Source organism: Tamandua tetradactyla, chromosome X (genome assembly GCF_023851605.1).
Source record: "Tamandua tetradactyla isolate mTamTet1 chromosome X, mTamTet1.pri, whole genome shotgun sequence".
Lineage (NCBI taxonomy): Eukaryota > Metazoa > Chordata > Mammalia > Pilosa > Myrmecophagidae > Tamandua > Tamandua tetradactyla.
In genome coordinates this window covers 9,730,472-9,802,560 of record NC_135353.1, presented here as the reverse complement: position 1 = coordinate 9,802,560, position 72,089 = coordinate 9,730,472, and positions in this window count along the sequence as shown.

The window sequence follows — 72,089 nt, the reverse complement described above, 5'->3', positions numbered from 1 at the left end:
ATATTAAATAGGTAACTATTAGAGTTATGAGTGGTATGGAGGAGAAATACAGGGCATTCAGGATTAATAGCAGGATATTCTAATCTAGCCTAGGAAATGTAAAGTTTTAACAGAGTAATTTTAAAATGTTTTAATTATGAAATAATTTTGAACGTTCAGAAGTGTTACAAAAATACTACTAGCCTCATACAGGGAATTCCAACATACTTTTATCCCTCCAGATACCCAGAACCACAGTTTTAACATTTTGCCACATTTGCAATATCATTGTATCCATCCACCAATCAATTATCCATCTATCTCTTATCTTTCTATCTCTCTCTCTGTCTATCCCTGAGGCTGTATATCTATTTATGAATCCATTTCCTGAACACTCAAGTGTAGGTTGTATATACATCATCCTCCTTGAACACTTAGTCCTTCCAATGATGTTCACTTTGGTTCTGCCCCAAGTGCAGTTAATCAAGTTCAAGAAATTTAACATTGATATAAAACTTACAGTCTCTGTTCCAATTTTTCATATGTCCCAATAGTGTTCTCTCAAGCCATCTCTCCTCCCTTATTAGATTCCATCCAGGATCATTTGCTGCCTTTGTTATTGTCTCTTTAATTGCTCTTTTATTATTGTGGGAGCCTTTATATAAAACAAATTTTCCAAACTCAAACTCCCAAGTATACTGTTCAATTGGATTAATTGCATGTACCATGCTACAATACCTTTACCAACTTTCATTATCAAAATTTTCCTAATTTCCCAAACAGAACCCTTCATCTATTTTGTACTAGCTTCTCATTCCACCTATCCCCTGCCCCTAGCAACATGTGCTCTAATTTCTGTCTCTACAAGCTTGCTTAGCCTCTGATATTTTCTTTTTAGTTACCTTGTGGCTTAAATTTAATATCCTAATTCTATAAATCTCATTTGCTTTGATACCGACTCAACTTCAATAGTATACTTCAGCTATGTTTCTGTACTCACCATCCGCCTACCATTTTAGCTCTTTCACAAATTGCATGTTGATGTGCTTTTTTTTCTTTACTTTTTTATGTTGATATATTTTCAGTCAAATAAACATTGAGTCACCATTATATTTTCTGCATTTGGCTTTTAGATTCTAAAGGGATGAAAAAGTGGAGTTTCAAACCAAAAATTCGGTGGTACTGGCATTTATATTTACCTATCATTACCCTTATGAGAAATACTTATTTCTTCATGCAATTTCAATCTAGTGTTTGCAGTCCTTTCAACTTGCAGCACTCCCTTTAGTATTTTTTGTAGGACCAGTTGAATGGTGTCAAATTTTCTCAGTTTTTGTTCATCTGGGAATGTCTTAAACCCCCCCTCATTTTGAAAGATAATTTTGCTGGTTATAGGATTCTTGGTTGGCAGTATTTTGCTTTCAGCACTGTAACTATGCTATTCCACTATTTCCTTGCCTCCGTGGTTTCTAATATGAAATTGAAACAATCTATTTGAGGCTCCCATGTACGTTGCCTGCTGTTATTCTCTTGAAATTTCAGATTTTAGTCTTTGTTTTTGGCATTTGACAGTCTGATTATATGTTGGTCTATTTAGGTTTATCTTATTCGGATTTTGTTGAGCCTTATGGATGTGTGCATTCACGTCTTTCCTTAAATCTGGGAAGCTTTCAGCTATTATTTCTTTAAATATTCTTTCTGCCCCTTTCTTTCTTTTCCTTCTGGACCCCCACAATGCATATTTTGGTATGCCTGATGGTGTCCCACAGGTTCCTCTGGCTCTGTTCACATTTCATCATTCTTTCTTCCTTCTGCTTCTCAGACTGGATCATTTCAATTGTCTTATTTTCAGATTAACTGGTTGTATCTTCTGCCAGTTTCAATCTGGAGATGAGCACTTCAAGGGAATTAAACATTTCTGTTACTGTGATCTTCAGCTCTGTTTGGTTCCTTCTTATAATTTCCCTATCTATATTAATAATCTCTTTATGTTAACCTATGGTTCTCCTGATTTCCTTTAGTTCTTTGTCCATGTTTCCCTTTAGCTCTTTAAACATATTGAGGGCCATTTTTGAAAGCATATGTTTGGTATATCCCAGATCTTGTCCTCCTCATGGGTGCCATCTATTGCTTTAATCTTCTTTGCCTGGGCCATAGCTTCCTATCTATATGTTTTATAATCTTTCTTGAAACCTGTACATTTTGATATTTTAATGTGTTATTGTAGGAATTTAATATATAAGATACCTGTTCCTTAAGTTAGTATCCATCTAATATCATGAAAGAGCTTTCCTTGAATGCCAGGAGTTAACCAAATAAAGAAGGGGGAAAAAGAAAGACCTTTCCCAGTCTTTTCAGATTGACCTGTGTGAGTGCTTTTCCATAAAATTTATCCATAAAATGAGTTTAGAGAATGGTTTGCCCCAGGCAGCTACTTGACCACTCTTTCACGTTCTGTAGGAGAACTCAATGAGCCTCCATTTACTTGCAGGGCAAGTTCTGGGACAGAGAGTCCCTCAGGCCACCACTGGACAGATTTGGCCAGTCATACAAGCTCCCAATATGTGCACAGGTATGACTCTGTTCTCCCAGAAGTAAGATAAGTGATCTGTACTGGGATGGTGGCCTAGCTCTATGCCAAACCTGTGAAGGATGAGAGGGTAGTTGGCTAGGGAGCCATGAGATCTAACCATTTTTAAGGAGGTTTTTTTTTGTTTTCTTCATTCAACACTTGCCCAGTTACTACAGTCTTGAAACTGTTTTCTGAAGCTTTGGGAAAGATATATATGACAGTCCTTGTTGGTTGTTCATAGCTTCTACAAGGGAAGTGTGCCACTCCACCATCTTCATTGGGTAGGGCCCAGAATAATTAATTTTTAAGCTGAAGCTTTATAGTAAGTAACCACTAACTAGGTGAGGAATGGAGGGAAAGAGGCTCAAAGAAGATGCAACAGCATGTGTCAGGACCCTGAGGCGGCAAGAATATGACATATTCAAAGACAAAAAAGAAGACTAGAAGACATGTCAGGAAGTGACACTAGAAAAGCAATTTGGATCCAGACTAAGTTAAAAAGTGTCAATTTAATCTTAACATATCTCAATTTTATTTTGTATAAAATCTGGATTTATTGAAAATAATTTAGCCAAACATCAATATGAACATCTGTTATACTAATGGTAAAGTAGAAGGGAGAGAGCATGGAGGCAGAAAGAGTGCTTAGAATGCTATTTATTTAAAAAAAATTTAGGTGAGAAATGATGACAGCATGAACTAAGAAAGTGGCAGAAGGGATGGAGAGAGGGTTTAACCTGTTAGATTTCCAAATGGAAATTGGAGGACTTCGTGACTTACGAAATATAGAGGCTGAAGAAGAGGAAGGAATTGAAAAATGTCTTACATTGTCTTGCAAAATACCTTAGGAGAAGAAATCAGCAGTTTTTCTCTGCCAGGACAGAGAAATGAATCAAGAACTAAGACACCAGAAGGAAGAAATTCTGTCTGTATGGCTATACTCAGTCAGCTGTTTATTGATTATAAATATGATTTGGTCTTTTCAGAGAAGTAAAAATCTACATTAAAGCAATAGTATCTGGTGTTTTGCTGGATATGAGATACTTCTTTCAACTTTATCTCAACAAACAAGATAAACTAGTTCATCTCAATAAACTAGTGTGTGAAAATAAAAGCCACATAACACGCTTGGGTTATTTATTCACTCAGTTAATACATACATATTGATCTCTATGTACCATGTGCTAGGCACTGAACCAGGCAGTAAGGACACAGTGTCAAAGAACACAGATTCAGTCCCTGTCATCACAGAGTTTAATTCTACCAAATGAATAATCTGATAAATATATATTCCAATGGCTTCTTTTCTGTGTTTTTTAATTTTAATTTTGAGAAATTTCTATCATGATGCGGACTGTAAATATTTGTAACATTGTTAAATTGTATGTCTAGGGAGACATATGTACATTACCAGCATTTACTCTCAATATTCACTATCTATTCCCCAAATTTCAGTAACAAAAAGTCCATTTAAAGGATATTCATAAACTGATTCCAACCACCCAACCAATCTGCTACAATTAAACAGAGAATAGGCCCCAACAGCATGGGGTTACTTTCTCCATTAAAATCAGTGATGAGCATTTTAATATACACTTCTTTTAGGAGAGAGCTTCCAAATCCAGTAACTACTGCTAAAAATGTAGTGACTCTGGCAGTTGGTTAGCCAGAGAATTCTGAGAATATAGAAGACATAAAATGCGCATTGCAGGTGGAAAAAAAAAAAAAGAGCACAGCGTGTCTGTTCACAGTTACATAACCTTTAACTTCTGGGAATTTGTTATTGTGGCCTCAAGCAAGGAGTACAGGTGTGTCTGGCCAGGCTCGTCTCTGATGGTGTATTTGCAGCCTGAGACCTCTGCAGGCCCATTTTTAAGTGGTGAATTCCCCATACAACCTCTTACTGTCCAGCCTGAAAAGGAGGTTGACAGGAAAAGAAAGCACCAAACTCCTCTCTTGGTCAGAACTGAAGATCAGATAAGAAATTGTTTGCTTAATCTCTGCCCCACACACCATTATCTATGAATGCCCTCGTCAGGATGTTGGTTTCATTTACGAAATTGAAATTTCTGTAAAATGATGGATAGCTCTTTAATAAAGCAGAAAACTAATTAAATGTTCCCACAGAGTAATGAAAGTCCGTATGATGGTATATGTCTTGGCTTCACAATGAGACCAGCACAGTACACTTTATTCAAGGCTATATTGTTTCAAAAACAAAAATGCAAAGCTACCAGGATGCAACTCCTAAGAAGCAAAGTATCTAATGTCTAGCTTTTCTACATGACCCAGAGCAGCCATATAAAATCACAAAGTTTGTGAAATAAAAAAATTCAAAATGATGGGTGATGGTCTACTACATGTCAGATACCCTTCTTGGTAGTTTATGCGTATTACCTCATTTAATAACAACCACAGTCTTCTGAGCCAGTTATTACTATCCCTACTTTATTACAAGAGGGAACTGATGCTAGGAGTGGTTAAGTCTCTTGTCCAAAATTTTCCAGCTAGTTAGTGCCAAATTAGGGTTCAAACCTGGCCCCTACTCCAAAGTCCATGCTCTAAGCCATAGAGTTAGTTTCATTTGAAAATGTTTACTATGTTCCTCCCAGTAGGAGGATTGATTTTACTAACGCTTTTAGGTTCTCCACCTTGGATTACAAACTGTGCAATCATCTTACATTTTCTAAAAACTAAGAAGTCGTTCACCACTTGGATCACTGCCATATCTATTTGCTAGGGAAAACAGAGCACAAAGAAAGAAGCCACCCGAATTCTCAAGCAGCTGCACCAGTTCTGGAATGCCTACCCTCAGATGCTTTGTTATGTGAGGAAATAAAGCCCTTAAATGCCATACCCTTTGTTTGTGGGATTTTTCTTGCCTCCAGCCAAATATAATCACTGAAGCAATACAAATCCATGCAATAAACATCAGGACCAGGGTTTTTGTTTTTGTTTTTTTCCCTAAATACACACTCACAAATTTTAATTGAAGATAAATACAAACATGCCCATAATTTAATACGCATACTTACTTAATAGGCAATATATGAACATGGCACAAAATTCAAAACAATACCAAAAAAGGGTGCACTGGGAAAATTCAATCTTCTTCCCTTCCCAGACTACAAATCCGCTAGTTCCACTCCGCAGAAACAACTGAAAACACTTTCTCATTCACTTCCAAACACTTTCTCATTCACTTTCAACAATAGTCTCTGCAAATTAAGCCTAAATTGAAGCATTATACAGTCATTTTCCATCTTGATTGTTTTCTCACTTAAATATGTATGCTAGCAATCATTCCATATCATCAAGCGCGGCACCGTTTTTAATGACTGCATAATATTCCATTATATCATGGGCCATTACTTACCTAACAAGCCCCCATCAATGTACATGTAGGTTGTTTTAGTTTTTCATTATTATAAACACTGCTACAGTGCTGTGGCATACCAAGCATGGGGTAGGGGAAAGTGGGAAGAGTTCACCTTAACCAGGAGTATTTTAAATCTGACATGGTTTAGAAATATCTGCAAAGAGCAATAATAAAAGCAGACCAACATTTAGTCAGTTTTATTGCTGTTCTTAAATTCCCCCACTGACAATGCCCTTATTGTCGCCACTTTCTTGGTAAGCAACTGCTTTAGTGAATAGACTAGTACATACTGCTTTCTGCAGAAATGCAAGTTTATCTGCAGTACAATTTTGATAGATACTGACAAGTGGCCCTCCGAAGTAGTTGCATCATATGGTACCAAAAAAGAATGAGAGTTCCTGCTTCTCCACACTCTCACCAACATTGTGCAATGTGCTTCTTTTTATTTTTCTATTCTTGTAGGTAGAGATAAACTTGTGTTTTCCTGTACATGTATTTAATTATGCAGAGCTGAGTATTATTTCACATTTTCATAAATTTCTTTCACTGTGAATTGCCTATTCATGTGCTTTGATCATTTTTAAAAATTAAGATATAATACGTATACCATAGATTTCACCCTTTTAAAGTATATAATTCAGGGGCATTTTGGTATATTCATATAGTTGTATCACAATCACCACTAATTCCTAACTATTTTCAATACCCCGAAAAGGAACCCAATACCCAATAATAGTCTCTCCACATTCTCTACCTGCCACCAGTCCCTGACAAATAATAATTGCCTTTCTGAATCTAAGGAATTTCCTAGTATGGATATTTTATATAAATGGGAGCATACAACATGAAGCATCTTTTATTTAACATAATGTTTTCAAGGTTTATCCATGTTGTAGCATGTATCATAACTTCATTCTTTTTCATAACTGATAACATACCATGGTACGCATATACCATATTTTGTTTATCTATTCATCAGTTGATGGATTTTATGTTGTTTTCACCTTGTCACTATTGTAGGTAGTGCTGCTAGAAACATTTGTGTATAAGTTTTTGTTTGAATATGGGTTTTAAAATCTTTTGGGTATTTGCCAAGTAGTGGATATTGCTGGGTCATATAGTAACTCTATGTTTAACATTTTGAGGAATCACCAGTTGTTTTCCAAAATGGCTTTACCATTTTACATTCTCACTGGAAGCCTATGAAAGTTCTGATTTCTCCACACCCTTATATCACTTATTTTATGTCTTCTAATTACAGCCATCCTAGTGAATATAAAGTGATCTCTCACTATCTTTTTCCAAACTTTTTAATTGTATAATATAACATATATACAAAGCAAATAAAGAAAAAAGCAATAGTTTTCAAAGCACTCGTCAACAAATAGTTACAGGACAGATTCCAGAGTTTATCTTGAGCTACCATATGATCCTCTCAGATTTTTCCTTCTAACTGCTCCAGAATATAAGAGGCTAGAGGGCTTAAATGCTTTTTTATCATCACAATCGACTTTTATTTTCTTTTTTGTGAAAAATAACATATATACAAAAAAGCAATAAATTTCAAAGCACAGCACAACAATTAGTAGTAGAACAGATTTCAGAGTTTGACATGGGTTACAGTTCCACAATTTTAGGTTTTTAATTGTTCCTGCTCTAAGATACTGGAGACTAAAAGAGAAATCAATGTGATGATTTAGCAGTCATATTCATTTGTTAATCCCTATCTTCTCTGCATAACTTCACCATTACCTTTGATCTTTCTATCCCACTCTTTAGGGGTATTTGTGCTATGGCCATTCTAACTTTTTCTTGTTGGAAGGGGCTGTCAATAATATGAAGTAGGGAGATGGAACTAGCTTATCTTCTAGAGAAGCTGGCCCCTCCAGGTTTCAGGACTTACGTGGTCTAGGGACCCATATGGAGGTTGCAAGTTTCTGAAAAGTTACTCTAGTGCATGGAAACAATTTGTAGAATCTTAAATATTGCCCTAAGTGTTCTTTAGGATTGGCTGGAATGGTCCTGGTTGTGGTTTGGTAAATTACAATAGGTAGCAAGGTCTAACTGAAGCTTGCATTAGAGAGACCTCCAGAGTAGCCTCTCACCTCTATTTGAACTCCATCAGCTACTGATACTTTGTTAGTTACACATCTTTTCCCTCTTTTGGTCAGGATGGTATCATTGAAATCACAGTGCCAGGGCCAGACTCATCCCTGGGAGTCATCTCCCTCGTCGCCAGGGAGACTTTCACCCCTGAATGTCATGTTCCATGTAAGAGCGAGGGCAATGATTTTACTTGCAGAGTTGGGCTTAGAAAGAATGAGGCCACATCTTAGCAGCAAAAGAGGTCCTCCAGAAGTAACTCTTAGGCATATCTGTAGGTAGGCTAAGCGTCTCAGCTACATACATAAGCTTCATAAGAGTAAGCCTCAAGATCAAGGGCTTGGCCTATTGATTTAGGTGTCCCTAATGTTTGACACAGCATTAGCAGATTCCCTGATGGTAAAGTTTAATAGTTTCATATTTTTTTCTCTCATTCCTCAAGGGACTTTGCCAATACTTCTTGATTATCTGCTTAATATATTCTAGGGTGTATCCAGGCATTACATTAAGCTATACAGGATTAAAGGCCCTCATGTTTATTCTGGGCTCCCTGTATTTCAGTTGTTCATGACTTTTCTATTTTATCTTGCATCTTGAAATCTTGCTGACCTCATGTATTGGATCTCATATTTTTTGCGGATTCTTTAGGATTTTGTACATTCAAGATGATTTACTTCTTCCCTTACAATATGTATGCCTTTTATTATTTTTTCTTGTCTAATTTCCCTAGCTAATATGTCCAGTGCAAGGTTGAATAAAAGTGGCAAAAGCAGACATCCTTTTGCTGATATTGGAAGTTTTCAGCTTTTTGTCTTTCACTATTAAAATGATATTAACTATGAAATACGATGAAAACTGTGCGTTTTCATAGATGGTACTTATCAGAAGTTCCCTTTATTCTTCATTTGTGGAGTGTTTTTATTATGGAAATGAATTGAATATTTTCAAATGCTTTTTGTAACTATTGACATGAGCATGTATTTATTGTACTTTATTCATTTAGAATGATATATTATATTGGTTTATTGTCATATATTGAACCAACCTTAAATTCCTGGGATAAATCTCACTTGGCCATGTTGTATTATCCTTTTCCATGTATATGGATTTGGTTTGCTAGAATTTGTTGAAGGTTTTTGCAACTTTATTCATGGAGGATATTGGTCTGTAGTTTTCTTGTAATATCTTTTTCTAGTTTTGGTATCAAAATAGTACTGGCTTGGTACACAGTTGAGAAGTATTCCCTCCTCTTCTAATTTTTGGAAGAATTTGTAAAAATTTGTGGTGACCCTTCTTTAAAAGTATGATAGAATTCACCAGTGATGCCACCCAGTCTTGGGCTTTTCTTTTGAGAAAGTGTTTGTTTTAATTACAAATTCAATCTTTTCACTTGTGTTAGGTTTATTCAGATTTTATATTTTTTCTTGAGTTAGTTTTGAGAGCTTGCACATTTCCCAGAATATGTCCATTTCTCTGGGTTATCAAATTTGTTGGCATAAAATTGTTCATAGTATTCCCTTATACTCCTCTTTAAAAATTTTTCTGTAAGGTCAATAGTGATGTGCCCTCTTTAAATCAAGTCTTCTCTCTCTTTTTTAGGTCAGCTCACAATCCATTGATACTCTCCACTTTCTCTTTGTGTCAGAAGTGCACTTTTTAATCAACAAGACTCTAATCATAACTCATCTCTTTCAAAATGATCTTAGATATTTCCATATGTTTGTTATTTCAGATTAATATTTGAAACACACTTTTAAAAATCTAAGACCTTGTATTAATTAGAAAATCCATATAGGGGAACTGTCATGGAATACATTTATGTAACAAAATTTAATTTGTAAGAATATTTATTCAGGCTGGTATTTCATAATTATTCATATAAAATTTAAAATCAATTAGTGCAGTTTAAGAAAGAAATATTGGTTTATAGCATTGAGATTATATTTCAATCATATATCAATTTGCAAAAACCATAGCCTTTAAAACATTGAGCTTTCCTAATCAAGAGGATTGTCTTTGCACTTAATCATAAATATTTTATGTCCCACAGAAAAGTTTAAAAATTCAGTATTTTCTCCTTACACTTCCTACACATTTCTAGTTAAATTTATTCCTATTTATGGCACCTTTTAATATTGCATTCATGAGTTAATGTATTCTTTGTGTTTTCTAATCTGTTGTTGTGTATAAAATAGAGTCTAGGGCATGTGTCGGTGGCTCAGTGGCAGAGTTCTCGCCTGCCATGCCAGAGACCTGGGTCTGATTCCCGGTGCCTGCCCATGTAGGAAAAAAAAAAACAACAAATCTATTTTTTGTCACTTATAAAAATTTCTTTACCAATCTCATTGCTGAAATCTTTTATCTCTAATAATTTCTCAGGAGATTTTTTATCGCTTCCAAATATACAGCCATGTCTTCAAATCATGATAACTTGGACTTTTGCTTTCCAGTCCTTGTACATCTTTCCTAACAGATTTGGCTGGTACTTCCAAAAAATGTTCAATTATTGGTAGTGATTGTGGACATCCTTACTATGTTTATGACTTTAAAGAAAATATTTCTAGTATTTTCTATTAGTCGTAATGCTTTTGGGGGCAATGGGAAATTGTGCATGTATATATGTGTTCATGTTATTGAAGTAATGATCTATCCCAATTTTACTAAGGCTTATATAATGAATGGATTTTGAATTTTCTGAAGTAACTTCTCAGAATTTATGAAAATGTATTTATGAAAATGATCATAAGGATTTTCTCCTTTAACCTATTAATATGCTGAATTATATTAATAGATTCCCTAATATGGAATCATTCTTAGTTCCTAGTTGGTTGCCTTCTATTACTTTTTAGCATACTGATGGATTCTATTTGCTAATAATTTGTTTAGAGTGTTTGCATTGAAATTCATAAGTGAGATGAGTCTATAGTTTTCTTTCCATACTATAGCTGTTGAGTTTTTTATTGAAAATATAATGATTTCATAAAAAATTGAGCAGGTTTTCATTTATCTCTATGGTCAGGAAAATTTTTAATGAAAATAGAAGTATTTGTCCCTTAAATGTTTTGTAAAAGTCACTGGTGAAATTGCCTGGGTCTGGTGATTTTTAAGGAGCAACTCTAAGATAACTTTTGTGGTTTTCTTCCATGCTTTTTCATTTTCCTTGTTTTCGGTTGGTTTCAGGAAGCTGGGTATGGCAGAGACACTTTTACTACTTTATTGTAAATGAGAAATCATCTCTACAAAATGTTCCCACATCACAGTCATCTTTGGAGCTTTCCCAAAATATAGAACAGTAGGTCCCACTCTCACAGATTCATAATAAAAGGTCTGGAGAGGAGCCAGTGTTTCGTAGTTTTAACAAGGTTATCAGGCAATATTGTGCACTTGACAACAGAAACTCTAATTTTTCTTCTAAGTCTGATATTTTGACTCCATAAATTATGAGGTAGTGTTTTTTTTTAAGAATTATAGTGAACTTAGTGCCAAAGAGTATATCCACTGAGCCTATGAGAAATATTCATAACTTTTTTCCCATTGGCACTTCTATAATTTTCAAATCATGAAATATATAGCAAAAATATAAAAGAATTGTACTAGCTTGGGATTACATCATCTATCGTTGCCCTACTCCAGCCTCTGCCACATGAACACATGCACACAGACACACACAGCACACAAATACACATGAATATTTTCACAAACACACACATGTACACAAACACATGCACACATGCAACCATGCACACACATTCCCCACCAACAAGCATACACACAAATGCCTACATGCATTCATACACACACGAACACTTGCACACATGTGAACACACACGAACATATGTGCATGCACACTCATATGCCTAACACACACAAATACACACACGCACACCTCTTTTGTTCTGTTCCAGTCTTTATGACCAGGCTTCTGTCCCATTGTCTCTGACAAGAAATTTACTGTGTTGCTGGATCTGTGAATTTTCCCACCCTGCTATGCCCACCCCCTCAACTAACACTCTTCCTTGTACTTTTTCAGGCCCCCTTACCAATAACACAGGGCCATAGCATTCCAAGTACAACATGTACATGTGTATGTATATTCACACATGTACCCACATATAAGCATATGTGCATGCTCACACACGTGCATAAACACACACATACACACCCTCACACATACTTTCTTGTAACAAGGAATAGTGAAAATGACAATAGTTTCAGTCAGATTTCAGCCCAATTTCTGGCTCTGCCAATTATTAGTCATGTGATCTTTCTGAGCCTCAGTTTCCTCATATTACTATGAGCTCTGCCTCCCTAGAGCATCGCAAGAGTCAAGATATAAAGTCACCTTAAGAACTCTGTAGCCTGAAAAGCTCTACTCAGTTACTGAATCATGCATTCTTATATTGTAATGCTATTTTTTTAAGAAGCTTCTGTTTTTCTTTGCAAAACCATTCAGTATGATCAGGACATCTGGTAGTAATACCCTTTTATACATTAAATATCTGAGTCACCAAGAGTTTGAAGTTAACCCAACCTGTGAAGCAAGCATGGTAGAATTTGTGTTCTAACCCAGATTCCTACTTTTAAGAGCTTTACTCTGAGCATCATCAGAGTTATACTGCACCTTCTAGAGCTCTAGTGCTGGAACCATAAAGGACATTGCACACTGATGACAATTTAAATCTAACCAGCTTTGACTTTTAAAAAATTGGCTTAAGACAGTGAGTGGAATTACTTACCATAGATGAGACTCGGAGGAGTGCAAAACCCTTTTACTATACTTCTGTTTCTTCTGAAAGCCTCCAAAAATTAAATTAAATGAAAAGATTAGTATGAAAAATGCTTTGTTGGAGAAGATAAAATTATACTGCCCATATGTTTGAATTTGAAGGTACGCTACCTTGAAGAGCTTCGGTGTTGCAAAGCATGAGAAATTTATTGCTTGGTTCCCTTGCCCAGAATAGCATTCTCTCCATTTTAAATGTCACTGAAGTGCATTTATGTCGAAAGAAAGATACCTAATCAAACTGACGATGACTCAGTGATCAGCACTGGGCAGAAATTCTTCTATGAAGTATCTGTCATGCAAATTGATGGGAAAGCTTAACAAAAATGATATCTCATGTCTCATCAGATGCCACAGAAATTTCTCAAAGGCAAAAACGAATTGTATTTTAAAAAACAACAACTGCAGCTTCTTTTGAGGTTATATGAGCCATCCCAGTACAGATTTAGTTCGCAATTTATAGAATGTTTCTAAATATTCCATATTTTTGGATGAATGCAAAGCTCTCTTCAAGATGATGTTCAAGAAGAACAGCATGAAAGCAAAGTTAAGTGAAAAAGCAGGACAGTTGTAAGGAATTCTGGAAATAAATTTTACGTTCTTTGGAAACCAATTCATTTATAAGAATGAATAAAATGGGTACAGAATGAAAATCTGGATCTGGTAAGGTTAGGAACACAATATCTTTTGCAGCCCTTGAGAGTTCACAAAACACCGTTGTATACATGATGTCATTTAGTCCTTAGAACAACCCTGTAAAAGAAGCAAAACAAGTAGTCTTCTTTTTTTAGATGAACATCTCAGCTCAAAGAGGCTAGCTAGTGCAAGACTCTGAAGAGTATTAAAAGCAAATAAATGGAACAGGAGAACACATAAAAGCTACAGGAAACAAAGCACCTTCTCTAGAGTGTTTTGTTAATGTCAGGTCAGATTTTAAAAGTCTGTGGAATACTGTTTTTTCAAAATGGCTGCATATTGGAATCACCTGGGAATTTGTAAACAATGCTGATCCCTGTGTTCCATTCCCAGAGATTCTGGCCTAATTGACCTGGGTCACAGCCTGGGCATCAGAATTTTTTAAAGCAAACCAGGGGATTATAATGTGCAGCAGTTTGGGAACCACTGGCCTGGAACACCACACTAGGGCTTAGAAATTAGATCTTTATCGTCTCTGTTATTGAATTATAGTTGCAGCAATACATTAATAATTAATTGAGAGAGCTGAAGCATTATTTTATTAAAGGAAGCTGTCACTATGAGCTCAACATTGTGGGAAATTAGACATGAATTCTCCCTCAGAGGACTCAGACTAAGTAAAAGAGATAGATACATATTTAAGTGGTGATATGACAACTTCACAATATAAACTAAATGCTATGAAGTTTACAGAACAAATGCTCAGTTTAGATGCTGAGAGCCCTTAGGGGAAATTCTGCGAAGAAGGTGATCATTGAGTTGGAATCTGAAATGGGGAAGTCAAAGCAGGGGAGATCTGATAAGGCTAAGGCACGGGGTGGATCCACAGATCAGGAAAAGCTTAGGCTAGAGAGGCAGGTTCATTTTTTTTCCTTTATTATTTCAAATAATAGATTCAGATGGTGAGAAATTCACACCATTCAAATATCTATTTAATAAAAGAGCCCAATTCCTGGTTCCAGTCCCCAAATCACAGTTGATACTTTCTGGTATATCCTGCCACAGTTATTTTATGCATATACATATTTTGGGTCTGAATCTCAGTCTGTAAGAACAGGCAGTCAAGATATGGCATTGTTATTTTTCCATGGCTGAACTTAATTTTTATGTTGTCCCTCATTCTGTCAGGTAGAGGCAATCTGATCTCAACTAGGTAAGAAATTCCCCCCAACGCACACACAGACACACATACATATGGTTTCTTAGATGGCATCCAAGTTCCAGGAATTTAAATTCATGTTGTTTCAAGACTTCAAGGAAGTGGAGATGGGGCATCATCCATCTACTCTGGCCGTTGCTGATTATTCTTAACTGCAATCTATTGTTCAGTCCTCTCTACCTGCAGGTTCCTGATACCATGTTCCAAGTTTGCAAACCCAGGTTTTTCTACTTCTCTCTCTTTTTCTTCCTCCTCTTCCTCCTCCTCCTCCTTATCCTTCTTTGCCTTTATCTTCTTCACCTTTTTTGTTGCCTTCTCAAACCCCACTTTGTCCTTTCTCTTAATTGCCCACATAGAGCCAGATGCTAAGAGCAAGCTGCTTCTGAACCTTGCTAAGCAGTCAGGAAACTCACACAGGCTCAGGCCTCTTGCAACTTCTGTGCTGCTTTCAGGAACAGGTAAATGACTTGCATCTCCTACCATCTTGCTGCAACTCAGAGATAAACCCATAAAGCCAGCTCAGGTCCCACTGCCTACACCAGAATTACAATGTGGTAACCTGCAAATGTGTTCGGTTTGGCCACGAAATGGTTTTGTTTGTTTGGTTCGTTGCTTGCTTTTTAATGTAGAGCTGGTTGACAACATGTAAACATCAGGACAGTTCCTATACAATCTAATCTTTCTACCTTCTCTTGAAAAATCAGAAGATCTTTTAACACTGGGCCTATGTACCCACATTGCTTGTAATCAAAGTACGAGTTCCTAATTTGGAGTGTCCTCTGAGGATCTATAATATTCATTGCCATTTGTGGCCTGGCCCCTCAAGGAATTTAAGATTTTAAATTCTGTCATAAATATACCACACAACTTTTTCTGTTTCCAGCTCTTGCTTCTTCCACGAGCTCTACTTGGGAAAGGATTAATAATTTCTTATCACTTTTGAACTCAACCACAATCTATCATAAGAAGCCCATGATCATTTCCCTTTGGGATTCCTATCCTACTCCCTTTCCCACCTCCCCTATGGCAGGGTGTACTGTCTAGTCTTCAGTTGATTAGCAATCCCACCATTGCATCATCTGAATTCAACCAATGCTATTGAGTTACTTATGAACCTAAATTTGTCCTTTCTGGTTCTCCATGAAGACCTAGGCTTTTGTAACTAATGGTCAGGAAAATGATTGTTCCTGTCCCCTACATCATTTTTCTTTCAAGTAAGAAGCATAAAATGCCTTAACTGCTGGCTAAATTTGAAGAAAGAAAATGGTGAAAGTAGAGAAAACCAAGTTGGTATATCATATTGATTTTATATAATATATATTCCTTTTCATACAAACAAAAACCTATATATATAATTGATGTGTATGTATGTGTAGAAATATATAATATATACATAGTCCTCAATTTCCTTTTTTCATTTAACAATCATCAATATTTTTCCACATTAGTATATTTGTATGTGTATATAATTCATTCATACCTATGTCATTATTTTTACCAGCTGCATAATATTCCAACATGTAAATGTGTCATAACTAATTTACCCAGTCTTCTATTACAACCAATAACATTTCCAGCTATTTACACTAAAAACAATGTTCCATTAACATCCCAACAAAGTTCTTTGCTATATAAGCAAATATAGCTGTAGGATAAATTCCTTGAAGTGATACTACCAGGTCCAAGGATGGGTAAATTTTTTATTTTGGCAGATATTGCCCAATTTCAGTCACCAGGTAAAAGTGGACCAATTACAATACCTTCAACAGTTTAAAAGCATGCTTATTTCTCCATCCATTCATCAACAGATTATATTATTACTATAATTATTATTTTATCTTTGGCAATCTGATAAGTGAAAAGTATAATCTAGATTTTCTTTCAATTTGCATTTCACTAATCAAGAGAAACTTTGAACAGCACATTAGGGTAGTGTGCCGCCGTTGGTGGATGACAGGAGCTGGCACATAGCTTTGATCCATATTCCCTACTTGTCTTAACATCTTGCCTTGACACTGATGCCTCTAAAACCTGTTACTTTAGGCTTATTATCTAGTCAACAAAAGTCCCATTTCAGCAAAATCTACTTAGAGGAGTTGGTGCATCCTTACTCATTCCAGAATCCCCTAACTACCACCTCAGATATACCCTACCCATTAATGCCTTTTGTGAATCATTAGACTATATTTTAGAGACATGACTGAAAGTTAAATTAGAAAGGTGAAAGACTGGAGTGAGGGCAGACCATCTGGGTGACTGTGGCAATCATCCAAGGAATGAGAAGAAGACCAAAATTATGTCAGAAATAGAGATGGATTAGAGAATAACATTTTGAAACCTCTTAAGAAGAAAAACTCAACAGGACTGGTAACTAATTTAATATGACGGCAAAGAAAGAGAGAGGCTTCAGATGATACTAAGACTCTTTGCCTTAGGTTGTTATGTCAATTGCAAAATATTAAGCAGTTTAGCAAATGTAAAAAGTAGATGCAAATAACTTCATTTTATGGACAATAATTAATCCACTTTTGGACATTCTATGTTTTAAATGCCTTCAGGATATCCAAGTGGAGAAAGCTCAGGAGCCTTGAATATTGGGCTTTTGAATACAAGAGAGAGAAGAAATTATCTGCATTTATAAATCTGCATAAGAAAAATTTAATTTAAAGAAATTCACTGTACATTGTATATTTAAACATCTTGACAGAAAAGAAAATAAATAGTTAGAAGTGTTGAAAAATAAAATGCTTGAGGGATAATACTGAACTGGAATCAAATAGCCTTACACATTTTTATTGAAATGTTTTAAATTTTTTTCCATCTTGCAACTCTGTCCATAAAACAAGTGCAATAAAGGAGAAGATAAATTAATTAATAAAAATACAAAGAATGCTTTTGTGTAAAGCTCCACACAATCATAAAGTAAGCATGGATATCTAATCTATACTACCCACAGAAGTAAAGGATAAAGGCTGCCTTTTTATACAATCTTAGAGTGAGAGAGGTACTTCTAAGTAGAACATCAAAGTAGAAGCTTTAAAGCAAAAGACTACCAGAGTCTGGTCCCTAAAAATGAAAAGTTCCTGCATGACAAAAAATATGAATATATTTACAAATATCAGACAAATGATAAAATGGGTGAAATATTTGCAAAATATGGCATACAAAGAGTTGATATCCTCAATCTATAACAAATATTTACAAAGCAACAAAAAAAACAACCCAATCAAAAGCAAGCAAAAGAATCAAAATAGGCAATCCAAAAACGGAAAAATGTAATTTGTCAATAAACATGGTAAAAAGTATCTATTTCACCAGTAACTGAGGAAAACAAACAAATTAAAGAATTTTTTTTTTATCTAAGATCTTCAAAGTTTTAAAAATAACAATAATATTGGGTGGGCAGCCATGGCTCAGTGGCAGAATTCTCGACCGCCATGCTGGAGATCCGGGTTCGATTCCCAGAGCCTGCCCACGTGGAGAAAAAAAGAAGACAAAAATAACAGCAATACCCACATCCATGTAGGCAGTATATAGAGATGGGCCCTATCAGAAATTACTAATGGCAGCATAAATTTTGCCATTTCCTATACAGCAACTTGACAATCGATAATCAAAAGTCCAAAAGTCTTTAAATGTTCATATGCTACAAATTTACCATCAGAAAAGTGGCCAAGATTTGTAAAGATCTATGTTGTGCAACACATTAAAACAACAGGGGATTTGTGAAATAAATTATGAGCTATACCCTAAAGCCATTTTTTCCAATAACATTTAACGCCATAATAAAAGTTCAAAATTTAAGCTGACCCAGTTAGGACTAAGGTAAATCACAATACAGGGTAAAGGGTGATATTGAATGTATACTAAAACTTCAATTTCTGTGTGAAACCAAAGGAGGAGATGTTTGCTTGGTTCAAAATTTAAATTTAAATTTTCTGTAGCACACTAACTTAACCTATCTAACAAGTTTATTTAAACAACCTAAATACATGGACCCTAGAATAGGAATTAGATCTTATGATTCTGTATAACTTAATGTAATACGATGATACGGTTCAGAGTATCTTGAACATATAACAAAAATGTATTTGCAAAGTCCCTTGAGGGACAGGAACTATAAATTTCCCTACCTGATATTCTCTTAAGCACTAAGGACCCCAAATATAACAGGCCAAGCCCTCAATCTTGCCCTTATGAAACTTATTTTTCCAGTGATGAAGCTCAGGCTACTTTAAATTATTCCTAAGAGTCACCCCAAGAGAACTGCCTTTTATGGCTCAGATATATCCTCTTTCTCTAAGCCAAATTCTGCAAATAAACTCATTACAATCCACCCTACATGGAACATGATTTTCAGGGGGTGGAAATCTCCCTGGTAACATGGAACATAACTCTTAGGGATGAGCTTGGCCCTGGCTCTGTGGGCTTGGCAATGCCTTCTTGACCAAAAGGGGGAAGAGAAGGGAAACAAAATTAAGTTTAAGAGGCTAAGAGATTTCAAATAGAATTGAGAGATCATTCTGGTGGTTACTCTTACACAAACTTCAGCCAGATATTGCAAATTACCACAGTATGCCAATCTCCAGCCAACAGTTTTCCTGAAAACCTTAAAAAATACCCTGAGCTCTACCTAAGTTCAATAAAAATTTTACCTATTAAGTTTATGTTTTCAGAAACTTAAAACCTCCAGATTGTTCCTATACCAAATAAGTGTCTGTACCCACTTCCTGAGTCTTGGATCCTAATTCAGCTGGAAAAGACCAACTTGGAAAAGTCCTCCCCAGGGAGACCTTCCTCCAAGAATTTGCCTTCAGGCAAAAGCAGTGTGAGACAAAAAAAAAAAAAAAGAACTGGAAAAAACTAAAGAAGAAGACAGTCTGGAACAAAAAACCGGTGGTTTCAAAGACACTGAAGAGGGAAGTTTTGTCCTGTGAAACAGAGGGGACAACCAAACTCCTGTAAACAAGGGTACTCCAAAATATCTTATATATAAAAAAAAATACATAGGGCGGGCCACGGTGGCTCAGCAAGTAAGAATGCTTGCCTGCCAAGTCCGAGGACCCGGGTTCGATTCCCGGTGCCTGCCCATGTAATAAAAAAAGAAAAAAAGATAGAAAAAAAGAAAAACACAGAACAAGACTGGCTCAGTTAAGACAGGGAAAACCTGCATACTGCATTCACCTTGGGCAGACATTCCCAATAGGAGAGCTGAAGCTCAAGAAATCCTTCGTCTTCTAACCAAGAGTTGGTTACAAAACCAAGAGACATTTCAGGGAGTAGATACAAGGTTAATATTTTAAATATTAAAATGTACAGTGTGAAACAAAAGAGTTAAAGACAAACAAGGAAACAGGAAATGATGGCCCACTGAAAGGTAGAAGACAAAAATACAGAAAATACCAGTAAAGAATATGATAATGTGGACATACTGAAAAAACCCTTCTAATAAATCATCTTAAAAATGTTCAGGGAGATGTGGGCCAGAGTTCTCACCTGCCGTACCGGAGACGGGATTTGATTCCCGGTGCCTGCCCATGCAAAAAAAAAAACATATGCTCAGGGAGATCAAGGGAAAAACTAAAAGAAATCAGAAAACAATGACTGATCTATATGAAAGTCTAAGTAAAGTGATACATTTTTAAAAGGATCCAAACAGAACTACTAGAGTTGGAGACCACAATAACTGAAATGAAAAATGCCCACAAGGGTTTCAAGAGCAAATTGGAGCTGGGAGAAAAAAGAATAGGTGAACTTTTGAAGACAAGACACTTTGAAATGAGCCAGACTTGGGAGCAGAAAGGAAAAGGAAATATTAAAAGTGAAAATAGCTTAAAACTGCTATGGGACACAATCAAGTGCACTAATATTCAATTATGACAGTTCCAGAAGGAGAAGAAAGATAGAAAGGGACAGAAGGAATAATCAAAGAAATAGTGACAGAGAAATTCCCAAATGTAGCAAAAAATGTGAATATGCACATAACAGGAGCTCAGAGAAGAATAAAACAGAATAAAAATGAAGAAATTTTATATTATCTATTATATGTTGATTACATTATATTTCCCCATTATATATCGATTACACTATAAAATGCAAAAAACAAAAAGAGAGTTTCGAAAGCTACAAGAAGAAAGCAACATGTTATATACAAGGGAGTCCCAATTAGATTGAGTGTTGATTTCTCTTCAGAAACCATGGAGGTGAGAAGCCAGTAGGTTGAAATAGTTAAAGTGCTGAAGGAAAACAACTGCCAGTCAAGAATTTTGTTTTCAATGAGAATCTCTTCCAAAAAGGGGGTGCTATTAAAACACTCTCAGATAAACAAAAAGCTGAAGGACGTCATCACAACAAGACCTGCCCTAAAAGCAATGCTAAAGGGAGTTCTTCAGACTGAAATAAAAGGACAGTGGTTCAAAGTATAAAGAACAGAGGTTCAAAGTATCATAAAAAAATAAAGACCTGTGTTAAAAGTAACCATTTGGGTAATTATTGTTCTATTTAATAAATACGTGTATTGTTGTATTGTATTTGGTATGTAACTACATTTCTTACTTCCTATAGGTGCTAAAATGCAAATACATAAAAAGTAATGAGAAATCTAAGCTTTTGGACATACAATGTACACAGATATACTGGCAACAAGTACAAAAAATGGTGATGGGACAGGGGTATAGAAAAGTATGTGTGCCTGCTATCGAAAGTAAGTCAGTATCGAACCAAATATAATTATTATACATTTAATACGTTAAATTTTAACCCATGTAACCACAAACAGTTGCAAATTATGTCCAGATAGAAATGAAAAGGCAATCAATATGATACATAACACAAGAAAACAAATACATATAAATTAGGCTTTAATGGAATTGCGAGACAGAAATGGCTAAATATTAAAATAGCAAAAGAAAGTTCTGTATTAGCAGTAGTAACTTTAAATGTAAATGCATTAAACACTCCAGTCAAAAAGCAGAGATTGGCAGAATGGATTTAAAAAGCGTGACCCAACTATATGCTATCTGCAAGAGACTCATCTTAAACTCAAAGATACAAGTACATCAAAGGTGAAATGATGGGGAAAATATACCATGCAAGTAGTAGCCAAAACAGAGCTGGAGTGGCAATACTATTATCAGATAAAACAGACTTTAAGTCAAAAGCAGTGATGAGGAAAAAAGATGGGTCATTACATACCGATAAAGGAGAAGATCTACATTAATCATAGGAGACTTAACACATCACTCTCAATAATGATAATAATATTAATAATAATAATATTAATATTATTAATAATATCTTGTCAGAAGAGCAATAAGGAAGCACAAGACCTGGATGATACACTAAACCAACAGACCTAACACTGAATCCACTGAAAACAGAATCCAATGAAATTCCAATGAAAACAGAACACATATTCTTCTCAGGTGCACATTTATCATTTTCCAGGATAGACCATATTTGGGGTCACAAAACAAGCCTCAATAAATTAAAAATTATGAAGATCACACAACGTATATTCTCTGACGGAAACGTAATGAAACCAGAAAACAATGACAGGGGAAGAAAAGAAAATTAACAAATAAGTGGAAATTATAAAATATTCTCTTAAACAAACAATGGGTTAAAGAGGAAATCAGAAGCGAAATTAGGAAATATGAAGTAAATGAAAGTGAAAATACGACATACCAAACTTTTGTGATGAAGTGAAGACTGTACTGAGAGGGAAATGTATAGCTCTAAATGCTTACATTAAAAAATAAGAAAGGCGATGCAAGGGTGGCTCAGTGGCAGATTTCTCGTCTGCCAGGCTGGAGACCAGGGTTCAATTCCCAGTGCCTGCCCATGCAAAAAAATTTAAAAATAAATAAATAAGAGAGACTTCACATTAGAGACCTAAACACAAAACTAGAAGAACTAGAAAAAGAAGAGCAAGCTAAACCCAACATGAGCAGAAAAAGGAGATAACAAAGATTAGAGAGGAGGTAAATGAAATAGGAAACAAACAAACAAAAAATCAATAGAGAAGTAATAAAACCTAAAGGTCGTTCAGTGAAAAGATCAATAAAATAGACAAACTTTTAGCTAGAATGACAAAGAAAAAAAGAGAGGATACAAATATTAAAAGTTAGAAAGAAAAGGGAACATTACTAATAATCCCACTGAAATAAAAAGGACTATATAGAATAGTATAAAAAAGTAAATATTGATAAATTAAAGAACCTAGATGAAATGAACAAATTCTTATAAACACACAAGCTACTACATTGAGTCAAGAAGAAATAGATCTCAAAAAATAATTACTAGTAAAGAAGTTGAATCATTATATTAAAAAAAAGCCTAGGATCTGATGGCATCACCCAGGAATTCAACCAAACATTCCAATTTTGCTCAAACTCTGCCAGAAAACTGAAGAGTTAGGGAATACTACCTAACTTATTCTGTAAGGCCAACAGCATCCTCAAACCAAAGCTGGTAAAAGTACAAGGAAAGAAAACTACAGACCAATAACCCTTGTGAACATAGATGAAAAATTCCTCAACTAAATACTAGCAAACTGAATCCAACAGCATATTAAAAGAATTGGACACCATGAACAAGTGCAGTTTATCCTTGTTATACAAGGTTTGTTCAACATAAGAAAATCAATTGATCATCATTTGAATGAAGGAAAAAAAAAAAGCCCACATGACTATCTCAATCCATGCAGAAAAGGCCTTTGATAAAATGCAGCATGCTTTCTTGATGAAAACGCTTAGAAAATTAGGAATAGAAAGAAATTTCCTCAATGTGATAAAGGGCATATATGAAAACCCCACAGCTAACATCTACTTAATGGCAAAAGACTGAGATCTTTCCTTCTAAGATCAGGAACAAGACAAAGATGCCTCTCATCACTACTGTTATTCAACACTGTACTGGAAGTTCTTGCCAAAGCAATTAGACAAGAACAAAGAAATAAAAGGCATCCAAATTTGAATCAAAAAGGCAAAAGTTTTCCTATTTGTAGATGATATGACCCTATATACAGAAAAATCCGTAGCAAAGCTCCTAGAGCTAATAAATAAATTCAGAAAAGTAGCAGGATACAAGATCAACACCCCAAAATTAATAGTTTTTAAACACAAGCAATAAGCAATCAGAAGACAAGAAATATACTCCAGTTACAATAGCAATTAAAATAATCAAATATCTAGGTATAAGTCTAGCCAAGGATGGTAAAGGAATTGTAACACAGAAAACTACAAAGCCCTGCTAAAAGAAGTTAAAGACCTAAATAAATGGAAGGATATTCCCTATTTGTGGATTAGAAAGTTAAATATCATTATGTTGTCAATATTATCCAAAGCAATTTATATATTCAGTCAAAATTCCAACAACCTTCTTTGCAGAAATGGAAAAGCCAAAAATCAAATGTATGTGGAAAGGTAACGGGCCCCACATAGCTAAAGCCATCTTTAAAAAGAAGAATGCAGTTGGAGAACTCACAGTTCCCAATCTTAAAATGTGAAGCTCAGAAATCAACCCTCACTTTTATGGCTAACTGATTTTGGACAAAGGAGCAAGGACCACTCAATTGGGAAAGAACAGTCTCATCAACGAATGATGCTGTGAAAACTGGATCTCCAGTTGCAAAAAAGAAAAAGAAAGATCCCTACTTACATCATATACAAAAACAAATTAAAAAATGGGTAAAAAACTAAATATAAAAACCAGAACCAACAAATTTCTAGAAGAAAACATAGAGAAGCATCATCAGGACCTTGAGTCGGACAATAGTTTGTAGACTTTACAACCAAAGTACAAGCAACAAAAGAAAAAAATAGATAAATAGGATCTCATCAAAATTAAGCAAAAAATTGTGCATCACAGAAATTTATCATGAAAGTAACAAGACAACCTATACAATGGGAGAAAATATTTGGAAACCACATATCCTATAAAGTACTAATATCCTATATATAAAGAAATCCTTCAACTTAACAACAAAAAGATTAACAATCCATTTAAATATTAGCAAAAGACGCGAACAGATTCTCTCTAAAGATATACAAATGGCCAGAAAGCACATGACGAGGTGTTCAACATCATTAGCCATCAGGGAAATGCAAATCAAACCCCCAGTGAGATATCACTTCACAACTATTAAATGACTGCTATTAAGAAGTGGAAAATAACAAGTGTTGGAGAGGATACAGAGAAATGGGAACACTCATTCATTTCTGGTGGCAATGTAAAATGGCAGCTGCTGTAAAAGACGGTTTGGCCATTCTTCATAATACTAAGCATAGAACTACCATATGACCTGGCAACCCCACTACTAAGTATAAAACAAAAGAATTGAAAGGAGGGGCTGGAACAGACATTTGCACATCGATGTTCATAGTAGAATGCTTCACAATTTTCAAAAGATGGATGCAATCCCAATGTCCATCAACAAATGAATTGATAAATAAAATGTGGAACATATATATACTAGAATATTATTCAACTATGAAATAGGAATTAAGTCCTATTCCATGCAGCAACATGGATGAACCTTGAAGGCATCGTGTTGAATGAAATAAGCCACACACAACCGAATAAATAGTGCACAATGTCACCGATTTGAAAAATTAGAGTAACCAAACTCATAGAGTCGGAATCTGAAATACAGGTTACCAGGGGATGGGGTAGTGATAGGGAATGGGAAGTTAAAGCCTAAAATGTACAGGATTCCTATTTGGAATGATACAAATGTTTTGGTAATGGATGGTCATGAAGGTAGCACAAAGTGGTGAACACAATTAACAGCACAGAAATATATATCTGCATATGATTGAAAGGGGAAATATTAGATTGTGTAAATGGTAACAGAAAAACTAAAACAAAAAAATCCATGGAACTTTGCTACCCAAACTGTGGACCCAAATTTAAACCATGGACTTCAATTATTTGTGCAATTACAAAAATATGGTATCATCAATTGTAACAAATGATATACACCAATGCAAAGTTGGTGTTGGGGTCATATATAGGAGACCAGTATTTTATGCCTGATTGTTCGGTAAACCCATAATTTCTTTCATTAAAAAGAAAAGAAACATGTGAAACCAACTTAGACTGCTCATAATGACGTTGAGTGGACAAACAGTATGTCCATCACATCTCTGCCCACAACACCATACTGAGCAGGTAGGTACTTGAGGCATATGCTGATTCTTTATCTCTTATGCAGTCTGCACTTAATTCAACTTATTTTATGAGGAATTCAGAGTTCATGGAAGGATATATTGGATCTGCTCTATTTTCTGCAAATAATTTATTTGTAGTCAATAAATATAGAACAGCGATCAATGTATACAACAAATAAGCCTATGTAAGGAACAAACATGTCATGCCTGCTGTGTGGGCTTGAAGTTGTTATGCACCCCTGAAAAGATCATGTTCTTCCAAACCATTCCTGTGGGTGTGGAACTTCTGTAGGTGGGATACTTTGATTAGGTTATTTCAAATGAAATGTGACCCACCTCATTCAAGGTGGGTCTTAATCCTCTTACTGGAATCCTTCATAAGAAGACGAAGGCCACACAGAAAACTCAGAGAAGATCACAGAATAAAGCCCAGAGAAGCTGAGACAAGAGCACATCCTTAGAAGCTGAATGAGGAAACTACTGAAGCCAGAAGTGGGAAGCAATGAATCCTGGGATAGAATGACCAGCAGACATTGCCATGCCTTATGCACCTTTAGAGACTGGAAACTCCATTTTCTCTACTTCTTCCTTTGCATTGTCCCTGTCTTTATGCCCAGGCTTCTGTTTCATTTTCTCTGCCAAGCAATCCACTGTGTTGCTGGATCTGTGAATCTTCCTACTCTGCTATGCCCACTCCCTCAAGAGGGGTACCCTTTTCTGTACTTCTCCAGGTCTCCTTATTTATAACCCAGGACCATAGTGCCTCCTATGGGATTCTGACTAAGCCCTAAAATCCCCTAGTGCCATAGCCTGTTCACGTTAGGATTCCCACAACAAACATCAGAACTAGGCTCAGACATTGACAATATCCCAAGGTAGCTATACCCATTGGGTGACTCTGCAGCTGGATTAACAATACCTTTTCCAGCCTCTATCCCAACTCATACCACCTTCCTCTAACATCCTGCTACCTAACATGCCTCATCTCTAAGGCATCCAAATAATGACAACATTTGTCAGCCTACCTCACATGTTTTAAATAAAGCAATAAATGTGAAAAAGCTTCAAAAACTCTAAATGTTTTTTCAAATGTTAGTGCCTCTTCTTACTGTTTATAAACAGTTGTTGAAAAGCACTACCTTTAAACCCTTCAGTGAGAATCTGTATGCTTGGAGGATTGTGAACTTCATCAGTTTATAACACCTCCCTGATCTGTTATATCTTTCAGGAAAATATTTAATTCTCTGCTTTTTTTACCCAGGATTGATACATGATTTTTCGAAAGACTATATAAAGATGTTTTCTCCAACTCCACTAAAAGATGTTAGAATGCTCTGTCTCTCTATCAAGAAGGGAAAAATATCTAAATAATCAAAAGGCAGAGTGTTAAAGGTCAAAATATCAGTTCTTACTTTCTTAATTTATATGCATTTACCAGATTTATGAAATCTGGGTGGCCAATGGAAAAATAGAGGAAAACCAGCACTGGTTAAGTCTAAGAGCATCGTGGAACATGGGGAAGGATGTCAAATAATCCATCTTCCAGCCAGAATCTTAATGATTTCCATTTTCTAAGTGTCTCTTTCTTGTACTGCTAACATCTGCAGTTCAAATATAAGAATTTTCATCATTCTGTTAGACAGTGCCTCTCGATGCTGGACAAGAAACAAGTTTCCAAAGAAGTAAGATGGCATTAGGAAGAAAATAACTATGAAAGAAATAGTACCCTTAGGGTCCCCTGACAGTAGCAACAAAACTACCCTAAACCATAGGGGAAATGGTTTTCAATTTACATTATACTTCTACCCTACAACAGTCCCCATAGGAATTAAGGTGCAGCTCAATCACCATCAACTAGCCCCAAAAGTGACTATGCATTATGAATTCCAGGATAAAGGTACACCTTTGAAGAGACATAAACATGCTAGTCTGATTCTGTCCCCTTTATCCTCACCTTCAGTCAATGTGCCAAAAAGTAGAACTTCAGGTCCACAAATCTTCTACTCACTATGTAATGAAGCATTCACTCTAGGAAAATGAGAAGGTGGCAATGGCAATGAGTATGTTCTAGGAACAATTTTGAAGTAGACAGCTTGTGTAGGTATGTGTAGCCTCCTTTCCACGCCATTTTTACATTCAGGAGATACTTGTTTCCATACTGCATCTCAGAGATGAGCCCAATTTCCCCCTACTGTACCCTAGTTAGTGCACAGTGAGTCAATGCATGACTTTTCCTGACTCTTCTTCATTTGGGAGACCGAAGACTCTGTCCTCTATAAAATAAAATCCAAGATAAGGTAAAGATTTGAGTGCCCAAATTCCTAATCTGAGTCCCTAAATCATACCATCATACAGCATCCTCTTCTGGTTTGCGTGTAGCAGGACCAGTAGAGCATAATAATTAAAGGTCCACACTGTGAATTCATATCTGGGTTTCCCCAACTTGGTAGCTCTTGGGTAACTCACCCCTACTCAGCCTTAGTTTGCTCATCTGTAAAATGAGGCTGTGATAGCACCTACTTATAACTGTGTTCCCTAACTTTAAATAGGATTTGCCTTCTAAAAAATCTTTATAGTTGATGGTATGTGTTTTACAAATAATAATAATCTGTAATAATGGAGTCCAAATATACATTTCTTTTTGGTCAGCATGTCTGCGTAAAGCTCCTAGAAAGCAGGGCACATGTAAAAGATGACAGCCAATTTGTGAGGACAGAGTACCACTGTCTATTTCAAGTTATAGCCTGGTAAAACAGAAGTAATAAGCAGGGTAGCCATATAATTTATCATCCAAACCAGAGCAATTTTGAGGGTGAAAAGGGACATTATTAATAAATAGACTGGATCATCAGCAAACATCAAAACAGGGCTATACAGGGCAAATCAGGATATTCTTCCTAGGATTGGAGGACAAGGGTGTATTTCCCCTCCCTCTCCATTAACCAAGTCTGCTAATGCAAAATTCACTAGTTCCACTAGAGCAATCTGGTTAGTTCAACTACAGCTATCAATTAAGCTTGCAAAAATAAGAGTTAAGGTCAGATGAAAATGAGCGCAATTTAATTACCTCCACGTCATTGATTTTGACATTCTGTTCATTTCCAAACTGTCCTTTGGCAGACAGAGCTTAAGTTCAGAGATTTAACAAGTTTCAATGTATTGATGAGCATACAGCCATTAACGATCTATTATTTTCTGATCCTCTAACTTGAAAAGGAAGGTTCTCAATATAGCACACTTTTCCTCTCAGAACCAGGTCGGGAAACTGAGGGAACAACTCAAGGTCGTTCATTACTCAGGTCTGTTGGCTCAGAGAAAATTCCGTCCTGCTCTTGGGCAAAGGACAATCAGCATGCCCCAGGAGTTGTTTTCCTGGCTTGTGTTCCTCCCTACTTACCTTTATTGCCATACCACCACCTCTGTTCAAAGGGGACTACTCTAAATGGGCGGATGTTGTGAGTAAAATATTTGCTCTCCATGCTAATTGATTTTTTAAATTAATCACTTCATTTAGAATCCATTCAACCTAGTAGAGATGAACACTCATCATACTGGGAAAACCCTCAGCTCAGAAGAGACCATCCATGGCTGGTAATTAGTCTATGAACTGCCTCAGGAGTCTTAAAAGGAGATTGAGGCCATTCTTGTAAAGCTAAGATGTCAAGCAACATTAAAAAGTTAAATAACCTTGTGAACATTTTTAAAGAGAGAGCTAAATGCAAAGTGAACCTATTTAGAAAACCCTTGAGTCAGTTGATTTTAACATTGATAGGAAAGAGCTTAATGAATGGGCATTCTTAAGCCTCACAAGTGCTCTCTGCTTACAGAGGGGCAATATAGTATAGTGGAAAGTGTATGAGCCTTGCAGTAGACAAATCTAAATTCTGCCATTTTCCAACAATGCGGTCTTGATTCTGAGCCATGGTTTCTACATCTGTAAACTGGAGCAAGCAATAAATACCGTACCTATCTTGCAAGACCCTTGTGCAGATTCAATGAGATAAACTTATATGAAGTCCCTGCATAAAATATGAAGTATTTTATAATTACATGGCGTTATTATTCTTATTACAGAATTTTTAAAAAGGCACAAAGGTATTTATAAACCTTAAAATAGTTGTTGACATACAGGAATAAATGGAATGTCCTCATCCAATCAAACAGGGAACTGAGAAATAGTATAGCCTGCAAAATGAGGCAAGCTCTCTTCACCTCCTTGTACCCTTGCTAAACGGACCCTAAGTTCAGTATTAATGACGAACAGCACACCCCATGAAACAGGACTTCAATAAAGGTCACGTGTAACTGAGTGAGATTGCCAAGAACTACCTGGGCAGCAACATCTAACAGGAAAGTGAATTATATGCTTTGCAGGAGAACATACGGAACTTTAATAAAACAGGGTATTTGCACTATAATAAAATTAATATCACACTTCACACTCAGTACTTGGGTTGTTAATGGTAAAATCGTGTTGAATAGAGAAAGCAGCAAGATATAGAAATAACAAATCATAATTCAAATGGTTTAACCAAATAACTGTTCACAAAAGTCCAGATTCTAGTTCAGTGAGCAAGTTTAGATTTCTTATTAAATGTTTTTGATTAAAGCAGAGAGCAAATTTGCTTTTCTTGGTGTTTTGAAAATCACGCACAACATGTTTCTGTCCTTTCCAAAAAGAAATCCTTTTTCCCAAGTTCTTCATAACCATTGCATTCTTATCACATTGAAATGGGTCTTATACTGAGTTCGGAGCTTAAATTTTAGTACCAGATTAATCTTCTGTTCCAAGGAATATCATTAATACTAAGAATCTAAGAACAGCTTATTATCAGAATAATAATTCCATTAACAGTTTTTAATAGGATTGAACTAATTCTAAGTGTGATTTCAATACAAATTATTCCAGAACAAGTGCTACTTTCATATAATCACTTCCTAAGAATATAGAAAAATAGTAGCTTCAGCTAACAGCTTCTAAATTTATTTTAAGTTGCCTTTTGTGACTTTTCTGGATCTAACTAACCAAAGAACATCAGAGCTGGAAAGTCCCTTAGAGATCCTCTAGTCCATTTTCCTCATTCTTCAAATAAGAAAATCAAGAACCCAGAGAAACCATACTTGCTGTCAGTTCTAACATACCCTCAAGCAGAAGCAGCTCTCTTAATGTTTAAAGCAGTGAGGACTATAAGAGACCATGAAAAATGATCTTCATTTCACAATAAAGCATTTCAAGGCATAATTAGAATTTATATTTAACTTACCTTCATATCATGACCTAATTGTTTCTGGTGAAGTTAAAAGAGATGTACCATTCTGTTATGATAAAATCACGGGACTTAACGTATGAGGACCTACATTCAAATTTTGGCACTTTCACTTACAAGCTGCATGTTGTTAGTTATGTTACTTAATCTCTCTGAGTGTCAGTCTTTTCATTTCCAAGATGAGGATATTAACACCTTAATTTGAAATTAATACATGGATTAAATGAGATAATAGGTATGAATATGTTTTGTAAATTGCACATTGCTCTATAAATGTTTTAAAAACCTCCCTGAAGTTAGAATGGGCATAGCCTAAATACCCCTAAAGAGTGGGAGAAAGATAAGAAGGAAGGGTTTCACAAATGAGTATGAGTACCAAATCATTATCTCTTTTAGCTTCCATTACCTTAGAGCAGCTAGAAATGAAAATCTTAAATTGTGGAATTGTAACCCATACCAAACTCTGAAATCTGTTCTACAACTAATGTGGCAATGTGCTTTGAAACGTATTGCTTTTATGTGTATATGTTATTTAAAGAGAAAGAGGAGTATAGCAGAGAAGATAGGATTTAACAAATGAGTATGACTGCTGAATCATCATATTGATATTTCTGTTGGTCTCCAGTGTCTTGGAGCAGCTAGAAGGAAAAATGAAAAATCATGGAACTGTAACCCATACCAAAGTTTAAAATCTGTTCTATAACTACTTGTTAAAATGTGCTTGGAAATTTATTGCTTTTTTGTATATATGCTATATTTCACACTAAAAAAAATACCTCCCTGAAATAAAAAAAAAGCATGCAATTCATAACAAAATCCAAATTTTTAAATAGGAATGCTGGAAGGCTTTCCTGGTGGATGTATATCCAGGACGGTAAAGGAGTTGGTCATATCAACAGAGGCCATGAAAGCTGTGGGTCCCATAAAAGCAAGTAAACATGGGTTATAGCAAATACATAATTGAAAAGCAACTGTCATTTGCACCATATTTACATCTAACTAATTTGTTGTGATGGATGCAAGTATTCCATGATATACATCTACCATATTTCATCTATCAATTCACCCAGTGACAAACATACATTTGTCTATAAATCAGAATTATCTAGGAAGCTCAAAAAGTTCCTAAAGACAGTCTCAGTTTGTTATAATTTTCACTGTCAATTTTCCTCAACCCCTTTTTTTATAGATGAGAAAATCAAGGAAAATAAGAAAGTCCATCAGGCCTAGCAAAATTCTACAAATATTAACCAAAAACAATAGCAATTCACAAGGACATCGCCATGAAATGAAATTTACCTTTCTATTAGGAACCTCCAAACTGGAGAGATCATGTGACCTGGTGATACAGGAAAACAAATGTATTGTACTGTGGAGTCTGGCAGCAGGTATGTGAGCACAGAGACAGTTAAATATGCAGAATGACAGAGCCCCAGGTGAAGGAAAGATAGTTAGAAATCCATGCATTCCAATGGAGTGGTTGTGTGAACTCTTGCTTATTTTAGCATATGGGGTAATAGTATAAACTCTGAAGCTACCCTTCTTCAGCCCAAGTCCCAACTTTGCCAATTAAGAGCCATATGACCTTGGGCAAGTTATTTAAATTCACTGTGCCTCAGATTCCTCAACTATACAATGAAGATTAAATGAGTTAATATTTAGAAATTCTTAGAGCAGTGCCTGGAGCATAGGAAGTATTCAAGCTGAAAAACATCCTCTCTGAATTTCAGCTTCCACTTTTACAAAATAATATCTATCTCCCATGGATATTATGAGGGGATAAATAAATGCATTAATAAATGTCATATTGTGTTTTACCATTCGTTTATATTCTTGATTCATATTCTAAGAAATAACAATAAGAATAACAAGCCCCCATTCACGTGGACAGGCACTAAAATATCATGGGATAGGTAACAAACAAAATAAATGAAAGTAAAATTTGGCTTTACTTCGATATTACATGTTTAGCTTCCATAGGACAGAAATTAAATTCAGTACTCATGGGGTTCAGTGAGAATTCACTGTAAACCAAGAAGGAAGGAGGATGAGGCTAACCAAGTAGTTGGAAAAAGCAAGGGCAAGTAAAGATGAATAGAATCAAAGATTCTATGAATGGCAAGTAACCTTAGGGAACAAGAAGTACAGCCCTTTCCTTAGCAAAAGGGGAAATTGAGATACCAGAAAAATTGAAGAAAAAACAACCTTGTCCAAGGTCATAAAACCAATCAGTTGCAGTGCTGGAACAAAGGCCCAATCCAGGATTCTTTTAACAATGTCATGCCCAAACTCAAGATGCCCCATCTATCAGAAGTTCATACATCAGACTTTTTTCAAATTGTACAAAGAAGATGAATTGGGGGAGATTATTCACTTTGAAAAAAAGTCTTTGCCTTAAAAAAAAAATCACAGCAGGATTTCTTTAAATAGCAGCTCTCTTCCAGCATTTTAAATTAGGTCTGCCTTCTGCTGAAAATGAGGGGTCCCCTTAGTAGTGCAGAATCCTAGTGCCCTAACACTAAATAAAGAGTCTGATGAAGTTGAAATTTTATTTGCATAAATAATCCTAGTCAGGATTATATATGAGCATATAAATCAGAGATGTTGTAGAGATGCGCATTTGTTATTTTTATAGATAAAGATAAAATGCAAAGTCAGAGAGCCTTGGGGAAAGGCACTTTTGGGTTCGACTTGGTGAATGATGATTTCCTGGTTCATTATAAACAATGCCTCCAGATCAGTGCTGTTTGTCACTCATACAGTCATATTTTACACCCTCTGGGAAAACTGGGACTCGGGTCTTTCTCACTGATTACACAGTGACTTCTTCAACTGCAAGGACAAAGCCCTGGATGTCCTCATCTTTGTGTCCCTGGTGTTCAGCACAGGCTCCGTCACAGCCAAGGTCTACAAACAATGTTTGTTGAAGAAAAACTGAGGGAGCCAACTAATGCGTCTTAAAATCAAGCATGGATTTTGCATATATCAGTCTCTAAGCAAAGGGGCATGTGATGTTTTTGTGGTGAGAAACAGATAATAAAAAAATAAGCTATATAGTTCATCTGATGATGATAAGTGCTGTGGAGGAAAAACAGGGCAGAGGTATAGAGAGTTCTAGGGATGCAAAGGAGGGTTGAAATTTTAAACAGTGAGATCAGAAAAAGCCTCACTGGGAAGGTGACATTTGAGCAAAGATTTGAAAGAGGTGATGGACTAAACTGAGCTGACATCTGGGAGAGGAGCATTCCAGGCAGAACCAAAGACAAGCATTCCAGGCAGAACCAAGAACCAAAGGCCATAAAGTGTTTAAGGAGAAACAAGTTGGGCTGTGTAGCAGGAGGAAAGTAGGTAGGAGGAAGTGGGTAGAACATGAGGTCAGAAGTGTAGCTGGAACCCGATATCATGAAGGACCTTGCAGGCCATCATAAACAGGTGGTGACTTTTACTCTGAGATGGGGAGCCACTGGAGGGTTCAAAGCAGGGAACTGACATGCTGTGACTTATGTTTAAAAGTATCACCCAGTCTGCTGCGTTTAGAATATACCATAACGGGCAGAGATCAAAGCAGAGAGATCTGTCAAGAGGTTATTCTCAATAATTTGCGTGGAGTTAGACCAGGGTGATAGTAGAGGATGTAGTGGGAAGTGGTTAATTTTGGATGTATTTTGAATATGGAATAGACTTTGCTGACAGATTAGATGTTGATTGTGAGAAAAAGACAACAGTCAAGAATGACACTATATTTTGGCCGAAGAAACTAGAAGGATGAAGTTTCCATTTGCTGAAATGGGGAAGGCTAGAGATAAGTATTTTTTTTGGCAGGGCAAGTGTGGGTGTTCTAGAGATCTGGAGTTTTGTATAGAAATACTAAATCTCAAAAGTCTATGAGATAGCCAAGAGGAGTCAAAGAATAGGCAGCCAGAAAGCTGGACTTCATGGCAAAGGACCAGGCTGGAGACATAATTTGGAGATCCTTCAGCATACTTAAAGCCACATAATTAAATGAAATCAAGCAAATGAATGAGTGTGTATGGAGAAAGAATATATCCAAGAAATGAACCTTATACACTACAACCTTTAGAGTTCATGGAGAGGAAGAATAATCAGCAAAGGAGAATAAGGGAGAACATCCACTGAGATGGGAGGTAAAACAGAGAACTACTGTAAAACAAGTCAAGGAAGTATTAGAGTAAAGAGGGAGTAAACAGTTTCATCAAGAACTACACAAAGGTCAAGGAAAATGAGGGCTGAAAATTGACCATTGGATTTAGCAACATGGATTTCATTGCAGACCTTGAAAAGAACAGTTTCAGCAAAGTCGTGGGGGTGAAAAGTTGATTGGAGTTGGTTAAAGAATGAAAAAGAGGAGAGGACTTGGTAATCGTAATTACAAACAACTTCTTTCGAAGGGGTTTGCTGAAAGGAAGCAGACATATGAGGTGGTTGTGGGAAGGAGGCATGGAGAGAAGGTTTTGTTCTTAAATTGGAGAAATTATAGCTCGTTAACATTAGAAATGAGTCATTGGATCAAAATCTGTAATGTAAGAAGTGGGGAAAATTGCTGAAACAATGTCTTTGAGAAGGGAATGGGATCTAGTACAAATGGAAGAGCAGCAAGAGAGAAGGCCAAATGTAGTACAGCACATTACAGTATAGTATGGTATGAAACAGGATTGTTGTGAGGATTTAATTAGATAATATAGTGTGAATTTTCAGCCCAGTGTCTAGCACAAAACAATTGATCGACAAATGCTATTTTTAGATATCATATAAATGTTGCCTAATCTCCCACCTCTTTCTCTCCCTCTTTCCCCTTCTCTTGCTCTCTGATTCATGAGTCATCTACATATAAGTGTATTTGATGCCATAGGGGTGGCTGGAAGCCCTTAAGAGAGTAGATAGAGAAGAGAAGGAGACCCCTGAGTACTTCAAAGTTTAGAGATCAAAAAGAAGAGCCTGAAAGGTCCTGATGAATGAACAACCTGAATGGTAGTAGAAAATGTGGTCCAGGAAATCAAACGGGGAAGTATTCCATAGACTGACTGGAAATAAAAGATAACAGATATCATAATTGTCTGAAGTCTGTACAACATCAGTAAGCTACAAGGAATCCTGGGGCAGTGGAGGGAGGTGATCACTGAAAAGGCAAAATGATAAAAAGGGCCTAGAAATCTGCTCTGATCTTACATAGGAGGAAGCAGCCTGGAGTACATAGAGCCACAAAGCCCTGTTGTAATCTGCATCAAGGTCACATCAAGAGAGGGAATTCTGGTAATTCCACAGAACGTTATTTATATTTTCAAACTATCCAAAAATACTTTCTCCTCTGCAATATCATAAATCTACAGTATTCCAATTCAATCAGCTTAATCTAATGTACCTGTTCATCAAATACATCTCACATTTTGAGGACAATTTGTCCGACAATTTGGCTAGCATTTTTAATGCTCTATTTTGTAAATGGAAATTATGTCACATGCTGAGCGAAGTTTCCAAATCTGCAAACACATCAATTCCAGCAATCTTGCTAGAACTTTTCAATTGTCTATCTCAAGACCAACATGGTTCACAAAATTATTGTCAAATATCATCTTGGAGTGGTATAACTTTCATTACCTCTGAATTTTTTCTTTGTCAACTTATAAAGTTAGTATTCAAGCCCAGAGAAAGAATTAAGTAATTTAATATGCAGAACAACAACAAATAATTCACTCAACAATTTTGATAAGATGGATGTGTCTTCTTTTGGAAGGCCTAAAAAGTAATCTTAAGTGTGGACCTCAGGCCACTCTCCTCAGACTGGCCTGTTGCATCAGCATCTCTGGAGACAGAGCTCAGGAATATGAATTTCTAAAAGCTTTTTAAGTAGTTCTTCACCACAATGTAAGTTTTGTAAGAGCAGGAGTGGAGTTTAGTCCCCTGTATTTAGAATGGCATCTGGCATGCAGTAGGTATTTTATAAATGTTTGTGGCACTAAACTGAAGTCCTTTTCTTTCAAAGAAAAGAGGAATGTAGAACATTTGTGTTCTATAAAACCACTCCAAGGTTTACCGAAGGATACTAAAGGATAAATACTTTTCAGATGCCCAAAGAGATCATTTTGTTTTGAAATAGCAAGAAATTAGGGAAGAAAAACGATTAAAAATGAAAGAACAGTTTGCTATGAAAAAGAATCAATTACAAATATTGAAATTTAGATACTAAAGTAATTATAAATTTTACACCAGTAGTAAACAATTTTCAAATATAGTTTAAATAAGATATTATTTACAAAGACAGCAAAAAATTAAGGACTTAGCACTATATCTAGCAAAACATGTAAAGGACCATTATAGATTCAATTACAGCAAGTTATTGGAAAGTATATTAAAAATACCTAACAAATGATTGGATATGCTATTTTCGTAAATGACATCAAAATAAAGGTGTGAGTTTTCTACTCAATTACTCTATAAATTCAATGTTATTCCAATCATAATTCCCAAATGAGCTTTATGGAATTAAAGACGCTCAAAAATTCATACAGCAGGGAAAAAAGACAGAAATTTACAAGGCAATTTTTAAGGAGGAGGACGAAAAAAATTGTGGAGAAGGAGGAGAAGAGGAAGAGCCTTTCCCTCCTACTGGTAAGTAATAGTAAGTGGAAGCCATTGTCTAAAAAGTCTGCTTCACAGGCACTTGGATTTGTGCTACCAGATATCAAAGCAGGTCATCAAGCTATACAGCACATAAAACAATGTGATCTTGGAACGGGAATAGAAAGATAAATGAATAAAACAAATAGCAATCCCAGAAACATACCCATTCATATTTAAAAACTAGCCTATATGTCCAATTTGACATTGCGAATCATTGAGGAAAGGAGGCATGAATGGAAAAAAATGGTGCTGGGAAAATTGGCTATTCATATGGAATTTTTTTTTATGATTCAAGGATTTATTAAGCCATATGTGCAATACTGCTCACTACATTATCAAAAGATCAACATAAAACACTCTACAGTTCTGCAACTGTTGATTTAAAAACTTGTGTTCTCGCAGTTGAAATGTCCAACATTGTGTTCTTGTCAGTGTGTAACATATACAGAACATTATTAGTACTAGCACTGAGTTTACAGAACCTCAAGGTCCCAAAGTAACATTAAAATAACAATAGGAAGCTTGTGTCCGTGTACGTGAGGTAAAGAGTAGGTTCAGTGTTAGTCACAGTACAGTGTCAGTCATCTGATGAGACAGTGATGTTAAAAAGGTTCAGTGTTTAAGTATGGTTAAAATGTAAAAGCTGTAAAGCTGCAAAACATGACTTTCACACCAAGTTACTAAGGAAAACATATTGGCTTTGGATAAAGTAACCTGAAAACAGGGATGCCCTTTTACTAATCTACGAAACAACAAAACTCCGATGCATTATCAGAAAGACGTTGTAATACAAGGAGGCATTTCACTTATTAAAAGGTTCTATAAGAAAAACACTAAGTTAATGTCAGCAACGATGGAAATGACCAGCTCAAAGAAAAATTAAATGCCCAATTAATGGCAGGTGCAAAAGAAAGAGCACTCTTAAGGAAACAATAACAATACTGATCTTTCTTCTTCATTGACTACATTTGACAAAAATTAACTTTTTAAAAATTGTACCTACCCATGACACTTTTATTCAGCTAAATTATTCTGTGTACAATGTAGTATAAATTAATCACCCTTCCATATTTTGTCAAAATATTGTCTTCATCCATTGATCACATCAGATGCTGCACCACTAAGGGCAGAATACTTCATTAGAGGAAACATGGTGTACCAGTTTGAAGACATTATGCATCACAGAAAAGCCATGTTTTAATTTTGGTACCAGAGAAATGGGGTGCTGCTGCAGTTTGCAAATACCAAACATGTTGGAATGACTTTTTAAACAGATAAGGGGAGGATTCTGAAAAAGTTTGAGGAGATTGATCGAGAAGGTGTGGAATGCTTTGAAGAGACTGTTGGTAGAAATGTGGACTCCAAAGACACCTCTGATGAGCCTTTAGACAGAAATGATGAATGTGTCTTTGCAAACTGGAAGGAAGATATTCTTTGTGGATGGAAGGCAGAATTTGAGAGTGATGAACTTGGATATTTAGCAGAAGAAATTTCCAAACTAAATGTGGAAAATGCGTCTCAATGCTCCCTGCAGCTTATAGGAAAATGTAAGAGGAAAGAGATACTTTGGGAACTGAACTCTTGGGTACAAAGAAAATAGAAATTAATAGTCTGGAAAATTCTGGGCCTCCAGAAAATGAGAGCCCAATGAATAGGGCCCCACTATGAGGATTTAAGCAAACATAGAAGCAGTCAGCCATTTCAGAAAAAGCCAAGATTTGAGATGGAGTTATCCAGAAAGGATTTATGGAAATTCCTATTACCTTCTGGGTTAAATTCCATTATAATGCATAGAAAACCAAAAAAAGTGTTGTGGGATCTGTATAAATGGAACCTTTGTCAATCAGGACTAAATGAGACAGAAAAGAAACAAATTGAATGAAAAGTGTCTTCAGAAGCAGAACCATGGAAGCTAAGGTCTGGAGTCAGGAAACCTCAGGCCAGGAGAGCAGACCCACCCTGTGGAGAGGATAAGTTTGGTCCGGGAGCAGAGGGTGGGCCTTCCACTTCATTGCTCAGGAAAAGTCGTGGCACCTCAGGCCTTGGAAAGAGTGGAGCACATAAACTGGGGATTGGGGGAAGCCAGGCTGCCACCACATGGAGGGGTTGAGCATGTGCCCTGGAGATGACGCAGAGCCTGGGTGCAGCCCCCATGCTTGGAGATGGTGGAGCCAAGTAAAAGGTGGTCTCCCCAATGAACTCCAGTGTTACCACACATCCCAGCATGTGGAGAGAGAGCAAGGCCGCTGCAAAGGCCCTTGGAAAGGGTGGGACTGCTGCTTTCTAAAGCCCTGAAGATAAATGGCTCTCAGACTTTGAAATCCAATGGAGGTTGCCCTGCAACCTTTAGGGAGTGTTTGAGTCTGGTGACCCCAGCTTACTTTTCAATTTCTACTTAGGGCAGTGGAGACATGTATCTCATGACTGTCCCTCCTTTGTATACTGGCAGCAGACAACTTGTTCTGACTTTCACAGGTTCAAAACCAAAGGACAATTTTTTCCTTAGAACAGACCATGCCTGTAGCTGACATTGATGTGATATTGTACCATTTTAACTTTGTATTATATTTGTATTGTTACTAAAATGTTCTAATGCTTTGTGACATTGTGATGGAATGAGTGTATTTTGTATATAGAAAAAATATGTCATTTTTGAAGTCCAAATGGTGGAATGTGCCAGTTTGAAACTGTTGTATACCTCAGAAAAGCCTGATCCAATCTTGTGGAGGCATCTGTTTCTTTCAATCGTAATCAATACTATAGGGCAGAAACCTTTGATTAAATTATTTCCAGGGAGATGTGGTGCCACCCATTCTGGGTCTTGATTAATTTATCAGAATCCTTTAAAAGAGGAAACATTTTGGAGAGAGTCAAAAACAACAGAAGCAGGCGGGCCACGGTGGTTCAACAGTCAGAGTTCTTGCCTGCTATGCCAGAGACCTGAGTTCGATTCCTGGTGCCTGCCCATGTAAAAAACAACAACAACAACAACAGAAGCCTCAGAGTCAACAGAGCAGAGCCAACAGAAGTCTCAAGCCAACAGAAACTTCAGAGCAGAGCTGACACAGATGCCACTTGAAGAACAGAGAGATGCTTGGAGCCCAGCAGACACCCCTATGAGATGTTAAGCAAGCCAGAGCCTGGAGAGAGCCAAGGGGAGCCAAGAGATGAAAGCCAGCCCAGGAGAAGCAAAGTGAGGAACCCCACAGGAACAGAGGCTGAAAGCAACGGAGCCCAGGAGCAAGGGACAGCAGATGCCAGTCGTGTTCCTTCTTAGTTGACAGATGTGTTCCAGACCCATTGGTCTTTCTTGAATTAAAGCATCTTTCTCTAGATGCCTCAGTTTGGGCATTTTCATAGGCTTAAAATGGTAAACTTGTAACATGTTAAATTTCCCTTTTTAAAAGCAGTTTTGGTTCTGGTATATCACATTGTAGCAGTTGCAAACTAAAACACATGGTAATCATATTTCTGTTCAAAATCTCAGCAAAAGTTAATAAAATAATTTTTTGAAAAAATTCCTATGCAATCAACAAAATTGATTCAAGAATTGAGTTGTTATGCTCATTCCCTTATGATATCCACTACAAACTTGTGTAATAAACACAGGCTGACGAATTACTGAATGCGATAAAAAGCAACAGTTCTTTAAGAAGGCTGAATTTTCAGGTGTACTTTGCATCCCTGATAGCAATTTACAAAAAGTCTGCATTCGCTAACATCAGAAGCTATGGTCTTCCCAATAACAAAGATCTCTAAGACAGTCCCATGCTTACTGTTCGTGGCATAACACCACAACTTAGCTCAGAGGGCATTTTGGCAAGTCTTTATCTGAGCAAGAATAGGGGCTTTTGAAGAAGTAAAGCTTTAAGAAGGTTTGCCATTTAGGACTAAATTTGAACAGAATCTTGAAATTACTGATGGGTTCAAAATGGTTTTTATGGGAAAAACCAGACTGTAACAAAACCTTGACATCAAATGACAAGGCTCAACCATTTTTGAGCAAAGTGCCCCAAAGTTCTAGGTGGGACATAAGGAATGAGTGACTCTGACATTTTCAATAGCATGCATTTTCTCCTCCTCTACATGAGAAGAGGTTGGCAGAGAACTGTTCCAATAGCTGCATGGAACATTATCTTGAGGCCCCCATGTAAGAGCTGAGCTCTTCAGGAATTTCACAGACTGATATTCTTAGCCATGGCTAACTCCTGGGGATAAGTAATAGGGGTCAGCTTCTTCTCCTTCAGTTTCTCAATAGTGTCTTTATTATCCCTAAGATAGAATTTAGTTACCACTAGGATGATGGGAGTGTTGGGACAATGGTGTTGGACATTTTCAATTGATGAAGAACTCACAAGGGAAAACCAGATTAAGAATATAACCTCCATGATGAAGGATGGTCAATGGTAAGCGCCTTCCTATATTTCAGCTAGTCTCAGCCTGTCATAGCTTCTCAATAGCACCCAGGCCTCTGAGAAATTTGCATCCAAGACGGTTGTATTGCTTGCAGATAGGATAGGGGACATTAATCTGTGATAATCTTCTTGTCCACCTGTATGCAATAAGCCCAGATTCACCAATTTCCCATCTACCATAACATTGGCAAAGTAGTGGTCAAAGACAGTGGCAATATTTTCTCCAGGACATACATTTGTTGTGTAATTGACCAGAAGTCAAGACTTAGCTATGACTTGAGCTGGAAGTAAAGGCAAAGTAGGATAAAGCAGATGGAACGGAAGCTGAGAAGAATGTAACAGCCTGCATCATCTCCTGTCATGCACTGGGCAGGGTTGTCATCTTCCCCTGCTCCTACAAAAGACTGGAGATTCCTTTCTGGAGAGGGCAAGCCAGAGCCACATGGAAAAATTTAAAAGAAAAAAGAAAGTGGGCCCCTATCTCATACTACATGCAGAATTAAGTTGCAGGTGGATTAAAGATTTAATAGAAAAATAAAATTTTAAAACTTACAAAAAACTACAGAAAATATCTGTATAGCTTTAGAGTAAGAAAGGATTATTTTCTTCCAAAGATACAAAATAAAAATCACATGGCCAAACATTATTAATGTGAGAAGAATTCATTATTAAAAATCTGTATTCAAAAACTATTTAAAAGAGTGAAAAAAGGTACACAATAGTGAAAGATCTCTGAGATATATATATATATATATATATGCAACAGAGACTTTATATCCAGAATATATTCAGGTCTGATCTAAATCAATATGAAAAGTTTGCTAGTCCAACTAAAAAAAAACAGCAAAGGACATGAATATGCACCAAGTATAATGGACAAATGAATGACTAGCAAGTACATGAAACGAGGCTTAACCCTACTGGTAATCAGGGGAATGCAAATGAAAACCACACTGAGATTCCATTTCAAAAAAGTATTAATACTAATCTCTAGTGATGACAAGGAAACAAAACAGTTAACATTCTCATGCTCTTTTTGGTGAAGCATAAATTCATACAACCACTTTAGAAAACAACTTAGAAACCTCTAGTAAAGATGTATTCACGCTAAAATCCAGCAAGTCCACTTTTAAGTATGTTGAGAAAGAAATCTTTGGTATATGGGCAAATGTGACATACAGTAATGTTTTCTTCAATATGGATGATAATTGTAAAAAATAAATATATGGGAAAAAAACCTAATGTCCATCAACTGGATAATGAATGAATTGTGGTATAGTAGTGGAGTGGCATAGTAATAAAAGTTAATGAACAATGAAAAGAGGAGATTAACAGAGAAAATGAGATTTAAAAAATGAGTATGACTGCTGAATCATTATATTGATATTTCTGTTGGTCTCCAGCATCTTGGAGCAGCTAGAAGAAAAAAGGAAAAACGGTGGAACTGTAGCCCATACCAAACTTTAAAATCTGTTCTATAACTACTTGTTACAATGTACTTGGAAATGTATTGCTTTTTTGCATATATGTTATATTTCACAATAAAAAGGCGGAAAAAATTAATGAACAACAGCTACCTTTATCAACATAGACAAAACTCAGAAATATAGCATTGAATAAATAAAACAGGTTCTAGAATACATAGAGTATGATATTATTTGAATAACAATTTAAAAACTTTTAAAACAATGATATATTGTTTTTGGATTCATGCATATAAATAATAAAAGATGGAAAATATGCATGAGGTGAAAAAACTTCAAATTCTACATAATGTTCTGTGTGGAGAAGGAGGGAATGAAATAAGGAAAGACAGACGTCTTGTATTGCTTTCTTTGCTATAATGATAAAAAAGCTAAAGCAAATAAGGCAAAATATTTGATAAAGCTGGGCAGTGGCTTTTATCCTCTTTCTGCACTTTGAAGTTGAGGAAATGATGGATTGGAGAGGATACATCCATGCAAAGGCAACAAGAGGGAAGGAAGTTGCAATGGTCAGAGAGAAAAGATGAGTGCCTCATTGGAAGTGAGGCTGAAGAAGAGGAAATGAATCAAAACCAAATTTTAATAGGGCATTGCATCTAATTGATTTCTAAAGTGTATCTCATCTTCCCTAAAATCAGAGATTTTGTCGCAAAGACCTTTAGAGATCACAAAGTCCACCCTACATGTTATAGCAAAGGAAACAGAGACCAGAGAAGGGAAGTGATAATTGTAAATGATAAGGGAATGATATTATTTGAATAACAATTTAAAAACTTTTAAAACAATAATATATTGTTTTGATACTACAGTCGCGAAATTCTTTTAATTTATTTTTCCAAATTCCTCTTTATGCTCTTCTAGTGTCTTCTTGATCGCCTTTTTGGCATTAGCCATCTCACTGATTTTATTTACTAAAGTTATACGAACATCTTTGATTAGTTGTTCCAAAGTCTGTGTCTCCTCCAGTGTTTTAATTTGGTCATTAGGCTGGGCTATATCTGTTTGCATCTTCATAAGCTTAGTGATCTTCTGTTGCTTTTCAGATATGTAAATATCCTGATGGGGTTACTTTGTATGCTGATTTCCTTCAGTAGTATAAAGATGAGCAGCAGGATGAGGGACGTGGGGTGGGGCACAACAGTGAGGTGACGGTTTGTGGGGCAGATACAGACACCAGTTGGGGACGCTCCACTGGTGCCCGTAGGTGCAGGGTTTGGGGCATGATGTTGAGGAGGTGCCATATGAGGTGGAGTGCAGCTCAGGCATGCCTTGGAGTGCTGGAGCAGGGTGTGGCATGGGGGACACAGAGTTAGGGCACGGCGGGAGGTGGATGGGTTGCACCGTGTGGATGCAAGTGGACTGCTGGGCAGGCAGGATATGGGTGGGCAGGTGGACCAAGGGGGTCATGGGTATCAGGATGTGAGGTATTGGGCACAGAGATTGGAGCACAGGGATGGCAAGGTACGGGTATGTCTTGTGCAAGGGGAGGGGTCCAGGGGACTGGGATGTGGATGTGTGAGTGTGTGGAGGTGAGGCAAAGGTGGCGGTGGTTTCAGGACGTTGGTGATTTTGGGTGCAGAGGTGCACAGGTGAGGGGGTGTTGGGGAAGGAGTGCACAGTTACATAGGGTGGAGTCTACATAGCACAGACGTGCATGTAAGTACCTGCCAGATATGGGAAGCAGGGTGCTTGTGCCAGGGGATGGAGCAAGGGTGTGCGTGTGTGCAGGACAGGGAGTGTGCGGTGCAGGGGTCAAGAGGTTGTTGCACGGACGTGTGGGCACCCTGCGGGGAGGATCCAGCTGTGCATGTGCACGGGTCTGGGGTGTGGGGCCCTGGTGTGCCCGGGTCTGCCGACAGGGCCTTGGTTTGCACATGCGCAGTGCTCAGGAGCAGTGGGGTGGTTGCACCTGTGTGGGCCGGGGGCCGTGTAGCCAGGATGCACAAGTGAGTACTTGCCCAGAGCTGAGGGTTGTGGTGGGGGATGGGTGTGTGCGCATGCGTGCTTCTGGGGGGTAGGACGCTAATGTGTGTGTGCGCAGAACTCAGGTGAGGTGGAGCAGGGTTGTGAGACTGTATGGGCTAGGGGCGGGCGTGGCCAGGGCTTGAAGGTGAGCCCCTGCGGCCTGGATGCACAGGCTACTGCCTGCAGGGGGCAGGGAGGGAGAGAGGGGTCGAGGGCCTGGCCAAGGGTGTGCGGGTCTCTGGAGGGGCGGGGTCAGAATGTGCACTTGTGCGGGAGAGGTTGGTCGGGCTGGGACAGGGTTGCACGCATGTGCCGGGCAGGAATGGGGCGGGTTGGGGTTGCTTGGAGTGTGGTGAGGGGGCGGGTGACAGGGTTCAGTGCGTGGGGTGTGAGGCAGTCGTGGGGCGGGGGCGGGGGTAGCGAGTGTGAAGGTAGCATTTTCAAGGAACATGGCTTTTCTTACTTCCTTGTCCCCATCTCCCTGTCTGTGCACTCCTGAGGGTTCCAGGCTTCTGTTTGGAAAGGGGTGCGTTAGGCTATCTGCATGAGCTAGACAGTTTCCCGTTCTCTGCATCTCAATTCTTCAGCTTTTGTAACCAGGGCTTCCCTATGTGGTGTAGAAGACCCTCCCGGGTCACTTACACCCTGGAATCACCTTCCCATCCCTTCATCCCTTCTCTAGCTCAACACATAGATTTTGATACTCCTCAGAAGTCTGCTATTAGTCTCATCCTAGTACTACTTTGCTGACCCACATTGGCTTACAAAAGCCTCTAAAATAGCTACCATTCAGTAAAAGACCGCAGTGGACCCAATATTGTACACTGTGCATGGCAGTTTTAATTTATTTTAATGAATCTGACAACTCTATTTTAGACATTATTCTTCCTATTTGACAGATGAAGAAACTGAGACTCAGATAGGTAATATGCCTTGCAGAGCTCAGTTTGGGGCAGCTACTTTTATTTTTCCCCATCTTATGAATGAGGAAACAGAAAAACCAATAAATTAAATAATATGCCCAAGATCACAGCGCGGACAAGCGACAGAGTCAAAATTTGAACCCGGGCAGTCTGGTTCTAGACTCCATGTTCCCTATCACCATGCTGTGCTGTCTCTCCCACAATGATTGTTCTCTAAATATTTACTGGAAGTTTGAAATAGGTGATTACTTTTTCCTGGGGGCACTGAACAAGGCTTTGTAGAAAAGGTGTAATTATCTTAGTTGGAACTCAAAAGAATAAGATCATTTTAATTTTTAGAGAAGGGTGGGGGAGGAGGAGCGGGGTTTGAAGGAACTAATAAAAGACTAGAGTTTAGACACAGACATTTTGCCAATTAAGTAATCAATTTGTCTTTTATTCATTTTACAGTAGGTAGTCACCTTTTTCTTTCCTTCCTTCCTTCCTTCCTTCCTTCCTTCCTTCCTTCCTTCCTTCCTTCCTTCCTTCCTTCCTTCCTTCCTCCCTCCCTCCCTCCCTCCCTCCCTCCCTCCCTCCCTCCCTTCCTTCCTTCCTTCCTTCCTTCCTTCCTTCCTTCACCTGTGGTGGCATTCACCTGTGGTGTAGGATGAGGCACTAACTGCAAGGCTATTTAGAATTGAGCATCACTGTAGTTTGAGTCAAGGGAGAGTCAAGGAGGAGTGGGCCTAACACAGTAGTTTTCGAACTTGTTTCTAAACAGTGGAACCTTTTTCAAACCTAGTATTGCATGCAACTTTGATATTAAAACCAGAAAAAAAGCATTTTATTTATTATATTTATTATGTAGAGAATAGTCAGAGTTTAACCATTTACTTATTATACACAATGAGACTGCTTTGATTAACATAAAAATTCAAAATCATGGTTATGAATGATACAAACTTTTATATCACCTCAACAACCAATTTATTTCTGTTACTTCTGGGTGGCATTTTGATTGCACAGTATGAAGACAAGTTCTAATTCACACAAATAAGTACTTGCAAATTACAGTCATTTATTTTAATAGTGTACATTATTCTCAGTGTGCTTTCCTCTTAATATGTTACAAAAGTTGTCCGTTTACATATGAAAAGTTTGAAAGCAGATGAAATTAAAGAAAGGCCAAAGATTCATCAGGTAAATGCAAGCAAATTTCAAGTAGGTTTGACAGTATTAAATTCAGACAAAAAGGAACTTAAAGCCTAAAGCAGTAAGTTGGAAAGAAGGGTCGTATTTCACTGATGAAAGGACCAATCAAAAACTAATAGGAAAAAAACTGTTATAAATGAAATCAAAACATGCTAATCATGGAATTATTCATAATAGTGATAAACTGGAAATAACCAAAGCTACATAAATGTATATTCCTAAATAAAAGCCTGGAATATAACAAGCAAAATGCAACAAAATGTTACCAACAATAATGCAGGGATTAATAGAATCAGATTTGCATTTGATAAAAATAAAATATTCCACTCACAGCAGGCACAAAATCTTAAATTAAAATATGGGTTCCATGTAAAGAGAATATTAAACTTAGCTGGCAGCATTAAATATTTGAAAAAATGGAAACACATACTATGCTGTTGGATGGGAACACGGAATATAGTAAAATTTTCAATTCTTCCTTAATTATGAATAGGTTTAACACAATCATAATTTAAATTCTGAATAACATTATACCAAAGCTCTTGTTTAGGGCTAAAATTCATGTGAAAAATATTTGAGAGTAATTTAAGAAAACTTTGGAAAGAAGGATGATAAGTTCAGAATTTCTCTCCCAAAGGCAATGTCTTGCATGGGTATTTGTTCGAGAACAGTCTGACAGGTCAGTGCAACAGGGACAAAGCCGGAACATGAACCCTCTGAACCCAACTTTAACAACTGATGGTGGAGAAAACAGCAAACATTTCACAAAATCCAATATCAGCGTAAAAGGAATGAACCGAACTTGAAGAAACATTAAAGCAAATATGGCAGATATGGCAAAGCAAGTGTTGATGCCCTTAACAATTATTTTTCAAACCAATAAGAAAAGAATGAACCCTGCCCTAGAAATATTACATAGGACATAAGCCAATATTATATAGGACATAAACCAAAATTTCACCGAAGAAGAATGGCAAATGACCAATAAATACACAATGCTATACGCACCTTACAAAGAATCAGATTTCTTTTCCTCCTGCTAATTCTGTGATTGGTCCCTTCTCATTTTTTAACTCCCTGCTTAAATTTGCCACCTCCTCAGAGAAGACCTATCTGATTGCCTTATTTAAGCAACCCCATACACCTCCGATAGGCACACTTCTTTTCTTATTATTGCAACACAGTGTCTCTCATTGCACATACCTTGAGCATATATATATGTTTGTTTATTGTCTGTCAACCTCAATAGACTACAAATTACGCAAGGGTAAGGAACATTGTTTATTTTCAATATATATCCAGTTCCTAGCGTGTTGTCTGGGACCTAGTAGACGTCCAATTCATTTTTGTAAAAGGACCTTCCATTGTAGTCAAAGTTGAAGTCCATAAAGGCCTACAGGATCCTAAAAAATCTGTTGTTCCCCAAGTCACCGCCCCAACTTGATTTGTACCATATGACCACATGAACTACTGCTCTTCCTCCACTCACTCTGCTGCAGTCACACTGATTCATTGGTTTCTTTAACATGCATGTGTCTCAGGGTCTTTGCACATTTGCTTGCAATGCCACTCTCTGGATAGATGCATGACTCCCTCTCACCCCTCCTTCTGGTCTCTGTTCAAATATCACCTAAGGTAGATCTTCTCTAGCCACTTTATATAGTCACCTCACTCCAGGCCCAATCCCTCATCCCCTTACCCCGCATTATTTTTCTCCATATCATCATATAACATATTATATATTTCTTCTTTTTTAATTCTCTGTCTTCCCTTATTAAAATGTCAGCTGTAACAGGCCAAGAACTTTTCTTTGTCCACTGCTGTATACTCGACCCCTATGCGAAAGTTTGACACATAGTGGATCCTCAATAAATGTGTGTTAAATGAGTGAGTGACTATCAAGAGCCTGAAAAATGTTCATGGCATTTTCAGTAAAATAATAATTCAATCCCTAGGAATTTATGTGAAGTAAATAGGAGATCTATCTGTTTAAGGATCTTATTTACCAGGTTTTCCTTCATAACATTACTTTTAAAAGTCACAAATTAGCAATCTCTCTAATGAATATAGATGCAAAAAATCCTCAAAAAAATTCTAGCAAATCGAATCCAGCAACACATTAAAAGAATTATACATCATGACCAAGTAGGATTCAGCCCAGGTATGCAAGGATGGTTCAACATAAGAAAATCAATTAATGTAATACACCATATCAACAAGTCAAAGCAGAAAAGTCACATGATCATGTCAATTGATGCAGAGAAGGCATTTGACAAGATTCAACATCCTTTCCTGTTGAAAACACTTCAAAGGATAGGAATACAAGGGAACTTCCTTAAAATGATAAAGGGAATATATGAAAAACCCACAGCTAATATTATCCTCAATGGGGAAAAACTGAAAACTTTCCCCCTAAGATCAGGAAGAAGACAAGGATGTCCACTATGACCACTGTTATTCAACATTGTGTTGGAAGTTCTAGCCAGAGCAATTAGACAAGAAAAAGAAATACAAGGCATCAAAATTGGAAAGGAAGAAGTAAAACTATCACTGTTTGCAGATGATATGATACTATACGTTGAAAACCCTGAAAAATCCACAGCAAAACTACTAGAGCTAATAAACAAGTACAGCAAAGTGGCAGGTTACAAGATCAACATTCAAAAATCTGTAGTGTTTCTATACAATAGTAATGAACAAGCATAGGGGGAAATCAAGAAATGAATTCCATTTAAAATTGCAACTAAAAGAATAAAATACTTAGGAATAAATTTAACTAAAGAGACAAAAGACCTATACAAAGAAATCTACAAGAAACTGTTAAAAGAAATCACAGAAGACCTAAATAGATGGAAGGGCATACCATGTTCATGGATTGGAAGACTAAATATAGTTAAGATGTCAATCCTACCTAAATTGATTTACAGATTCAATGCAATACCAATCAAAATCCCAACAACTTATTTTTCAGAAATAGAAAAAGCAATAAGCAAATTTATCTGGAAGAGAAGGGTGCCCCGAATTGCTAAAAGTATCTTGAGGAAAAAAACGAAGCTGGAGGTCTCATGCTGCCTGACCTTAAGGCATATTTTGAAGCCACAGTGGTCAAAACAGTATGGTACTCGCATAAAGATAGATATATTGACCAATGGAATCGAATAGAGTGCTCAGATATAGACCCTCTCATCTATGGACAGTTGATCTTTGATAAGGCAGTCAAGCCAACTCATTTGGGACAGAACAGTCTCTTCAATAAATGGTGCCTAGAGAACTGGATATCCATATGCAAAAGAATGAAAGAGGACCTGTATCTCACACCCTATACAAAAGTTAACTCAAAATGGATCAAAGATCTAAACATTAGGGCTAAGACTATAAAACAGTTAGAGGAAAATGTAGGGAGATATCTTATGAATCTTATAATTGGAGGCGGTTTTGTGGACCTTACACCTAAAGCAAGAGCACTGAAGAAAGAAAGAAAGAAATGGGAGCTCCTCAAAATTAAACACTTTTGTGCATCAAAGAACTTCATCAAGAAAGTAAAAAGGCAGCCTACACAATGGGAGACAATATTTGGAAATGACATATCAGATAAAGGTCTAGTATCCAGAATTTATAAAAAGATTGTTCAACTCAACAACAAAAAGACAGCCAATCCAATTACAAAATGGGAAAAAGACTTGAACAAACACTTCTCAGAAGAGGAAATACAAATGGCCAAAAGGCACATGAAGAGATGCTCAATGTCCCTGGCCATTAGAGAAATGCAAATCAAAACCACAATGAGATATCATCTCATACCCACCAGAATGGCCATTCTCAACCAAACAGAAAATGACAAGTGCTGGAGAGGATGTGGAGAAAGAGGCACACTTATCCACTGTTGGTGGGAATGTCAAATGGTACAACCACTGTGGAAGGCAGTTTGGTGGTTCCTCAAAAAGCTGAATATAGAATTGCCATATGACCCAGCAATACCATTGCTAGGTATCTACTCAGAGGACTTAAGGGCAAAGACACAAACGGACATTTGCACACCAATGTTTATAACAGCATTATTTACAATTGCAAGGAGATGGAAATAGCCAAAATGTCCATCAACAGACAAGTGGCTAAACAAACTGTGGTCTATACATACGATGGAATATTATGCAGCTCTAAGACAGAATAAACTTATGAAGTATGTAACAACATGGATGGACCTTGAGAACATTATGCTGAGTGAGTCTAGCCAAAAACTAAAGGACAAATACTGGATGGTCTCACTGATATGAACTGACATTACTGAATAAACTTGGAATATGTCATTGGTAACAGAGACCATCAGGAGATAGAAATAGGGTAAGATAGTGGGTAATTGGAGCTGAAGGGATACAGACTGTGCAACAGGACTGGATACAAAAACGCGGAAATGGACAGCACAATACTACCTAACTGTAATGTAATTATGTTAAAACACTGAATGAAGCTGCATGTGAGAATGATAGAGGGAGGAGGGCTGGGGACATAGATGAAATCAGAAAGAAAGATAGATGTTAAAGATCGAGATGGTATAATCTAGGAATGCCTAGAGTGTATAATAATAGTGAAATGTACAATGTACAAATTTTAAAAATGTTTTTGCATGAGGAAGAACAAAGGAATGTCATTATTGCAGGGTGCTGAAAATAGATGATAATTAATACTTTAAAATGTCACCTTATGTGTGAGACTAAAGCAAAAGTCACAAATTAGAAACAGTCTTTATATTCTGTTGTTGTTACAAGGTAAAGTAAATTGCTATACAAACTTGGAATGGAATATCAGGCAATGATTTGAAATTATGTTGTTATAGATTTAGAATTATATACAGAAATGATAACAATGAATTGTTAAATGAGTAAATCATGATCCTACAAAGTACCTATAGAAACACAGAAGTATCTATAGCATTATCCCAAATTTGAAAAACTGAATACACATGCAATATTATGATCACTTAGAGTGACAGCGAGGATGAGAGTAAGAGAAAGAGAGAGAGAGAGAGAGGTTACCAGGAGGACTTAAACAAACTATCCATAATGGTACCTTTGAATAATGGGATTTGTTGATGATTTTTCACACTTTTTGACTTTTTCCTGCACTTTTAAATTTTGTACAAAAAAAGATTTGGAAAGAACAACCATGTTATAAAGAGACAAAAAATTCAAAGACTTTTTGTAGATAACTGAGTTCTAGGCAAAATCACTTCTGACTGTCTGTACAAGACAGTGACAAAATGCAGTCAGTCGCAACTGAATAAACAGGCATACAACTCTTTAAAATTGATGACTGAAGTGATTTGTTTTGTCTAAGTTAATCTTAAGTAATTGCTCTTATGGCCTGGCTCATTATGACAAAATCTGATGTTGGCTTATGGAAAGACACTTATCTTTCTATTTTTAGTTCCAGAGGAAAAAGCATCCAATTTATCTAAAAGTAGAATCAAGTCACAAAATGGATAAATCGCACTTAAATTACTTAGGAATAACTGGTTGCAACGTACATGCAGTGGACATGAAACAAAACTATCTGTCGAAGCCAGACAGTTCCTTTGATGCTATATTTTCTCTGGGGATATTTGTTCTGATAACCAGGTAATACCCTAAGTAAAACACTGTTTGAGTAATGAGTTGACATATTCCAGGAAGCATTCAGCACAGGGGAAATCCTTTTTTATACACCTAAAACCAGGACATTTTAACTAGAAAACTCACCCCAAACAAGAACAGAAGACATTCCAGCACATTCACAGAAGGCATTCCGGAGCATTATAAGGGAGTTAACACAGTGGAGAAGCATCATATGCATATGTGCACCTGCAATTAAGAATAAAAATTAGTGAGAAGACCCCTGAAATGCAATCACTTAACTCTGTGAGACTTGTAGAATTTAAGGTCAGAACTTTGTCCAAACAGAAAGACTGAGATCTTATCAGCAGTGATGCCATCCAAGCTAGCATAAGACCTCATGGGACAGAGACAGAGCTATAAAGAAGAAAAGAATCCAGATCAGGAGAGAGACAAAAGCACTCCCAGAGATCAAGATCTCAACTGTCTAAAGCTCAGAAGGTCTTAGACATAAGTTAATTCTTAGTAATAATAATAATAATGGCTACCATTTATTTAGCATGTACTGCATGGCAAGAACTGCCCGAGGTGTTTTCTACAGTTATCAATGCGTTTCAATTTTATATCTACCAGGAGAATCACTTTTAGGTGAAGTTTACTCTTTAAGATGTAGGCGATAGTGCCTGGAACTCGCGATCCCTTATTTGTGAAAAGTACACCACCGTTCCCAGATTCCAGTTACTTTCCACTTGACTTTCATTCTCCCCATTGCTTCTGGGAGAACTGTAGCCTCCTTTCCTAATTGGATGATATATAAAATCTTGAGGTAAAATTGTCACCAAGTACCCATATGGTAATAAAATGGTATTGGATGCACACACGCAGTACAGCAGTTAATGTTCTGGGCCCTGTTAGGATTAACCAGGTATCGCAGGCAAATAGACTCAGGGCTGGAGCAGAGGCAGACCTGCCCGCAGGAGCCCCTCAAGGCTGTGCCTTTCCACTGCTCCCAATCACACATCATTGCCCCTCAGATTAACCATTACCAGATCCTCTAACTGCTCCTCACTGGACAAGGACTGAACAGCCCCTCTGGGTAACTCCACTATGAATGTACCCAGATTTGTCTACATCCCTTAAAACAATGTCCCAGATCTCCATATACGGGGCTATTGAGTGGCAATCTGGTTGCAAAGAAGGGCTCAGACAGTATACTTGCATAGCACTTTACAGAAGACTGAGAAAATGTCAAACCTCCAAAGCAAAGGTTATAGGGAGAATGTGGAGGGAAGAAGTTGAAGCTGGTGTATATTATAAGACGCCAAAAGCAAAAACTAAAAGTACCAACACACAATTGCAATGAACAACAGCAAAAACAAATCCACTTCTGGGGTTGGTTACACAAAAAGACTAATGGGTGAAATCCAATCAGTACACAGGACATCAGTATTATAATCTCCCCTATTCTGAATTCTATACTTCTATTAATATAGCTCAGACTGACTCAGATTAAATTACTATTCAATGGGAAATCTCATTGTAAGGCCTATCTCTCCTGTCCAGTTGAGTTTTGGACCCAAGGGCAGGGTGAACATTTTCCCTTTGTTTTGTTTGAATTGGCCACTCCTCCTAAGCTGGATCCTAATTCATTACCTATCTCTCAGACACTAGTTATCTCTTTCAGTCTCATGCCATTTGCAAATTTTCACTGCAGAATCACTTGTTTGGAAAACACTCGTGTACATGTGCAGTGAAAGTAAAATGAATGAGTTTTTTTTTCACTTCTACTATTCTGTTGAGCTTTCCCCTATCCCTAAAAAGGCAACAGTTGTTTTAATGACTCAGTTAATCACTTCATGCTATTTGGAGCAAACATATGGACTTTAACACAGAGGGTATTGGAAGTTAAACATTCAAGTTTGAAATTAAAACATAGGCTCTGTAAAACCTAATAATGAGGCAATCATGGTCTCCAACACCCAGAGAAATAAACTATCCTTTAGCTCAAGAAAAAGAATGGGGAAGGTGAAGGTTTGCAAGTATGAGAAATATTAAGTGATGTCTTCATATTCAAATTCAATTCCCACAAAACATCACCCAGTATAGCGAGTGGGGTAATTTATATGGGAAGGAACCAGGCACAGGAGGAATAAGCCTTCCCCTCTATAAAAGCATCTACCCCATTTGTGTGTCACATGCAACATTATTCACATCCTCACTCAGAGAACACCACTGAATCTATATCATCTTCCTCCTGGTGCACTGGCCTCTTCTGTCATATAAATATCTTTGTACATTAAGAATGAACTAAGCATATTACAGGATTTGTTAATAGACACTCAGGAATTACAAGTTCTGAAAGCAAAACAAAACTGGGAGTCTCAGAGTTCCAATTAATTCTACACCCAGCCTTGTCCTGCTCAGTCATTACAAAGCAAGACCTAGAAACTCGAAATCAAGCATTAAGAGTCCCCTCTTAAGGGCTTTAGGAAACCCTTCACTGGGATTTCAGAGAGACTTGGGCTTAGTGCTGCCATTCACTGGTTCTGTGTCCTTGGGAAAGTTACAGTTTTAAAGAATGAAGGGTTGGAAGAGATGAAAGACTATAAAAAATTTTAAAGCAGTTGAAATTAAGAGCTTTTTTCAAAATTAAAATCTTATGAAATATCAGTAAATCAATGTGATTAAAAACACATAAACAGCTGCTCTAGGTGAAGCAAGGCGGTAGTCCAAATATCTTCCAACTTAGCCCCTGAAGCACCTCTGAGAAACACCCCAAATTTCAGGGAGCACAGTTTGAAAACCAATGACAAGACCTTTTCTAGTTCTGTGAAATTCTATCCTGGCCTATGTCAGGAGAAATCTAAGCCCCTACATTCTGTGGGTTGTTGAAGCAGAGGTTCAGGGACTTGAAAAATATCAGTTGTCTTTCTGTTTCCCAGCTGCTAAAACAAATACCATCCGATGAGTTGGCGTAAATGATGGGAATTTATTGGCTCATGGTTTTGAAGCTAGGAGAAGTCCAAAGTCAAGGATTAAGGCCCATCCTTATTCAGTTGGGCCACAGTTTAGCTAAACATACCATCTTCAAAAGGTCCTATACACAGTGGGCTCACATCCACAGGAATGGATTAAGATTAAGAGTATATATTTTTTCTGGGGTGCACAACTCAATCTACTGCATCAATATTGGTGATAACAGTAATAATGACTACTATTGGTTATGCTGTCATTATATTTAATATTGTTGATGATGCTAATGACTGCAAAGATCAAGTGGCCTGCCCAGGGCCACAAAGCTAGATGGTGACAAAGCTGGGATTTGAACACAAGTCTGATATGGTGACAGGTAAATGCATCACAGTGTGGTAAATGCAAAAATAGCTCTAGCTACCAAACAAAGTAGGGTCACAAAAGAGGACGTGGTCAGCTTTACCTGAGAAAGTAAATGAAGTAGAACTTTGAGCTGAGTCTTGAAGGATCAGTTGAAGTTTACTAAGAAACAGATTTGGGGAAAGAATTCAAAGTTGTGGGCCCAGTATGTGCAGTGACAATAAGGTGCAAAACACCTCGTTGTGATTGGGGGAGAGAAATTGGAGACAAGGATGCAAATGTAGGGGAGCAAGAACCTGATCATGTAGACATCTGTGTCTCACACTAAGGAATTTATACTTCATCATATTGGGCTAATACTATTGCAAATGTTTCAGAGAGCACTGTGAGATAATCCCTCTCTCTGGAATTACTTTTTCTCCAATTCTTTTCCTTTCTTATCCTTCAGGGTTTAACTTTAACATCATTGACCCCAGAAGACCATTTCTTACCATATATCTAAAGAGGACCTTCTCTCTCTGTCTCTCTCTCTCTCTCTCTCTCTCTCACACACACCCCTTAGATCCACGAGAGCTGAGGCCTTCCAAGTCTGGTTCACAATTGTATGCACCTAGAAGAGTCTTTAGCATATAGTAAGTGCTCAATAAATATGTTTTATGAACAAAAGAATTGAAGGTCTGACTGCAAAACTTAGACTCACAGCCACTTTGCATTATGTCTTTGTGTCTGCTTTTTTATTGATCCTTTTTGAAATTAATAGTATTGTATTGGCAGTGGCAAGGTGTATCCAACAAATAAGGAGGCAAGAACGTCTAGAGTGTATTTTAACAGCCTCAAAATGCTAATATTCCTCCAGAAACATGTATCTTATTACTGAGGGATTATGGGGAAATTTTGCCCCATTATCATGCACTTAGAGCAGCTGTAATGATTTGAAGGATTTATTTTATGTGCTAAAGTTAAAATCACATTCTTCTAAATATTAAAACAGATTCCATCTTTCCAATCAAAATAAAGTAAAATGAACTTAACCTGCTGGAAGGAGGATTGTTCTTTCTGACAAGTTACTTTGCCATGATTGCCGCAACTTTAAAATGGGGACCATAGTAGCGCTTCCTTCATGGAGCTGCAGTGAGGATTAAACTAAGTAATAGCCATAATGCACTTAGAACTGTCTGGCACATACATAATATTTAGTCAGAGTTAGCTTTTGCAATAATTATTGTTACTGATAGCATTATTTACACACAGCAAAGGGCTGTATGAGAAATGACAGTACATCTTTGTGAAGGGAGCTGAATTTCCCTCTCAAACACTCATGCCTTCCTGGATGGCAGTTTCCAAGCCCTGATAACAAAGGCCACCAATTTGGTATCTGTTCTTCCCTGAAAATATCCTCAAACCTTCCCTTTCATTTCTCATTTTCCATGACTAATAAACCATTCATCACTAATTACTTATAATCATTTTCTGCTGCATAGTTTTATATTTGTTTGTTATGTTCACAGCTGTCTTGCCCTAGCAAGGATAGGAATCTATTATCTCATTATTATACTCTCATTTCATGATCAGTGTGTCCTCGCCTTCCTTTTAATTTCCTCCAAAAGCATCTTTTGACAGGACAGGAGTTTCCTTCCTCCCAATCCCCATTCTTCTCCATCCCCCAAACACCTTGTAAGAATGGATAAGTAGACAGGAACTTGGTTAGCATATAATACAAACAGTTTACACTATGAGATATGGTTATGGCATAAACTGTGATCAAATGTTTGTCATAGAGTCCAGTATGCAGAATTCATTTATTCATTAAAAAATATTTATTAAGAATCATCTGTGTTCAAGGTTCTGGGGATTTGGCTGTGAACAAAATCAGACAAAATACTTCTCTTTAATGAAACTTAAATTCTAGTAGGGGAGACAAGCAGCTAATACGTACATAAGATCAGATAGGGATTGGTGTTGAGGAAAATAAAACAGGGTAAGGGGCTAGAAAATGCCAGATGCACATTTTTTTAAGCAATTTTATTGAGATAAACTCACACTTATGTTTGCTTTTTTAATGGTTTTCTTTATCTATTTTTTAAACTTTTTTTTATTGTACTGTATAACATATATACAAAAAAAATAAAAAATAAAAAACAATAGTTTTCAAAGCACTCTTCAACAAGTGGTTACAGGACAGATCCCAGAGTTTGTCATGGGCTACCATACCATCCTCTCAGATTTTTCCTTCTAGCTGCTCCACAATATAGGAGGCTAGAGGGCCTAACTACTTTTTTATCATAACAATTGACTTTTTCCTTCTTTTTTTGTGAATAATAACATATATACAAAAAAGCCCTAAATTTCAAAGCACAGCACCACAATTAGTTGTAGAAAATATTTCAGACTTTGACATGAGTTCCAATTCCACAATTTTAGGTTTCTACTTCTAGCTGCTCTAAAATATTGGAGACTGAAAGAGATATCAATTTGATGATTCAACATTCATATTCATTTGTTAAGTCCTATCTTCTATGTATAATTCCACCATCACCTTTGACTTTTCCATCCCTCTCTTTGGGGTTGTTGGGCTATGGCCATCCTAAATTTTTGATGTTGGAAGGGTCTGTCACTAATATGGGGTAGGGAGATGGAACTAGCTGATGTTCTGGAGAAGCTGGGCTAGCAGATGTACATTTTGAGATAGATGCCCAAGGTAGGCTTTCAGAGGAGGTTTATTTGACAACTGGAAATTCTTACAGAACTTCAAGTATGTGGTACTTCCCCATTTTGGATGGAATCAGGACCCCGGGAGAAAGAAGAAAAGGTATAAAAATGCCAAAGAATTTCTGAGAACAGAAAATGGAAAGAAACTCCCAGGTGCTCCTCCTATATGGATTCCACACGGAAAATGAAAGGGAAAGTTTGTTCCTGGTGAATATTATTAAAAACTTAATTAATACTAAAATTTGTATGTTAGCCTTCTGGACTTCCATATTTGTACAGTTAGGTGTGTGAGTCTTGTGTAGATTGAAGGTATAGTGTGAAAAAGGGAAAGGGGGACTGGTGCAACCCATCTTCTCCCAGGCCCCAATGAAGCCAGCCCCAGTCTTGAGTGGATGAGTGACTGGCGGGTCCCAGTTCCCAAGTGGTGATTGTCAGAAAGCCAACTCACAAAGACAGCGGGGGTAGAAGGAACATTTTGCAGGAAAGCAGAAAAGTAAAGCCAAGCCTTTTGATTGCCCCCAAAGGCCAAGGAATGTTGCTTCTCTGAAGATCTGAGTTCCAGCACTATTCCATGATGTTTGCTAATAAATGTCATCATCATGGAGGACGTATTTAAATACTTTGTAGTTTAAAAATTACCTCGTATAAATGAGCTGATAATGGCCTCTGTGTATTGATTCTGCATGCTGTTTCCGTCACAGCAGCCTGGATCCTTTGGAAGAACTTTCTGGCACCAAACACATCCTTATACACCGAATTGTTTGAAAAATTGTCCAAATAACCAATGTTAGCCACTTGGAGATAATCTAATTTGCATATCCCCCAAAACCTCCCCAAGCATCTGTTCTCAGTCGATAAGATAGGACCCTGTGCTTATAAGGCTACATGCTGTTTGGGCTCCTTGGAGTTCTCTGGCTTAGAAATTCTCCTCCATTCTGACTCTGCACCATCACCGGGACACTTAAGTGTGCTCCCTTCCTTTCTTCTCTCTTTCAGGAGTTTGGAAACTTTTCCTTGCTCTGCTTGGTGGCTCCTTTGAGCCACTGGCCTCTGAAAGGTTTCCTGCTGTGAAGGCCCACTCCTTGCCTGCAAACCTGTCAGAAGCAGCTCCAGTATAAAAGCTTATGCATTACTGCCATCCAGTGGTCATGCCTTTTCCTTGGTCAACTCCAAAATCTTCTAATTCGAACTCACTACAGTACCTATTTAAAGCAACTTTGACATGGTAGAATGCTCACCTTTCATGTGGGAGACCTGGTTTTGATTCCCGGACCATGCACGACCAGCCCCCAAAAGCAACTTTGACATACATTATTTCTGTGAGAGAGACAGACAGTCATTGTTTTCCCATTTTGTACATGAGGAAACTGAGACTCTAAGTGACTTGGCCCAATTTCGTCCAGTGAGTGGAAAAGCTAAGATTAGAACCTAGAGCTTTCTGACTCATTAACAAAGCATTTACTGAGCTCCTACCTTAAGCCCAGCACTGTTTTGAGCACCTAAAATATACTGAAATCATCAAGTATGTTTGGATAAATAATTTCTGGGAAATCACTGAGAATGTCAACATATAGACTATCACTGACAATTGTCTCTTTGAATTAAAAGTGAATAAACATCTATAAACTAAAGGAAAAAACAAACCTCAACCTTACAGCTCACACCAAAATTACAACAAAAGGATCACAGACTTAAATGTAAAGTGCAAAACTGTAAAACTTTAAAATAAAACATTGGAGAAAATATTTAGAACTTAAAGCTACATGAATAGTTCTTAGATATGACACCAAAAGCATGATTACAAACAAAACAATGAATAAATTGGACTCCATACAAATTTTAAAGTTTATTCTGCAAAGGATCCTGGTTGCCAGACTGGGAGAAAATGTTTGCCAACTACGTATCTTGATATGGTACCATTCTGGAATATATAAAGAACTCTCAAACCTCAAAAGAAAAGAAAATTCAGTTAGAAAATGGAAAAAAAAGACAGGAAAACACATCTCAACAGAGATGATATATAGATGACAAATAAGCATACGAAAATATGGTCAACATCATTATCCATTATAGAAATAGAAATTAAAACCCCAATGAAATATCACTACACGCCTATCGGAAGGGCTAAAATAAAAAATATTGGCAAAACCAACAGCTGGTGAGGATGCAAAGAAACTGGGTTACTCATACATTGGTGGTGGAAATATAAATTGTGCCACCACCCTGGAAAAAAGTTTGGCAGTCTCTTGCAAAACTAAAGATGTGCTTGCTATATGACCCAACAATTGCACTATTTTTTTTTTAACAACTGCACTCTCGAGCATTGAGAAATGAAAACCCATGCCCACATAAAAGTGTATACACAGGGCGGGCCATGGTGACTCACCAGGCAGAATTTTCACCTGCCATGCCAGAGACCTGGGTTTGATTCCCGGAGCCTGCCTGCCCATGCAAAAAAAAAAAAAACAGTGTATACACCAATGTTCATAGCAATTTTATTTGTAACAGCCAAAAACTGGAAACAAAACCCAGATGTACTGCAACAGTGAATGGTTAAACAAACTATGGTGCATCGATTCTATGTAATACTACTCAGCGATAAAAAGGAAGTGACTATTAATACCCAAAATAACTTGGAAGAACCTCAAGGATATAATGCTGAGTGAGAACTGCCAGTCTCACAAGGGTATGCACTGTATGACTCCCTGACCGTACCACTCACAAATGAAGAGAGTATAGAGATGGAGAAAACATTAGCAGTTGCCAGGAGTTAGAGATGGGGTACAAGAATATGGGTATAAACATAAAAGTTAGCACAAGGGAGACAATTGTGGTGCTGCAAGAGTTCTGTGTGTTGATTGAGGGCGTGGTTACATGAGTCTAGACATGTAATAAAATTGCATAATACTATGCAAATACACACAAATGAATTCATCACACAAACAGATGAAATCTGAATAAGGTCTGTGGACTGTACCAATGTCAATTCCCTTGTTTTGATATTGTACCATGATTATATAAGGTGCTAACACTGGAGTAAACCTGGTGACGGGACTTCAGACTTCTGTGTGCTGTTTTAAAATTTCCTGTCAATCTGTAATTATCTCAAAATGAAAATAAGCAAATAAATGAAATGAGATAAATGAAAAGGGCCTTTGTGTATGTTTCAAAAAGAATTCCTTCCAAAAAGACACACTCTGAAATATAAAAACAACATCCAACAGTGTGCTATGGTGATAAGAAGCATCGGCCCAAGAATGGGATGTTGAGCCATTATCGAACCTCTGTGGTTTCTACAGTTTTGTCTTCTCTGCAGTTCATCTTATTTTCCTTCTTATTCTGATAGGAGACCCTGCTTCCCTGATCATGGGTGCTTATCTGACCTAGTACAGGTCAATTACAATGCTGCTTCACCTTGGATACAGGTTAAGATCCAAGAAACAGCATGCAACCCAAGCCAGGTCATTTGGAGTCTTTCCGAGGTGTTTACAGAGTTGGTGTCGTGGGAGGGGTGGGTGGCCTTTTTATGCCCCACAAGATTTTCAAAAAGCAAGGAACCCCACAGCTGCCAGCGGCCATGGCCCCAGCTAGGAGTGGAGGAATCTGCAAAACAAGGTCAACAAGCAGGCAGAGGCTTTGACAGGAGCTGGAGAAGAAGCAAGAAAGAGACCAATAAGCAAAAAAGAGAACAATTGTCACATGAGTCCCTAGATTCTGAGGACAGAACCACCAATTCCCAGATACTTGAACCCATAAATTCCTTTTCTGCATGTGCTAGTAGTGTGTTTTGGATTTGCAACCAAATGTTTTCTAAACAAGGCAATCTTTTGGAATCTGAATTTCCTCATCCAAATAATGAGAATAAGAATATCTAAGATGCTTGCCTCACAATTTTGCAAGCATACAAAAGAATAGTATATATGAAAGTCTTTTATGGCACTGTACAGGTACAAGTCACGGGTATCTACTGTTACAAACAAAAGAAAATCTGAAAAGAAAAAAAAAAAAACCAGCTCTTTTCCTTAGGAGTTTTATAAGAATTGTATGACAGCAATTTCAAAAGCAACATTGAGAGTAAGAAACAAACACAAAATGCCACCATAAATAAAGCAGCAGATTATTATGATTCATGTTCAGTGAGTCTTTAATGACTCAGAAAAACAACCAGAAGGCAGCATTCAAATACATACAGAAGTCTCTAAAATTTAAAATCTAATGAAAATTGATAAATGTGTGTGAGAAAAAGCTTAAGGTAACAATAATTTAAATTGAACTATACTTTTTTGAGATAAGAAATACCTTGTTATGTTATTGCATGATACCACTTTTACACACTGCACATTATGACCAGACAGCCTCTCCAACTCTTAACGGGACTAAAATCCTCAGAAATTTTGTTTACATATTTTTCATTTTCATCTTCAGTCAAAGTTCAGTTGCGTTCTAGGTGACTCTATTTCCCTAAATTACAAAAAGCCCAATCATAGTCCTATATTGGTACCATTTAAGTTTGAGTTAGAGCTAGGCATTCAGTAATCAGTAAACCCATAAGACAGCTGTAGCTGGGAAGACTCTCCCCAGGAGCAACAGCTTAAAATCATGTGTAGGATGCAGCAGTGAGTGAATCAACCCTCAGCACTCAACAGCCTAACTGGCCCCCAGGAGATACATGCAGAACAGAGAAGTAGGGGCTTACTCCTAGGAGCCGTATTACCTTGTGCAAGAACATATTTCTAGTGGATGAAAGGTAGGAAACCAAGAGCACCAAAGCCACAAAAGGAACCGGGTTTAAACAAGAAAAAGAACAATTGGCATCAGCCACCCTGTGAACCTCTCTCTGAAGTCAACAGAAACATAAAACCTTTAGCACTCACAGCAAGACTAAGGAGGGCTTGCAAGTGTCATGGGAAGAGGATCAATGAAAAGGGTGGTTTCTTTACAATTAGAGCTCTTGGTCGATTGACTCCTAGCAAGTAGATTGTTTCCTTTCCAGCAACTGCCACTCTAACAAGTGAAGTCCTGGTTACCAAGCCATGCTTTTGACACTTCCTAGAATGGAAAGAAATGGACTTACATTTCCTTTACTACCAAGTATTCACATTAAGCCACAGCAATTCCCATCTCACATTGGGGAGCCAAAGGAATGATAATAAGAGTGACACCCTTTATTATATGCTCATACCCTGACAAGGCAGTACAGCACGGTGATTAAGCACACAGACCCTGCTACCTTGTTTCTAATCTCAATTCTACCATTTACTAGCTGTAAAACCCACTGACATGTCATTTACCTTCTTGTATCTACTTCTTTCCCATGGTGATGTGAGGGACTCAGTCTGCTCTACCTTGCAATTCAGGGTTGTCATCGCTTACTCTTGCTCTATGGGTTTCTCCTCTGTAAGGCAGTTTAAAGAGAGCAATCTTCCCTGTGACATAGTTTCTTGCTAGCCATGCAAGCAAAAGCACATGTGTTTTGATTTGAGAGGTTTGCTCTTAAGGCATCCACTCAAATAACTAGAAGAAAATCAGGGCACAAGTACCATTGAAGAAAGCAGTCACAAATAAGAGACAGTGAAACACTCTTCTGGTACCAAACATCTGAGGGAATTATGGGTACAGAAAAGAATGAAAATTGCCAAATATGTATTATTTCCATTTCTATGAGTCAGGAATCAAGATGCAGCTGAGCTGGGGACCTCTAGATCATGGTCTCTCATGCCTGAGGTCACAGCCAGGCCTGTGGCCTCATCTGAAGGCTCTATGGGAGTGGATCTGTTTCTAACATGTTTATTGGCAGGATTCAGTTCATCACATGCTGTTGGACAGAATGTCTTGGTTCCTCATTGGCTGATGGCTATAGGTCAACCTAAGTTCCTTACCACATGGACCCCTCTATTCCTCCATAGGAAAACTCACAACATGGTAGCCGCCTTCCCTCAGAGCAGATGAGCTTGAAAGAGAGCAAGTTACAGAATAAGTGAGTACCCAGTATGGGAGCCACAATATTTTATGCAGCCTAATCCTATAAGTGATATCTTACTACCTCTGTTTCGTTCTACTAACAATTTAGTGAAACACTGAATACAACCCACACTCATGAGGAGGGGATTACACAAAGCTAGAATACCAGTAGAAAGGGATCATTAGGGCCACTTGAGAGGCTTCCTATCATGCATGTAATTTAAGAAAATAATAAATCCAACTCCATATTGTTTTTCATACAGTTATAGGATCTAGTATTTTTGAGAAACAATATTTACTTAAAATTTAGAGATTTCTTCAGTTATACTGGTTCCATTTTCCTCTGTCAAATCAACTGAAATTAAATTTGATATCTATTACTAAACACAGCAGGTATAGAAAGGTCCCAAGTGGAAAAATTATGTCTCTGTCTACTCATCTAGCATAGATCAATATATGCAATTATATTAATCAATGAGCATGTCAATAACTTTTAGATTTCAGATTTGGTCAACAATGCACAGCCAAGGATATCTGCTGGAAATGCTCAAGAAAGGATAACACTTTATCAAGGAGATATTTCAACCATGAAGTCTCAGTCACTGATAGTTCTAAAGAAAGCCTTTGGCAATTACCCTTGGTTTACAAGTCGGGATCATGAGATTTAAAACTCAATTTCCTCTTTGGCTGAAATGGAGAGGAACTAATTGGTAACCTCTTATTTCCAACACAGTGGTTAAATATAGAATCCAGACTTACACTAAAATATCTAAGTTGGAAATATCTGAGTTTTGGTACTGTCTCTACCACTAAATTGCTGTGCAATCTTGAGGAAGTCTAGATCCCACTCTATAAACTGAGGGTCTTGTACAAAACCATCCATAGAACACTATCCCTCAAGATGATCCAGGAAAAAATTGCACGATGATCAAGAGAACTTAGAAAAAACTGAATACTATTATTCATCTCTTGGAGTTTTCCAATGAACAAAATTATTCAAGAACTCCTGAAGTAAAGAATTATGTTTAAAACTATTTAAAGTTTTCCAGATCATAAAGCTTTTTATATCATATACATTGTCTCATTTAATATCACAATAACCTTATGAAGAAACCATTGTTATTTTACAGATAAGAATCTTTATTACTATTATCAAGGCAATTTTGCAAATTGCAAATAAAAGCAATAATACCCAATTTAGAATGTTTCCATTTAGAAAAGTTGAAACTCACATTTGAGTTCTAAATCTACCGAAAGAGGAAAGCATTAACCATACTTCAAAATATATGGCTTTGAAAAAATATATATGTGATTTTTGAGAATAGAACATTGCTGTTTACTAATATCAAATTGATCACACCCCTCAAAACACTGCAGTAAGTAGCCCCCTCACATATAGCCATGGTAGGAAATCAAATCATACTTTGTGCAACTGCTTCATTTTTCAGTTCCACTAAATCCTTCCATTGTTCATAAAGTCATTTCCAGAAGCAATTATGTCTTAAATCATTTAATTTTTAACTGAATACATTGTTCAAAAATGATAGCATTTTTTATCTGTTGCTTCAGAAGTTCTGTGATTTTTATGTTGTAAATAAGGTGAGTGAATTAAATGTTGAAACTGCCCATAGACTGAACAAGGATAACTTATGAAATAATTACAGAAAGCAATCATAAAGACAGCCTTATTATGCTGTGAGCAAAGAGCAAAATGTCTGCATTATTTTAATAGGGAGGGGGTACTTTTAGTTTAACCTCCAATGAATACAGGTAAACAAGTAACAATAATAACAATAACAATAGCAATCATTTACTATACACTTACTATGTATCAGACACTGACCTAAGTGCTTTACACATTTCATTTAATCCTCACAACCACTTGTAATTGAAATGCTATTAACCATAATTAACAAAGAACTAAAAAACCTCTGTATTTTCTGCAAACCTACAACTTCTCCACTAAAAAATAAATAATGTTCAGAAAGGTGAAGTGACTTACCCAAGATCATACAGCTTAGCCAGTGATGGAACCAAGACAGGAAAAAATCTTCTAACCTTAACTTCTACAACATGCTATTCACAATGAACCTGATATTCCATGTATAACTTTTACAAAACATAATTGTAATACTTTGTAAACAATAAAAAGATATCATAACGGGAAGCAACGTAATAGCACTGTGGTTAAATATATGCATATATATATTTGAGAATCCAAAATGACTTGTATATTTGTCTTTGCATTGACAACATCTCAACAGGAAATTGATGTAGTTGAAAACTAAGTGAGTTCATACCATCTTAAACTGAAGCCTAAAAGGGTCCTTTGTGGCCATTTGGTCTTGCTTTCCATCCAATATTTTCAACAGCTTTCCCAAATAACATCCAGCCTTAATTGCCTGCCCCTAATGTCATAAAACCCACTACCTCACAAGGCAGAATATTCTATATTTGAACCTCCTTAGATGTATTAGAATACAAAGTTTTATTTTGAGCCAAAATTATCCTTCTTTTGACTTCTGCCCACTGGGTTTTCCAACTGATATAGCCCAATGCTTGGTCCTTCTTCTATGTGGCCATTCATTAAATGTTTAATGATACCCCAACCACATAGTGATTTCCTCTCCACTTTAATAGCCATGCTACTTTCAACCTTTCCTAGTTTCCTCTGGAGGCATCCTGGCTTGGCATTGCTTCCTTTAAAATTAATGAATATTATTGACGTTTGAATCAATGCAACTTGAGTTATTTTTTTTTCTGTGATCTGGACATTGCATTTCTAGTAGTACAAGGATTACATTATCTTTTTAAGAGTGATATAAAAAATGTTGGCTTACCAAAATTTGCATGTGAAATCATTGCCCACCCCCCTATGTGGGACATGACACCCATGGGTGAAAATCTCCCTGGTGGCATGGGAAATGACTCCCAGGAAGGAATCCAGACCTGGTACCACAGGATCAATAATTCCATCTTGACCAAAAGGGGGAAAAGAAATGTAATTAATAAAGTATCAGTGGCAGAGAGAGTTCAAATAGAGTCGGAAGGCTACTCTGGAGGTTACTCTTACACAAGCTTCAGGTAGACCTTGCTACCTATCATAACTTGCCAACCCCCAACCAGGACCATTCCAGCCAATCCTAAAGAACACCTAGGGCAATATATAAGATTCCACAAGGGTTCCAGGTACTAGAATAACTTTCCAGAAACCTACAACCTCCAGCTGGGTCCCTGGTCCAGATAGGTCCTGACACTTAGCCCAGCCTCTCCAGAACATCAGATAGTTCCATCTCCCTACCCCATATTAGTGACAGACCCCTCCAAAATCAAAAAGTTAGAATGGCCATGGCCCAAACACCCCCAAAGAGAGTGATGGAAAGATCAAAGGTAATGGTGGAGTTATACAGAGAAAATAGGATTGAACAAATGAATATGAATGCTGAATCATTAATTGACATCTCTTTTAGTCTTCAGTATTTTAGAGTAGCTAGAAGTAAAAACCTAAAATTGTGAAATTGTGACCCATGTCTAAGTCTGAAATATGTTCTACAACTAATTGTGGTGCTGTGCTTTGAAATTTATAGGTTTTTGTATATATGTTATTGTTCACGAAAAAAGAAGGAAAAAAAAGTTGATTGTGACGATTAAAAATATTTGAGCCCTCTAGTCTCGTATATTCTGGAGCAGCTAGAAGGAAAAATCTGAGAGGATCATATGTAGCCCATGACAAACTCTGGAATCTGTCCTGTATGTAACTATTTGTTGAAGAGTGCTTTGAAAACTATTGTTTTTTATTTGTTTGCTTTGTGTATATGTTATACTATACAATAAAAAAGTTTTTTAAAAAAGGTGGCTTACAACAAAATACATTTGTTTTCACATAAACCTCTTCTAAGCCAGTTATGCCTTATCCTGTGAATATGCAATTGTTTTATAATTCAAGATTTATACAATTACTTTTTAACAGTTCTTTTTTTTTGAGGGGGGCGGCTGCATGGACCAGGAATCGAACCCGGGTCTCCCACATGAAAGGCGAGCATTCTACCATGGAACAACCCGTGCACCCTATGTAATTAATTTGTGTAAATTTCCTCGTGCCGACTTCAGATGAGCACTTCCATTTAGATTATGTTGAAGGATTCTGACACTTTCCATTTGTCAAGCAGGTTGAAACCTTTAAACTTCCACCCAACTCATTCCAATAAGTCCATATAATTACTACACTTTTGCTACCCTTGAACTCTTATTCCCTGGTAATTCCAACACTGAGAAGCACTGTCTACATCTGACATTTGCCCTCTAAGAGAAAAAGATCAATATACCCGTCTCTTATAGGGAAAATACGTTGAACATTTTGTTAAATGCCAGTTTAATTTGTTTATTTTTCCTTTTTCCCCTTCAACAATTCTAAGAATCCTAAAACCATGTTCTCTAAAGAAATTCACTTTTAATCCACTATGACAGCTGAGGCTGGGGCATAGTAGTTTAATCACTAACAAGATATAAGAAGCTCAAATTCCGAGATTCACTGATGGGGAAAGGGAAAAAAGAACCAGTTTTTAAAGCAGAGGGTAACATTCAAAGACCATGAGAAGCTCAACCTTGCAACGAAAGAGCCACCCGCTTGGGATTCCAATCAGCTAACTCTGTACTGTACAATGCACATGTGGGTATCAAAATTAAAATAGAAAAAACAATTAAAATTAGACAAAAATTTAAAATTTAGTCCCTCAGTCACAGTAGACACTTTTCAAAGGGTCAGTGGCTGCATGTGACCACTGACTTACTACATTGCACAGCATAAATATGGAACAGCACAGAAAGTATTGTGGACAGCACTGCCCAACCCTCTCCCCTGGAGTTAACGCAATAGCACAGAGGCTACAAATAAGGTTTCACCCTGCCTTTTTTTATTGTTCTTGGTTTACCTTTTGGGTGAAGTTATCATGGCTGAGAAATAAAGTGACTACATTTGAAATAACACCCTTATAAACCACATTCTCTGGGAAAGTGCCCCACTCTTCAAGTATCATATTAGTGTCACTCCCAACTAAGGGAAAAAACAGGACCCAAGGGAAAAAGAGGCTTGGTGTGTAGCAGATGGCTCAAGTCAATATAAAAGCATTACTCTCCAGTCACTTATATATTAAAGGCAACTGATTTGCAGATTTATTTTAAATAAAATAAATATTATGGGAAAGGTCTGGAGAATGTTCTTTGCCAGCAGTAGATTTTCTCCTTCTCTCGCTGCCAGCTCTGGCTGTGAGTTTCTAAGAAAAATAGCTTTAACAAGAAAGGGATGAAAATGAAACAGTCATAACATTACATGTTTTCCTTATATAGCATCTAGAAGCCAAAGGCATTTTTGGTAGTTTGCAAAAATATACATGCACAGAAAAAGCATATATTATAACCTATGGGCCTTATGAGGAAAATCCAGTTTAAGCATAAAAAACCCACATGGACTAAGGGGAAACAGTAACTGAGGAGAGATTTATTTATGCTCATGCAGAAAGCAAACATTTCCAAATTTCAAACCCAGGAAACAAAACAGAAGTGGTAATTGGGAACAAAAGAGACTCCAGTTCCATTTTGTCTATAAGGTAATAGGCTAAGTTTTCAATGTCCAGACCTGCAGGTAGTACATGATTGCAGCAAGAAAGCCTTCCTTAGGATGGCAAGTTAATTCAAAGGATACAAAACTGAGGAGAAAAGTATCCTGAAATATTTGAACCTGATAACAGGAGGTTTCCTGTAGGCCAGTTGAGTGCAGTAAGCAAACTCAAAGTGTAGCAAGGTAGACCCTGTAGCCCTTCCCTGGCATCAGAAAGGAGCTCAGAGATGCAAGTTTGATGGTACCAGTAGAGCTGGCACGTTGAGGACAGACAGACAATAAGTAGAGGCCAGTGAACTACAACTGAGTCAGTGGCTGGCTCCTGGATCTGATGAAATGTAGCAAGCTCTGCCATAATGCTCTGCCATAATGGAGGTACTAGCCATTTCTGCTGTTTGCATCGAAGTGGAGGAGCAGGGACAAAAGCAGGTGCTTCATGGAACAATCTATGCTCAGGCCTCCCACAGTGCAAAAGAAGTATCAGCCAGAGACCTGGCCACACAGCAGGATCCCAGCCAGAAAGCCAGGATCCATTCCTGAGGAAAGAGATTGCCATAAACCAGACTGACTCAAATATTGTATCAAATAGGACCCAACCAATTACAAAGGCCAGAATGCTGGATTCAAGGCTTTCACTGACCCAGGTCTGCTTGGCAGTAAAGACAAATATAGGAAGACGAGTGGGAGGGAGTGTCAAGAATGCACTGCTGACTGAATCACTCGCCCTAGTTTTTGGAGATTACCTTTATTTCAAGACTTCATAGAAGGACAGGATGAGGGGATAGAGAGGTTACTGAGATATATGATCCCCCTTCTTGCCACAACCTATTAGGGACTGTGGTGGGTCGAATGGTAATGGGAAAGCCAGTGTGCGCATGTGTGTGTGTGTGTGTGTGCGCGTGCGCATGTTGGCAGAGGCAAGGGAGCTGATGAATACAAAGGGAACAAGGCCAGGTTGATACCCTACAATAGTAATAAAGTGTCTTCATAAGGCACCCCCTTTGTTTTTTCCATTCTGCTGTTTATAGCTCAAGACAGGTGCCTTGCCTTTTATCTCCTCTCCCTCAGTACTCAGTACTTTCTGATCAATAGAAAATTTCATCAATATTCTTATTAAATATTTCCTGGACATAGTATGGTTAAGTCTTAACAAAA